The sequence below is a fragment of the Ipomoea nil genome, unplaced genomic scaffold (genome assembly GCF_001879475.1).
Source record: "Ipomoea nil cultivar Tokyo-kokei standard unplaced genomic scaffold, Asagao_1.1 scaffold1149, whole genome shotgun sequence".
NCBI lineage: Eukaryota > Viridiplantae > Streptophyta > Magnoliopsida > Solanales > Convolvulaceae > Ipomoea > Ipomoea nil.
The window spans coordinates 2,706,468-2,778,556 of record NW_017617577.1 but is presented as its reverse complement, the minus strand read 5'-3'; the positions used below and the strand labels follow the sequence as shown (position 1 = coordinate 2,778,556).

Below are 72,089 nucleotides of genomic sequence, written 5' to 3'. Positions count from 1 at the left end.
ATACTTGCCCATGGGCAAGCAATTATAGTTGTAAAAGGAGCAATGTGGGACCTCAAAAGCTCATCTTTCCAAATATTTTCGATGTAGGATCAAAATGATCCCACATCATTTACAAAGAGAAACCCTTTGTTTTTTTTTTTTTTTTTGTTTTTTTTTTTATTTTAATTTTATTTTGTATGTAATTTTGTGATTATTATTATTATTATTATTATTATTATTATTTTATTTTATTCTTACAGTATTACATAGGTTTTTATTATACTTGAACAATATATATATATATATATATATATATATATATATATATATATATATAGAGAGAGAGAGAGAGAGAGAGGAAGGTTCAAGTGCGGCAGTGCGCTTAGGTGCGGTGGTGCGGTTAATTGTAGGCCATTGGATTAGATAAATCCAACGAATCACATTCATCAAGGATTTTCCGATATTTTCGCGCGCGTTCTCGCAGTATGCGAACTGCAAGGTTAAAGTCGTCATTCGGCACCAGAATATATCAAATCATAGTGTTGTGTGTTTTATGTTCATTATTGGTGCATTATTAACCTTACTGTGGTGTATTTGAGAATTGGTGTTGGTGCCTTCCCGAGCAGTCAGTGCGACCGCACTAATAGTTATACAAATATACACCATTCATGTTAGAAAATGCACACCAAAAAAACATGCACAAATTCGATACGCATCACCAGAATGCACCACTAGGTATGACTAAAAGCATTACACAGTGTCCAGAATACACCATTGGGGTGGTGAGTTATATGGTGTATTTTTTGGATGTGTTGTGTGGTTTTTGGTGTATTTGTGCATTTCATTGTGGTGCTTTTTCCTAACACTATTGGTGTCATTTGTAAACACTGTTGGTGTATACTGACAAACGACCGATATAAATAACCACTACAATTACCATAACACCCCCCACTTACCAGGACGCGCTTAAATCTTTAAATCTTTAGAAATTAGCCGCTGCCGTTAGATTAAACAGAATGGACGACGCTGATATAGCCGCACCGCCGCACCTAAAGCCACTACCGCATATGAGCCTTATTCTATATATATATATATATATATATATATATATATATATATATATATATATATATATATATAAAGATTTATTCTATGTTATAATATATATAATATGTTGTTATTATTATTACGTTTTATATAATATATATATATATATATATATATATACTATTACGTTTTATTCTATGTTATAATTCTTACGTTGTTGTTGTTGTTATTATTATTATTATTATTATTATTATTATTATTATTATTATTATTATTATTATTATTATTATTATTAACACTTGATTACTTTTATATATTATTATTTCCACTTATATTATTATATTATTATTATTATTATTATTATTATTATTATTATTCTGCCAAGATCTGTTAGTATATAATGATCGTGAGGCAAAATAATAATATAACCATAATTAAATATTCTTGTATTCTATTTCGTGAGGCACAATAATAATATAATCATAATTAAATATTCTTGTATTATATATTCTTCTAGGATTTTTATTACCCTCATTAATTATTTTATAGTTTAGCATAATTAAATAATTTGACCAATACATTGAGTTTGGGTGGGAAAATGCTTGAAGAAGGATTTAGACGACCTGAGAAGGCAACCCAGATCTGGGTTGCCTTCTCCGGCGACTCGGGAGGTGTCGCCTTCTCCGTGACCGGCGACCGTTCGTCGGTCATTTCTTGTAACACTCCACTTTTCTAACTCTTAAATATCTCTCTAAACAGACTTTGATATAATTTAAGCAGCAAAAACTAAATAAAAGTTGTGAGGGTGTCACCGCTACAACCACCACTCTTGGTGATTGCACAGGCTAAAAGGGGTAAAACTATAACATACGATTAAGTCTAGGTACTAAAGTAAATACTGAAAAGTAAGGGGGAAATACGTCACCCCAAAACAGTCTACAAACATCATCATAAAGTATAGGGTCATAAGTCTAAATCCATAAAGACATCATAAATAGAACTAGAGTTTAGACAGCTCAAACTAAGAGACTAATCTAACTCGATCTTCTCTCACTGCCGGGCCCACCTGAAAGGGGTTTTGCAAGCAACACATAGACAAACAGGAAATCACCCATTAACACAAAGCTAAGTATAATCACACTCAACCCTGTAAAGCATTATAGCATGTACTTGGGAAACATTTAATATCATTATATCAAGAAATTAATCTCAAACCATCTTTAGATTATCGTATTCTTTCTAGATGCTTGCACCCTATAATAACAACTGACAAGCTTATATATGTATAAGACTAATCACGTATAATCATCAACATGTAGACTTCTCAAATAGCTTATCAAGCAATTCATGCTTACAGATAGTATCATGTTTAAAGATCATATAACAAGTGTTCACATGCGATCACGCTCTTATCACATAACTTATTAAGTAGAACTTCTACTACATCAAAATATTCGTGCTCAAGAGAATATCTCCAGTTAGTTTTCTCATTAAACAATCTTTTACGATACTCTATTCGCATACAATCATGTATAACATTATGATCATGCTTCTCACGCAATCTAGTGCAACAATATAGTCATACTCTTATGCAATCTAGGGGTGTAAACGAGCCGAGCTGAGCTCGAGCCTGGGTAGGCTTGAGCTTGAGCTCGTTAATGGAGGCTCGGCTCAAGTTCGAGCTCGAGCTCGATCGAGCTTGAGAACTGATGCTCGAGCTCGAGCTCAGTAATTTTCGGGCTGCTCGAGCTCGATCTTGAGCTCGATATTGACATTGAAATTGACATATTTAATACCTTTGGTTTAAAATTCAAACTATTTTGTTTTATCCATACATAAATAATAGAAATCTTTTAGGGATTTTTAGTTTAAAATTTTAATTTCTAATTGTTATTTCTATATATTATTATTATATTATATTATGTATTATATATATTGTATATTATGTGACTCGCGAGCAGCTCGACGAGCCACGAGAATAGAATATCTAGGCTCAGCTCGAGCTCGGTTACTAAACGAGCTGCTTGAGCTTGACTCGAGCTCGATATTGACCGAGCTCGAGCCGAGCTTTGACCGAGTCGCTCGCAAGTGGCTCGTGAGCTGCTCGGCTCATTTACACCCCTAATGCAATCTAGTGCAACAATATACTCATGCTCTTATGCAATCTCGTGCAATAATATACTCATATTCTTATACATTCTCGTGCAACAATATACTCATGCTCTTATGCAATCTGGTGCAACAACATAATCATACTCTTATGCAATCTAGCGCAACAATATAATCATACTCTTATGCAATCTAGTGTAATGATACACTCATACTCTTATGCAATCTAGTGCAACAATATACTCATATTCATATGCAATCTAGTGTAATCATACACTCATACTCTTATGCAATCTAGTACAACAATATACTCATATTCTTATGCAATCTAGTGCAGCAATATGATCATACACTCATATATAAAATAGAGTACTTTATATGGAGGTTTCTTTGTTACTTTCTCGAGTCTCTCTTGACTCTCTTTCTTTCTATCGAGTCTATATTGACTCTCATACTTGAGTCTCTGTTGACTCTATTTCTTGAGTCTCTGTTGACTCTCTTTCTTTCTCCTATACTCGTAGACGGCTTAGGGTCTCACAGAAGTGTGACTTTCCCCATCGGGAACGACATAATTCCGACCCAATATCTCCTACCATCTACGGAACCAATCTTGTGGTTCAAACTCTTTGGAATCAGGTATCGAACTATTAGTGTGCACACCCCCTAACCAGGATTCCAAGCCCGGCGGGAAGTTTCCAACCTCGTAACGTGGGAATACGCCGCGTTACATATACTGGAATCGCAATGTCCATAAATATCTCCCGAGAGGATCATAGTCCAAACGGTATCCTCCAAAACCTCACTGATATAGATAATACATAAATATATCTCTCATGCATCAATCTCATGCATGCAACAATTCTACTACTTCTCAATGCATCAAAGAATGATATACCACATGCTTATGGTTTTTGAAAGTATTCTTCGACTCACGTTGGCCCTTTATGCATTTTTGAAATATGACTCATGTGAAATATCAAACGCTCTATAACATGCTTCTAAATCATGTATACATTCACATGAAGTATTCAAAAATGTATCAACATGCTCGGTTTGCAAAATAGCAATGTCTACACATTTCACTCAAAAAGTATACTTCTATTCTTATTGATCAAATAATACAATTTAATCATGCTTTCATAATAAATCCTATTCTCAAAGGATCATGCGTCTTTACTCAGTAAGATCATTATTGGATCACAAAATCAACAATTTCTCAAACACAGAGAGTTTAGCAAAATATGCACTGTACAACATTACTTCACAAAATCCTTCTTAACATACTTGTTTTTAATCCAAATTCAACGAAATCAAAGCCATAACGTGCGTCAAGACGATCCCGAAGAGTCGAGCCACAAGGGCTCGTAACAATCGGTCTGATAATGACACGTAGCTGAGCCACAAGGGCCCGGCCACTGCACAAAATCTCATCAGTACAAAACTCACGGACCTGGGGCGGGACTCTTCATGGTCCGCCCCTGATGTCCCGTTAAGAAGCCGGGACTAGGCGACGGCCCTCTTTTAGGGCCATGCCCTAGTCCCGTGGTGGCACGGCTCTAGCCGGCGACCCTTCTGATGGGCCGCGGCTAGGGCCGCCACTCTGGTCTGGTGCACACTGTGTTGTGCACCAGATAGCTTTTCACCTACAAAAACTTGTCCAAACATGTCCAAAACAATCCCAACAACTCATATACACATACCAAAGCATTTCTAAGCATGAACACATCAAAAGCTCATAATTTCTACTCATTTCTACTCAAAACTAGGCTTCATAGAGCCAAATCTAAAGAGGAATCCATGGGGTTATACCTCTTGTAGTCTAGTCTTCTTGCTTGGATCTCTTCTTCCTCTTGGCCTAGCTTGAGCCTCCTTCACCACCTACACTTCCCAACACACCTTCTATCCTTAGCCTATAACCTTAAAGACTAAAGAAAACTAGAAGAGAAAAGATGCTAGGATGAAGGATGAACAAGCTTACTAGGTTGTGTTCTTTCTTCTTGATGTTGGCAGACACAATGTGAGGAAGAGGCAAGGACATGAGATCAGGAAAATGTGATGGAATGAAGGGTTTATATAGGGTTCAAAACCCTAGGATGATTCACAATGATTGGTTGGAGGCAAAGGGGTAATTTCCCCAAGCTAAAAGATGACTTTGTAAGGGATTTTTGGATGTCTTGTGGTCCACCATGTATCATGAACCATAGACTAAAAAATGATATTTCTTTATTACTTTGGGGTGGAAAGTGAATTTTCCCAAAAGCTATATGGATGAACACTTGTTCAAAATTCCCTTTTTAATTCTCTCGGTCTCACTCAGGTAAAATTCTCGATTTAAATCTTGGTACGCAAAGTACCCGAAAACTTTGGAATTTTTTAATGAAATTCATTTCTTCGGTGTCGAATTAACTTTAAAAGGGAACAAAATTATTTTATTCAAACACCGATTGCTTGCAAAAATTTTTAATGGAGTGAAAAAGCTACTTTAGGATTTCTTAATACTGGATTTATAAAATGAAATTTTGGGTTGTTACATTTCTTTGCCTAAAAATATGTCGAAAAGCGGCAAGATCTGTAATGACCAATGATAGCAGGTCATGTACCTGTATTTGGGCTTCATTGCATCAAAATGTATTGTTCATGGGTGTAATTGCTTCTTTATAAAGTTGGAGGGCCTAATTGACTTTTTGAACAATAGTTTGAGGGCCTTTTTGACCTTTTTCCCAAAAGAAAAATGTTTTCTGAAAAATAAATCATTTTCCAGAAATTATTTTCCTACTTTCCAAATGAACTTTTATATCTATACAATTAATTTGTTAAATTGCATAATAATTATTAGATAATGGCCTTGTCAGATTATTGACAAATTCGCCATTTAACATTTTGTCTTTAATTAGAACACCAAAGATATTATTTAATAACTCAACAAGTTTACTCTAAACTGCTAAAAACAAAAACAACCCATATACAATTTGGGTTAATCTTTCCCAAACCCCCCTAATAATAATAAAATAAATTTAAAAAAAAAAACTAAAATAAAAAGTCATTAAGCTAAGACTTCTTAAATATATAAGAGTTTTTTGGCTTCTTAATACTTGCACACATTGATGGGCAAGCAATTGTGTTTGTAAGAGGAGCTCCTCTTATATAGAGGACCTCAAGAGCTCCTCTATACTAACATTTTCGATGTAGGATCAAAATGATCCAACATCATTTACAAAGAAGAGCCCTTTTTATTCTTCTTCTTCTTCTTCTTCTTCTTCTTCTTCTTCTTCTTCTTCTTCTTCTTCTTATTTTTTTTAATTTTAATTTTATTATGTATGTAGTGTTGTACGGATTATTATTATTATTATTATTATTATTATTATTATTATTATTATTATTGTTGTTGTTGTTGTTGTTGTTGTTGTTGTTGTTGTTGTTTTTTTTTTTTTTTTTTTTTGAAAAATATATGGGTGTTTCATTAGAAAAAGGCAGAAATAATGTCTGGTGGGTGGGTATCCCAGTACATAGCAGCAAGTTGCTGATAAGCCGTAGTAGCTAATGCATGAGCTAAATAATTGTCCGATCTAGGAATAAAATTAAATGAACAATACTGAAATAAAGTGGCAATTTGCCTGCAGCCGTCAATAGCATAGCCCACATAGGAGCGAAACGCGGCGGTTGGTGTAGTAAGATAGTGTTGTAATGTCAAGCAATCAGTGTATAACTCAATATTCTGCTCCCCTCGATCCTTCAACCACGATAAAACCTCTTTGCATGCCAAAGCTTCGGCCATAAGAGGTGAGAAACAGGTTGGTAACGGTGCATTGAAGGCCGATATGTATCCTCCATCTACATCGAACAAAACAGCCCCTACAGTGGCCTTTCCCGTCTCGTGCAGATAACCTGCGTCGACCCGGCATCTTCTCAATATTGGCATAGAGTGTTCGGCCACCAAGGCGGTCTCCTGGTCGGTAACATGGCGGGCTTGGTCGGCAGTGCGGCGTGCGGCAGTGGTAGGCGCTGTTCCGGCAGCCGAGACACGGGTGGGGCATGCTAGGATCCATGCATCCTTGGCAGCCGCGGCGGCTCTGATTAACGGATTCGGTCGTGGTAGACATGCCTCCCATACCGCACGATTTCGTGCTCTCCAAATGTTGTATAGAATTGATGCTGCATATAACATTCCATCAGAATCTAAAACATTTTGAAGTTCCTCAAACCAAACATGAAAAATATTTGTAACAATATTGGGGATTGTAAGGTTGGATTGTTGCCAAATGTTCCTTGCAAAGTCACACAAGACTAAAGCATGCATTGTATCTTCTTGTGATATCCCACACATGGCACAATATGGACTCACATCAACCCTCTTTATAAGCAAGTTTGTAGTAGTAGGCAATATATCACAAATGGCTCTCCAAAGAAACATTCTCCATTTTGGGGGTATTTTGAGTCGCCACAGGGCTAACCAATTCACAAACTCCTCTCCTTGATTCTCATAATCCCCTACTATACGCCTGTATCCACTCTTCACAGAATATATTCCTTTTGGGTCCCCATGCCAATACCATGTATCATTATAATCCGGGGAGACAGGTATCCTCATAATTCTTTCCACATCTCCAGGTTGGAATAAATCTGTTAGAATATCATTATCTCATGTACCTGTTTGTTGATCAATTAAACCCACTACTCTGGCCTCTTGTAGTTGTACTGGCATCTCCGGTTGTATCATAGGATCCTGTTCATCCTGCAACCAGGGATGGGTCCAAATAAAAGTAGACTCCCCATTCCCTATTTTTCGTCTCACCCCACTACAAATTATACTCTTCGCCGCCATAATACTCCGCCAACAAAAACTGGGGTTACTTCCTACCTGTGCATAAAAAAACGTTCCTTTAGGGAAATACCGGGCTTTATAGACACGAGCCACTAAAGAATCAGATTTAGTGAGCATTCGCCATGCCTGTTTCCCCAACATTGCTAGATTAAACGCACGTAAATCCTTAAATCCCAACCCACCATATTTCTTTGGGACACACAACTTATCCCCAGCCTTCCAGTGTATTCGTCTATCAATTCCAGAGCTCCTCTTATTATTGTTGTTGTTGTTGTTATTATTATTGTTATTATTGTTATTATTTTATTATTGTTATTGTTATTGTTATTGTTATTGTTGTTGTTATTGTTGTTGTTATTATTATTATTATTATTATTATTATTGTTATTATTATTATTGTTATTATTATTATTGTTTGTTATTGTTATTATTGTTATTATTATTATTATTGTTATTATTGTTATTATTATTATTATTATTATTATTATTATTATTATTATTATTATTATTATTATTATTATTATTATTATTATTATTATTATTATTAACACCCGACCACACCTCAACTCACTTTTAACACCTTTAATTGTGCATATTTTTGTATACTTATAAATTATACTTTCAATGTATTAACTATTTTGAATTATTATTTGTTGGTCCCAAAGGGTGTGTGGTAAAAGTCTAGAGAGGGGGGGGGGGGGGGGGGATGAATAGACTTTTGAACCATTTTCGCGAATACAACAATTTTTGAGGCGATAGAGATATCAAGACTCATAACTAGAATGTTAGAGTCTTGTACGCAGCGGAATAAATAAATACGAGTTGCGTGATTGTGTCAAGTATATCCACGTGATAAGCAGTAAGTAAATAAAGCAGTAAATGACACAAGGCAATTTATAGTGGTTCGGAGGTGATGTAATCCCCCTACTCCACTTGCTCTTATCGTCCAAGAGCAATTCACTATATCCACCACTTCTTGGTTCCTAGATACAATGAATTTCCGTGATCTAGTGCTTTGATCACTAAGCCCACACTAATCACGCCCAGTGCCTCCAAAACTGCTGCTTCGGATTTCACAGCTCCGTGCTACTTTCTAGGATTTCACAGCTCCGTGCTACTTTCCCCCCGCCTTCCACGATCCGGTCGACGTATCCCGTGATCTGGTGCTTTGATCACCAAGCCCACACCAATCACGCCAGTGCCTCCGACACTGCTGCTTCGGATCTCACAGCTCCGTTTGACAATCCAGGATTTCACAACTCCGTGCTACTTTCCCCCCGTCTTCGACGTATCTAGTGATCTAGTGCTTTGATCACAAAGTCCGCACTAATCACGCCCAGTGTTTCCGACACTGCTGTATCACTTGTTTGTAGAAAAACAAGTTTCAATGGCTTCCAACTTTGAGACTTCTTGAATGGATCTTCAATATGCAGCAAGTCTCTCAATGATGAAGAATTAAAACACTCTTGAATATTTTCTCTTTGAGCTCTCTGTGTGTTTTTCTCACTTGGATATTTCATATCTAGCTTGTTGGCTCTGTATATTTCTCACTTGTATTTCATATGCTTTTCTTACGTTTAGAGCTTTGTTGGAAGTGTCGAAGTGCTTTGATCTGCTTCATTCTTCATCCTTTTATAGCTGGTTTTGAGAATTTGTCCGTTGGAAAAAGACAATCTCAAATTTGAATTTCAAATCTCAAATTTGAATTCTTGTAGCCTTTGCAGAAGATCTGTAGCTTTCTCAAAAGATCATATTAAAAATAATATCTCTAACTTTGGAGATATTTCGGCCGTTGCTTAGCTCTTGGTCCATGTGAAGAGATTCTTAAAATATTTCTGATGCAGATCGTGTCTTCACGTGAAGGTGCTCCTTAAAATAATTCTAATGTAGATCATGCCTTCTGGACTTTCATCTTCTGTGTATTTTAATCTCTGTATGGCTACTGATGAAGTTGTTTGTTTTCGACCAATGAGATCTCTTGATCTGGGTCTCATATTGATGGTAAGAATTCAATCCTTGATTGAAACTTCTTCTCCAACTCCAGCTCTTACTATATATAGCTTTTGAGACTTCATCTCTAACTTCAGCTCTTACTATATATAGCAATCTCTCTGTATGGCTACTGATGAAGTTGTTTGTTTTCGACCAATGAGATCTCTTGATCTGGGTCTCATATTGATGGTGAGAATTCAATACTAGATTGAAACTTCTTCTCCAACTTCAGCTCTTACTATATATAGCTTTTGAGACTTCATCTCTAACTTCAGCTCTTACTATATATAGCCTTTGAAACTTCATCTCTTACTTAAGCTCTTACTATATATTGCCTTTGAAACTTCATCTCTAACTTCAGCTCTTACTATATATAGTTTGATGAAACTTCATCTCTAACTTCATCTCTTTTAACTTTGACTTGCAAACTACATCTCTAACTTCATCGGCAACGCTACGGCCAAGGTAACTCAAAACATCTCAGCTCTTCGTCATAGACCACTCTCGGTATCTTCGACCATGCAGTTCTTCATAACAGAGCATTGCATGAATCCTTACAGAAATTTGTGCTAAGGTACACACACGCCCCAAGCCTTCACAATTTATAATTTTGGACTACTTTGAAATTTCCAACCTGACAAAGCCATGTGCCTTCGCCCTTTTTCACATGTCAGCTTGGAGAGTTTTATTTTTCCTTGCGTGTGTCAGTGTATAACATGTGATTGCCACGGCTGTTGGTGCCTGTATATATATATATATATATATATATATATATATATATATATATATATATATATATATATTTGAAGAATGCGTGTATATATATTTAATGCTTCATTGTTGTTTGTGCATGTATATATATGTTAAATGCTTTTGCTTTATCACTTTGCATGCAATTTGTGAATATCCTCTGTGCTTTTCAACCTATATGCATATAATATATATAATCCTTGTTTCTTGTGCACATATATATGTAGATGTATAATGTGTAGTCCATCTTTTGCGTGGATGTACATAGATGTATATAATATATATATATATATATATATATATATATATATATATATATATATAATGCACTAGCTTTATTTGTGTTGTGCGAATTACATATATACACATATAATATACATATATCTCACGACCTTGTTCTATGTGCACGTACACATAAATAATTGTATATGTGTACAACATATACGTGAGAATTTCCTTGGGCTATTTTTGGTGGCAATTTCCTAGAGATTGCAAAAAACAACATGTCACACGAAGAACTCTTCCCGCCACAATTTTGAGTGGAGAATTGGATTTTAGACACCGAAATTTAGCCCCCATATATATGGACTCTGCAATCCGGCTGACTATAGGGAGATATTTGAGGGGAGGCCCCATGTGACCCGTACCCTAGCTTCAAAAGTGAATTCAATTTCATCAAGGGACACCCAGAACAAACTGAGGACGTACTCAGATATGCGTCATGACTTCTTGGAGGCCACCATGAGGTAGTTTCAACTCGTGCCAAGGAATTTTGAAAGATATGCGGCGGTTTCGACTCGTGCCAAGGAGTTTTTAAGGATACGTGGCAGTTTCGACTCGTGTCAAGGAGCAGTTTCGACGTGCCAGGGAGTCTTAGAGGATATGCGGCAGTTTCGACTCGTGCCAGGGAGTCTTGAAGGATATGAGACATTTTTGACTCATGTCAAGGAGTATCCTTTAGCTTCCTCCCTTTGAAGTTTCATAAAGGGTTTGCCCCTAGCTGGCCAGTCAAAATGCATGTGACTGACGTACTTCTATCGCTGAGACTACTGAAAATTCAACCAAGGTTGAGACTATAGTTTCAAATTTCAAGGCTGAGTCAATAACTTGTACATCTTTGCTTTGGCTTGTTGAGCAATTGTCATGATACACCACTCTTGCAACATGAATTGAATTTGTTTTTGTTATGATTGAACTTAGATAATTTGATTTCCAAGCTGCCTACGTACTCCTATGAAGTGAAGGAGATCAAGTCAAACGTAGTTCAAATGATTTTTTTTTTACAAAGTAGAGCCGTTCACAGTTTAGACTCATGCAGGCCAGGAGCGTCCATGATTTGGGCCCACCCATAGACAAAGCGAGATGCATTAGCAGTTTTACCACGTGCTGCATTTTTGGTGGATCAGTCATTCATCACATCTTCATGACTTGTGTTGACACCCCAAGTTTAAGGGTGGTAAAGCTTTAGGAACTTTCCATTAATTGGACTGATCTTCAAACCATCTTCACTAATTAGCTTATAAGCACCGCTGGTGTAAACTTCCAGAATCACGTAGGGACCATCCCACCTTGAAGTGAATTTGTGGCCGGTTTTTCTTGTGACAATGATGGGCCTGTGAACAGCTAGGACTTTGTCCCCAATTTGAAAGGAACGGGTCCTTACCCTTTTCTTAAAAGCTCTAGACATGCGAGCTTGATAGAACTCCAAGCTTTGTTGCGCTTGTAGACGTTTTTCATCCAAGGCTTCTGGCTCAGCCAAGCGTAGCTTAGCATTTTCTTCATCAGTAAGGCCCTCTTGTATAGCCAATCTTAAGGAGGGTATCTGGCGCTTTAGAGGCAAGACCGCTTCTACACCATACACCAAAGAGTATAGAGTGCTTTGAGTAGGTGTGCGGTATGTGGCTCTATATTCCCACAAAGCTTCTTCCATTCTGTCATGCCAGTCCCTTTTCGATTTTGAGAACACTTTCTTCAACAAATTGCACAGGGTCTTGTTAAAAGCTTCAGCAAGCCCATTTGCAGCTGCATAGTAAGCTGATGAGTTTCGCTGCTTAAAGTCAAAAAGCTTGTAGATCTTGTCCATCAACTTGTTATCAAAGGGCTTCTCGTTATCTGTTAAGATATAACGCGGGATACCAAATCGATAGATGATGTGAGCACGGAGAAAGTCTGCAACATTTTCTTTATTCACCTCCTTCAATGCCACAGCTTCCGCCCACTTTGAAAAGTAGACGGTGGTAGCTAGTATGTATGCATGCCATGCAGATGACTTAGGCGTAATTGGGCCAACCGCATCAAGTCTCCAAGCATCGAATGGCCAAGATGCAACTGTTGGGTGTAGAGATTCTGGTGGCTGGTGGATAAAGTTTGCATGATATTGACAAGCTTGACACCTTTGAGCGTAGTCTATGCAATCCTTTACCATTGTAGGCCAATAATAGCACATTCGCTTAATATGGAAATGTAACTTGTAAAACTTCCTCTTCCCCTAGACATCGGAAAAAGACTCCCTCGAATGAACGACGATACAATGTCTCTTTATAACAATGTTGCAAAAAATGCTAGGCGCCAAGGGGGCGCCTAGCGCCTAGGCGCTGGTTTTTTATTTTTTATTTTATTTTTTTTTTATTTTTTTTAATTAAAAAAAAATTTTAATTAAAAATTTTCAAAATTTAGTACTAAAATATAAGGTTTCCATAGTTATTTCTTAGAAACTATTTACAAAAGTGGTTGTAAAATTGTTCAAAAGATTGTTTAAACCATCTAAATACATAAAAAAAACTAAAATTAAGAGCTAAAGAAGCATTTTTTTTGAGAAATTAGTGGACCAAACTGCCTTTGGTGTATAGATCTCGAAAAAATACATGATTTGAAAAAAAAAAATTGTCCAAATCGGACAACCAAGTAAAAAGTTATGCCTTCCGAAAGTTTTCCGACATTTTCAAAAAAAAAAAAAAAAAAATTCGCCGAACCGCCGAACCGGCCGGCCACGGAGGAGGCCGCCGAGGCCATTCCTCGCGGCGGCCTCCTACTGCCTAGTGCCTAGGCGCGATTTTTGCAACCTTGCTTTATAGTAGATGAAGCGAGGAGCTTGACGCTTTATATCCACCCTCTTACGCGGATCTTCGGGTAACTTTCCATCAGTGAGGTAGTCAATTAGCGACTGCCTCCAGTCATCTTTGCCAATATCATACACTGAGGCAGTAGGGAGTTCAGCAGTTTCATCAACTGAGCCATCTTCACTGAAGATTGGTGGGGAACTACCCACTTTTGACATACTCGCACTCGGGCTGCACGATGAGCAATAGTTGAAGCCAATGCGGCTAAGGCGTCAGCCTGCTTGTTTTCTTTCCTTGGTATATGTTCAATTGTGACATCCCCTAACCATTGCATTAGTATCTTTGCATAGTTGTTATATGGGACTAACTCCGCCTTTTTCACTTCATATAGACCCAACACTTGGTTTATGATCAGCTTTGAATCTCCATAAATGTTAATTCTCAGTTGCTTCATGTCAGCCACTATTTCGAGCCCGAGTATCAATGCTTGATACTCAACAACGTTGTTTGAACATTGCTCAGTCAAGGTGAATGAATATGGCAACACCTCGCCTTCTGGAGTGACGAAGACAACTCCAGCTCCTGTCCCTTCTCTATGCGAAGCTCCATCAAAGTACATCTTCCATGGGGGTAGGACTTCAATGACAAGCACATCTTCATCAGGAAAATCGTCAGACAACTCCCATTCAGCAGGTATTGGGTGATCTGAGAGGAAATCAGCTAAGGCTTGCCCCTTGACAGACTTCTGCGACACATAGATGATTTCAAATTGTTGAAACAATAAGTACCACCTTGCAAAGCGGTCGGAGAGCACGACCTTCGCCATAACATACTTCATCGGGTTCGCTTTGGAAACAAGCCGGATGGTATGAGCCTCAAAGTAGTGCTTAAGTTTTTTTATGGCGAATACCAATGCCAAACATAGCTTTTCAATCGGGGAGTACTTTAACTCGTTCGGGGTCATCATTCTACTAAGATAGTAGAGGGCATTCTCTTTCCCCTTGTCGTTTTCCTGAGCAAGCAAGGCGCCCACAGAACTATCTTGCGCGGAGATATAGAGGATTAGTGGGCGATCGTGAACAGGAGCGGTTAGCACAGGCGGCTTCATCAAGTATGACTTGATACTCTCAAATGTGTTCTTGCATGCCTCATCCCATATGAATGTGATGCCCTTTTTCATCAATCGACTAAAAGGTTGACATCTCCCCGCTAGGTTTGATATGAACCTTCGGATGTAAGCCAACTTCCCTTGTAAGCTTTTAAGCTCATGAAGGTTTCTCGGCTCAGGCATCTTCATTATGGCGTCAATTTTGGCTTGTTCAATCTCGATGCCCCTGTGTCGAACAGTAAACCCGAGGAATTTTCCAGCAGCAACCCCGAAAGCACATTTTAAGGGGTTCATTTTGAGTTGAAACTTACGTAGGCGGTCGAAGACTTGTCTTAAATGCAACAGGTGGTTTGTGCACAATTTTGACTTCACAACCAGGTCATCTACGTAGCATTCGACCATTTTATGGAGCATATCATCAAATATTGTCTGCATGGCCCGTTGGTATGTAGCACCTGCATTTTTCAAACCAAAGGGCATTACTTTGTAACAGTAGATGCCTTTCGGCGTTCGGAATGCAGTTAAGTCTTCATCTTCCGGCGCCATGCGGATTTGATTGTAACCGGAGGAGCCATCCATGAATGATAGGAACTCATGCCTAGTCACGGCATCTATCATTAACTCCGTGATAGGAAACGGGAAGTCATCTTTCGGGCATGCCACATTGAGGTCCCGAAAATTTACGCAGACGCGGATCTGGCCGTTCTTCTTGCGCACGGGCACAATACTGGATATCCAGGTTGGATATTTAACTTCACGAATGAAGCCAGCCTCAATAAGCTTATTAACTTCTGTTTCAATCGAGGGAATGAGCTCGGGGCGGAAGCGTCGTTGAGCTTGCTTAACCGGGCGACACCCCTTCTTCACTGCTAAGCGGTGCACAGCTACCTTTGGGTCTAACCCTGGCATCTCCTTGTATGTCCATGCAAAGACATCAATATATTCTTTCAGCAGTGTGACATAGATTTCATCTTCATCAGGAGTTCCCAGATCAACTTCTTTTAATTCATCCACTGCTGCTCGTACCCCTTCTTCTAACTCATGGGGTTCCTCTTCTGCATCCTCTCCCTCAATCGGGGTCTCATCACACAAAGTGATATGGAACGACGATGCCACCTCTCCCTGAGTGGTTGGTGGTACGTCATCACTTGAGCCTACGCTTTCCTCATTTTTCTCTTTATGTACATGAGTGTGTACAATGGTCTTCGGTTGGACTTTCAACACTTCACGACATGAAACATGAATATATGTTTCTCATCTCATCCGAGAAGGAATCATGCTTCTAAGCCTTTTGGGAGGTTCCACTTCAGCAGGAACATTGGCACTGCCTTTAATAACTTGGACAGCTCCAAGTCGATCATGCATTGACTTTCTCTTTAGGGCTTTAGGACTTGACCCCAGTCTATCAAAGACTGAGCGTCGAGAGTCCGCCTTACCAATTCGGTCGATGACTGACTTCTTTTTGTCTTGCCCATTATCATTGGTAGGAGTGAGTTTTGGGTCATACTCGCTTTCCTCCGCGGAGATACAATTACTTGCAGCCCTGTTTATAAGAATTCGCACTGGTTTAGGGGGGACATAGCCCAACCCTTTGCGCATTTGAGGTTCTTGGCGACTTGCCTTGCCTTTACCACCGGCTTCTGGGATAAGCTTTCCCAACTTCTGTGGCTCGTTGGGATTATTGCCAGCTTTGGCTAGAAGCTTATAAGCGTTAGGGTCGAAACCCTCGGTACGCTTGGTGGGGAATATTTGGCCCACTTTATCACCACCTTTATCTTCAGATGATTTTGCTGCATTTGCTTTAAATGTATCAATCCTTGCAAGCGGGAAGATGAGTTTTGTGTTGTGTTGATCTCCCTCTATAACTATTTTTCCCTTTGACTTTAGTTGGGAAGGTGGGTCATCCATGATTTCCTCAATATCTTCAACAATAACTTGCCTTTTAATGTAGAACTTTGCGTCCGCAAAGTAAGACTCAACCTCTGTGAAAGGGCTTTCATCGGCGACAACCTTTTCAACTACACCGTTCTTTTCAAACATGAGGCATTGATGCCAAGACGTGGGTACCACCCCATTTTCATGTATCCACGGCCTTCCAAGTAACAAGTTAATAAGATGTCCTTGCATCTATGACATGGCAGAGGACACCTGAACTCAGTTTTCCAATTCTTAAGTCAAGTCTGATGATGCCGATTGCTCTTTGCCCTCCTTGGTTGAAGCCTTGTATCATTAGACGACTTTGGGCAAGCTCATCTGTAGATATACTAAGGTCCTTTACAGCTCGAAAGGATGGGATGTTGACAGCTGAGCCTTGATCAACCATAATTCTTTTGAGCTTTTGCCCACGGGTATAGCCTTCAACAAATAGTGGGCGATTGTGTGGCGTGCCTCCAAGTAACAAGCCTTCATCCTTGAAGGTAATTTTCGTGGAGTAGGAAGTAGCCTTATGCATTAACACTTCCTCATCCTCGATGTGTTTAGGATATGAACATTCACCTCCATCTTCTGGCTTGTCATTTGTATTTAGGCAGGAGCTAGCAGTGTCTACCCATTGAAGATTAAATCCTTTTGGCATATATTGAGCCAAAGGAACTGGTGCTCGTGGTTGCTTGACATGCCCCTTCGTCTTTGGTCTGCGGGCATGGCCACTTGTTGAGGTTTTCTCAACCCAACTTCTCGTTGTGTGATTAGGATGTCTCCCAGGCTCAACTTTCTTCTTTCTATGATTGATAATCACCCATTTTCCTTCAGATGTGTTATCATTTTGCTGTGGTTCTGAACTTTGACAAGCAACATGCTTAACAATGAAGGGGAGTGGACGTTTCCGTTGTTTCCCATCTTCTTTTTCAGTACACAGCGGAGCGAACCGTCCGGGTGTAATCGAGATTTGATTTGAGCTCGCTTTGGCATCGGCAAGCTCAATTTTCCCATCCCTAGCCAGTGCCATTACTTTATCTTTGAAGATAAAACACTTCTCAATCGGATGACCAAGAAGACGATGGTACTTGCAATAGTGTGGGTCATCCACCCTTGTAGCTTCATCAGGACGTTTTATTTTCGGCAACTCAATGAGTCTAAGTTTGAGTAGCTCATCAAACATAGGAGATACATCGGAATCCATGAAAGGATAAGTCTTCTCCTGCATTTCTTCAATTGTCGGCCTTCTACCACCCCTTGACGGGCCAGAAAATGATCTTGACCTAGGCCTTTCAGTTGCCTTAGTGAAGACTGTCATTGGTGTAACCTTCACATTCATCACTTCTTTCTTTTCTCCCTTTGGAAATGGTTTGTTCCACTTTTTAACTTCTTATTTTCCAGGTGCATTGGAGGAGCTGGGCAAGTTCAATATGTTGAGCCCTCCGCTAGCTTCGATGCTCAACTCCATGTCGTGAGCACGACTGGATAACTCTTCGAAGGACTTTGGCTTAATCCCTTATAGGATATAGGAGAGTTCAAAGTGCATGCCTTGGATGCACATCTCAATTGCAGAACTTTGGGATATTCTTTCTTTGCAATTCAAGCATAGTTACCTCCATCTTTCAATGTAGGTGCCGGCGCGTTCACCCTTCCATTGGCGAGTAGTGGTGAGTTCCAAGAAGCTGACTGTTCTCCTCGTGCTATAGAAACGGGTTAAGAACTCACGTTCCATATCATGCCAGCTATCAATGCAGCCGGGCGCGAGGTCAGTGTACCAATCAAACGCAGTTCCCTTTAATGAATGGACAAACTGCTTTACCAACAGATCGCCATAAGTCCCTGCATCATTGCATGTTTCTACAAAGTGGGCAATGTGCTGTCGAGGATTTCCTTTACCATCAAACTGGTGAAACTTAGGAGGTTGATAGTCGTAGGCCATTTTCAACTCCTCAATTCTTTGTGTGTAGGGCTTAGCATAGGAATATGAAGGTTGGCCTTCATCCAACTTGCCTTTGATGGCCCCCCATTATGTAGTCCTTCAACTGATCCACCGGTATCATGCCTTCGGTAACTGTAATAGTTTTCTCAGTTGCAGGTAAGTGGGAAGCAGCTTCTCCTGCCGCATGGCTAACAGGAGGTCGTGGTGATTGCTGACCAACCTCTTCTTGCCCTTCGGGTTGCTTTCCTGGAGCACGACTTCCTTGCTCCTCCATGATGCTCCCTACCCTATTATCGAGGGTGTTAAGCCGTTTCTCTTGATTTTGGAGAGCGACAGCCATTCCTTCCAGAGACTTAGCAATTCTAGCTAATTGCTCCTCCACAGACTCTGTGTTTTTCGCCATGGCCGGCATGACATTGTAGACATGAGACCACTCAGGTGCAGCCTTCCATAATGGATGTGGCGGAGTTACGGGGGAAATGCTCCCGCTACTAGCGTTCCCTTGCATAGAAGTTGGACTACCACCATTGGTAGCTCCCTTGGGAGAGGGTGGACTTCCAGCAAAAGCAATTGTCTTTGAGGCGACAGGGGCCTTGTCGAGCCTTCGAACCACCCGTCGTGCCATGGACTGAGGTTCAGGCACTTGGACACCCAAATCCTTTGCGCGGTTCCTTGTCAGCGGACCTGGCGTTTTCTGGGTAGTGCCAGAGCTAGCTGCAGGTGTAAACTTGGACTTGGTAGCTTGGGCATAGGTCCTCTTGAACATGGGATTGTTCGATGCCATTTGATGCGCAGGTAGAGGTATGGAAGTAGTAGAGAGATGAGAGGCAGAGCTGTCCCACTGGGCGTGCCAAAATATGTAAACGCGAAAAACTTGAATTATATATATTCAAAATTCAAAGTGTCGGTTACAAGTAGTATGTATCAATCAAGAAGGGGTACAATCTCTGTATATAAGAAGTCCTCTAATTCTCTACTAGAAGTATGCCTATTAGAACTGTGCCAAATTCGGAATATGCCGAATTTGGAAGTGTGCTGAGTTCAGAGTATGCTGAACTTGAAGTATGCCGAGTTCGGGAGTATGACCGGACTGGAAGTATGCCAAGTTCCTTGTTGGAAGTGTGCTGAGTTCAGAGTATGCTGAATTGAAAGTATGTCAAGTTCGGGAGTGTGCCGAACTCGAAGTATGCTGTGTTCAAAGTATGTTGAACTGGAAGTATGCCGAGTTCAAAGTTTGTTGAACCGGAAGTATGCCAAGTTCGGGAGTATGCCGAACTGGGAGTAGTTCCTTGCTGAAGGGCCTCTGGAGTTATGTAGCTTGTTCTTCAATGAAGGGCTAATATGCAACTTGATCTTCAAAGAAGGGCTTCCGGTGTTCAAGTGGCGTGTTCCTCAGCGCAATATACGCAGTATAACTGCGGGCGTGTTCCAGAGGATATCCTGGCGAGATTTCGGTAGAGCTTCGTTATGCAGATTTCCAGAGCCCATTCTTTGAAAATGAAACCACTATTTATAGTGGTGAGAGTGAGAGAAAATCTCCAACCAACTCTTAATTCCTTATTTAATTTAATTTCTTTAATTAAATGAAGGAATGTATCGGGACACTATTGCGTCCAGGTTCATGATTTCATTAAATTTTCAAATAATATCAAAAATTCCAATTTCTTCAAAATTATATAATCCACATATAATTTTAGTGGGCCAAGACCAAGTCAAGCCCGCTAATTATGCAATCCAATTGATTCAATAGCCTGGTCCAGCTCGATTAAATATTTCATCATCTCGGGCCGAACAATTCAACATCCAATTACAGTTAATTAAGTAATTAAACCAATTAAATATTTAATCGGCCATTTAATTAACCCAATTAAATAAATATTAGTCCAATTAACTTAATTAAAGTAATTAATTTAGCAATCAATTATCCACCACGGTCCAACAATATCATTTAAAATTTTCGATGCTTACAATCACAATTTACTCCGTAATCTTTCAATTGTTGCTTCATCCACAATATTTGCGCACAACAACTCCCTGCAGCAATGTATTCGGCCTCGGCGGTACTAATTGCGATGGAATTGCTTTTTGCTAAACCAAGAAACAAGTCTTCCCTCCAAGAACTGGCATGTCCCGGAAGTGCTTTTTCTGTCTATTTTACAACCTGCAATATCCGCATCTGAAAAACCCGTTAGAGTAAAATGTGTACCTTTAGGATACCATAATCCTACATTGATCGTTCCTTTTAGTTATCTTATGATCTTCTTGGTTGCGATGAGGTGGCTTTCTTTTGGATTTGCTTGGAATCTCGCACACACTCCCACAGCATAAGATATGTCCGGCCGGCTTGCAGTAAGGTATAGTAGTGAACCAATCATTCTTCTATACTTTGTTTGATCGACATCTTTTCCATCTTCGTCTTTGTCTAGCCTTAATGATGTACTCATTGGAATCTTAATTGACGATTTTCCATCAAGGCCAAACTTCTTGATCAAGTCACGGGTGTACTTGGCTTGATTGATGAAAATTCCTTCTTTCATTTGTTTAATTTGTAAGCCCAAGAAGTAATTTAGTTCACCCATCATGCTCATTTCAAATCTTTTCTGCATAAGCTTTGAAAACTTCTCACACAAAGAATTGTTAGTGCTTCCAAATATAATATCATCAACATATATTTGCACTAATAAAATATGTTCACCATCTTGAATTCTAAAGAGAGTTTTGTCAACTTGGTCTTTGGTGAATCCACAGCTCATCAAGAACATTGACAAGGTATCATACCAAGCTCTCGGTGCTTGTTTTAACCCATACAACGCCTTTTTAAGTTTGTAGACTTTGTCACCTTCGCCTTTTTACCTCAAAACCAGGTGGTTGTTCGACATAAACTTCTTCTTCAAGTAATCCGTTCAAGAATGCGCTCTTGACGTCCATTTGGTAGACGGTGGAGTCCTTGTGTGCGGCATAAGCTACGAAAATTCTTATTGGTTCAAGTCTTGCTACGGGTGCAAAGTTTTCATCAAAATCTATTCCTTCTTGCAAGTATCCCTTTGCAACGAGCCTTGCTTTATTCCTAACAATTACGCCGTCTTCGTTGGCTTTGTTCCGGAAGACCCATTTTGTTCCTACAACATTATGATCACATGGTCTTGGAACAAGTTCCCAAACGTCATTCCGTTTGAATTGATCAAGCTCCTCTTGCATGGCGTCAATCCAACTCGGATCATTTAAAGCTTCGTCCACTTCCTTTGGTTCAATTTGAGATAAATAACACGTGAACAATGCTTCCATGGTTGAGGATCTTGTCTTCACGCCATCGCGTACATTTCCAATGACTAAATCTGGAGGGTAATTTTTGAGCCATCTCAAATCTGGTTCAAATGGGTGCATGATACTGGATGGGTTTGCTGGTTGAGAATTGGAGGGATCTGTTCGAATTTCTACATTAATTCCATGGTCTCCAACTTGATCTTCAACCTCATCTCTAATTGGTTCTCCAACTGGATCTCCAACCTCATCTCTAATTGGATCTCCAACCTCATCTCTATTAATATTAAAATTAATTGTGCCACATGCACTTTCTAGATGAGAGATGGGATTTTCTAGAGAATTGGTCTCCAACTCATCTAAACCCTGCAAAATATTATCTTCACACGTATCATTAGTATCACCAAAATCAATTTGACACCTGTTACCATTTTGCATGTCTTCCACGTCCAGTGCAACATTTTTGACGTGCGATTTTTCATCAAACACCACGTGTATGGACTCTTCAACCACCATTGTTCTTTGGTTTAATATTTTGAATGCTTTGCTGGTAGTCGAATATCCTAGAAAAATTCCTTCATCACTTACACTTATTGGATCAACCGGTCCAAATAAGTCCATGTGTAGCAAGCTTAGCGGTCTTGACGTTGACTCGTGCGTCTTTGATTTGAACGACGATTTAATTTGTTTTCCACGTTGGCATGCGTCGCACACTTGGTCCTTCTTGAAGACAATATCTGGTAAACCTTCAACAAGATTTTTCTTTGCAAGTTGATTGATTGTCTTGAAGTTTAGATGGCTGAGCTTCCTATGTCATTCCCAATTTGCTTCATTCGAATTTTTGGCCATTAAGCATACAGACTCTTTGGTTGTGCTCCAATCAACCACGTACATATTTTTCTTCCTTGCTCCAGTGAGTATTATTTCCTTCGTTGTCTCATTTTCTATTAGGCACTTATCTTTGAAAAATTCCACAAGATAGCCTTTATCACAAAATTGACTAGTACTCAGCAAGTTGAACTTCAATCCTTCCACGTACGATACATCTTCAATTTTTATTCCATTTCTTTCAATCATACCAACTCCTTTGGTAATTCCATAATTTTGATTTCCTCCAAAAATCACTTTTGGTCCATCGATTTTCTTCAAATTCACTAGATATGATTTATTTCTCATCATGTGGCCGGAGCAGCCGCTATCGATGTACCAAACATCCTACAAAAAAGATTAATTATTTTTAGGTACCCATACTTTCTTGGGTCCTTTGTTGTTAGTGATTTGTGGTAGGCAAACCCACCTAGATCCTATTGAATTAAGATAAGGTGGTTTGTAACCATTTGAGACTCAATAATCATAATTGACTCTAGAAAATATTTTTGGTGCCCGATTTTGAAAATCATTTTTATATTTTGGCACCTGGGAAGAGGATTGTTGTTTTGGTCTATAAAAAACATTAAATCTATCATACAACCAATCTTTTTGGGTGGGATAAAATCTCCCAACTTTATTTCTAGAAAAGCTTCCCTCTTTTCTATGAAATCTTTTTGCACTTAACTCATTGGCATATCTTTTGTATTTGTTGAATCTTTATTGCTTAGCCGTGATATTATATGGTTCGGCCTAGCAATATTCAATTTCACATTTCGTTGATAGCCAAGTCCTTATTTCATTGCGTTATCCTGACTTTTTACAAATTTTACCACTTGAACTTTATTATTTAAAGTAGTAGCAAAATTAGTCAGTTTTGGAGGGGTTTGAGAACATATGGAGTCATAACCAAGTCCGGTTTTATCTCCTGATGGCTTTTGCATGTTTACCATTTTATCTATTATTTTAGATGAATTTGTAAACGTAGCAATGGTAGCTCTAAGATTATGTTCTCTAACCTCTCTAGCTTTACACTCTTCTTGAAGACTAATATTTTCACTCTTCAAGTTACTCACTTCAAGTAGAGCATCTTGCAATTTTTTATTCATCTCTTCTTTTTCAAGAATTAGAATATTATTGCGCTCCTTGAGTTGAGAATGAGTGGCTAAGATCTCTTGCCAATCTCGCATTAGATTGCCAATAGATTCACGAGAAAAGGAAGTACTAACTGAAGTAAAAGAATTAGATGTTACCTCTTCTTCCTCTGCTCCTAGAGCCATAAGACAATCTTCACTTGTACTCAACTCATTTGATTTGCATACTAGCGCTCTATCATTTTCTGAACTTGAACTTTCATCGCTTGATGACGATTCGTCAGACTCATCATCTTCTTTCGGCTCATTGCTCATGAGAGCCTTTCTTTTGTCACGTTTAAATCTCCGATCCTTGTTGTCGAATTTATTTTTGTAGATTCAACGTTTTTGCCTTGATATTTGCTAACGATCGGATGCGGACAATTTATTTTAAAATGTCCGGGTTTGCAGCAGTTGTAGCATAGATTGTTCATTTCTTCAACTTTTTCTTCATTCGGCTTCCATGCGGCATGTAACACCCCCCAAACATGCTAGATAAAAAGCCTTAACACATGCAGATCAAACAACAAAACTAGCACAGCGGAAGATAAAACGAGAACTGGATAAAAGAAATCCAAATAGGGTGTTACGCCACGTCTACCAAACACGGTAAACGCTACGGCGATCAATCTGCAAGTGTATACATCTATCCCAAAGACATCAATCTAAAATTACATTGGCGCACAGGCCACAAAACAAGGATAAAGGTACTAAGCTACCGGCCACTAGACATCGCGCTCATCTAGACATCACCTGAAAGATACAAAGATAAACATTGGGACAACGCCCGGTCAGCGATAATTGCTGGTAACCCACGAATACATGTGAAATATCATAAATAGATAGATATAAGTTGTAAAACCATTTTCGAAACGGAATACATAAGTATATAAGTCAAAAGCCAAGATCAACAGTCAACACAAGACTCATCACTCACAAAGATAACACGGAAACACATCCCAAACCACAAAGGTTAACCACAACGCAAAGGATAAAGACAAGACTGATGGCAACACATGCCCTTGTGACTACAAACGTCACAAGAAAGAGAACACACAAACAGGGCTACACAAGCCCTCGTGACATCACCCATCACGAGTTGATATGCCTTCCTTATGCCCTGTTCCAACCTTATGGCTACCCCCAACCTTATATCTTCTTCCAACAATTACCTCCAGGACCCCTGTACAACCAAGTCCAACCTTATTCCCCCGGGACCGTCGTCCCCCACCAACGACCACCAACGAGACCACCAATTCATAGTACACAAGGTACCGTACACGGCAACACATGCCCGGATAACACATGTTATCCCCCAAAAACGTGAACCTTACACAAAGGTCACAACTCCATAATCACGTCACGGCCACCACGAGGACCGCTGCAATACCTTGGTGACTAGTGCCCTATACCACTAATCGTGCAATCCAGGTAAAGCCACACACGCACCACAACAGGAATCAATCAACGGATCACAACGAAGATATGAAACCATACTCAATCAAGGAATGGGTCACAGCCCAACAACAACAACGATGAATAACACAAGTTATCATCAACCAATCGGAAGGTACAAACAACACACACGCTAGCATTTAGATACCAAACTAGCATGCTTATCAACGGGGAAACTCAAGATAGTTCCGAGGAACATACAAGACACCTCACGGTCCAACGAAACACAATGTTGAACACTTAGCACGATTCAAGACACCAAAGTTCTACATGGATTCCTACCATATAGTTCTAGACATACGAAACATCAAGAAGACACTCAAATAGTTCCACAAAAGAACATCGGGAAGTCAAAAGACCAAATACCGAGTCAAACGAATCACGGGGAACAAATCCCGGTCCAACTCCACTGTGTTCCCCGCTGGTGGACCCACGGGTAGGCCCCTACCCGTGGTTCCGCCCGCGGGTACACTACCCACAAGCCTATGTACCTGCGGGTGGGCGGCGGGTAGGGCTCTCCCCGCCGTTCCGCCCGCGAGTACATACTCCTGTGCAAAAAGATCCCTTCGGGGATTTTCTTCTCCAAATACAAATTCAAGTCCAAAACATGCCAAATCTCACCAAACACAACAAAATGGCTTGAACCATGGAAAATGTCAAGCAATGGCACAAAGGAACCCTAAACACAAGCTCTAGATATGCAATATCACAAGATAAATGCATAAACCCTCACATTTCATAGCAAAACACATGTAGAATCCAAGAAATCACATAGAGGTAAGCAAAATAGGTTTTGTAGAGCATGGGTTACCTCAATCTCTTAACATCCAAAAGCAACGCCAACATAGGCTAGGCTCAACTCATAAGCCAAACGGAAACCTGAGAATTAAACCGGATCTCAACTATTAACACAAGTACTAATTAAAACTAATAAGCTCATAAAGGGATGAAACTCTAGTTCAACCCTAATTTACCTACAAGCTTAACCATGTAGGCTAGGCATCTTATTAAGAATTAAGCAACAACACTAATTATTGAACTAATTATCAAGCTAATAAGGTGGAACTAATAACTAAACTTAACATCAAAATTTAAACTTAAAGGGAATCGAACCCAAGCCAACCCTCACACTAAACACACTCTAACCAACCAAGTTAAACACCCACTTAGTAAATCTAAAGGATAACAAACTACTTAACCTAAACTAATCAGCAAAACAATGAAGAAGCTCACCAACTGCCATCTTCTTCTTCTTCAAGCAGACGAACCCGCGGGTAGAACATCGAGACACCCTCTGCTCGTGCTACTACCCGTGCATGCTCTGCCTCACGGGGACCCAAAACTCGCCGAAAAAAGGAGGAGACGCCACCCTTGCTGCAGTCCGCCTCTGCCGAAAAGCTCCGAACTTTCGCCGTCGATAGAGCCTCCCCGACTGAGAAAAACCGATACCACCATAGATGCTCTGCCTACGCCGGAGGAGAGGCAGCAACCAACACAGAGCTCCGTCGAACCTGCCGAGAAGGAAAACACCACTCCGCCGTTTGCTCCACGATGATGCCGTAGCCTCCCGCGTCGGCCACCACTGCCCCAGCCATAGGGCTACGCAGTCCAGCTTGACTACTCTTGGAACCGAGAGGAAAGGAAAAGGCGGGGATGGGGGGGTTCACGTAGCTTGGTCGAAGAAGAAGGCTATGGAGATGGTGAAAGGGAGGTAAGGAGGAAGGCGGTGGCTTATGTTGTTGTCTCGCCGCCGGAAAACGTTGGAGAGGGGGACGACAGATGATGAAAATGAAGGAGGCTGCACATATCTTAGTTAGATATATATTACATACGTAATATTCTAGATATAGAAGGCTAGGTTTCCAAATAGGGATTGGGTTGGGCTAGAGTTAAGTTCTTGGGTTCATCTTGGTTCAAGACTCCATAAGAAAATAATTATACTTTTGGGCTTAGGATACCAAATAAACTCTTAGGCTATAAATCATTTTTGGACTTAAAACATTTAGGCACAAAAAGATTGGTTCACCATACTTCATAGACCTAAGCCCATTTCAAAATAATAGCTATATAAATATTTTTATTAAAAATATTTATTATCGGGACTATAATTTATTTTTAGGAAAATACCGGGTGTCACACGGCATTTTGGTTTCCACGAGAGAAATTTTGATTTCTTCGTGATGAATATTTGTTGTCTTCTTTTCGCATGAATTTCCTGAACTTTTTAACAAAAAGAGCAAACTGTTCATCAGTCATAAAATCAATATTATCTACTGACCTGGAGGTTGACGGTTGCTCGGCCAATAAAGCTAGATTTCGAACTTTGTAATCTTCATTATTTTTTGCCTTCATTTCGAACTCATATGCCTTAAGATCACTAAACAATTTGTCAGTTGACAACGTTCTTAGATCTCGGTGATCTCGCATAGCCGTCACCTTCATATCCCATGCGGATGGCAAGCCTCGTAAGATTTTGAGATTAATTTCTTTTTAGCTAATTTCTTTGCCAAGATCATTAATCTCTCCAAGAATTTTAATCATTCTTGCTTCCATATCAACAATGCTTTCACTTGATGGCATTTTGAAATCTTCAGACTTCTTCATGGCTATCGTGAGCTTGTTATCCTTCTCTTGTTCATCGCCTTCACCGATCTTGATGAGAGTATCCCAAATTTCTTTCGCGGTTGTGCATTTTCAAATATTTGGGAATATTGTATCATCAACGTTTTTGAATAGAATATCTTTGGCAATGTTGTCAAGATTATTTCTCTTTCTATCGTCTAATGAACATTCCGGTTTCGGCTTTGGTACATATTGTTGAGCATCGGATGATAGAAGAAATGCTGTGTTGACTTTAAATATTTCTATCGGTCCATTAGAAATGACTTCCCACATTTCATCGTGTAAGGCCGATAAATGGACCTGCATACGAACTTTCCAATCATCAAATTTATTAAGTGAGAATAATAAATTTTGTGCTAAATCCTTATTCATTTTCTCGTAAGAAAAGAATAATACAATCCAATCACACACGGTAAAATGGATCTGCCTAGCAGTCAGAAACAAGGTTGACCCAAATAGGCAACCTGCTTGGAAACAAATTAACCCAAATAGACAGACTGCTCTGATACCAATTGTTGGTATCAGTAAAAAATAAACTGACTCAAATAGACTACAGGCTCTAATACCAATTGTTGGTCCCAAAGGGGATGTGGTAAAAGTCTAGAGGGGGGGGGGGGTGAATAGTCTTTTGAACCGTTTTCGCGAATACAACAATTGTTGAGGCGATAGAGATATCAAGACTCTTAACTAGATTGTTAGAGTCTTGTACGTAGCGGAATAAGTAAATACGAGTTGTGTGATTGTGTCAAGTATATCCACGTGATAAGCAGTAAGTAAATAAAGCACTAAATGACACAAGGCAATTTATAGTGGTTCGGAGGTGATGTAATCCCCTTACTCCACTTGCTCTTATCGTCCAAGATCAATTCACTATATCCACCACTTCTTGGTTCCTAGATACAATGAATTTCTGTGATCTAGTGCTTTGATCACTAAGCCCACACTAATCACGCCCAGTGCCTCCAACACTGCTGCTTCGAATTTCACAACTCCATGCTACTTTCCAGGATTTCACAGCTCCGTGCTACTTTCCCCCCGTCTTCCACGATCCGGTCGACGTTTCCCGTGATCTAGTGCTTTGATCACCAAGCCCACACCAATCACGCCCAGTGCCTCCGACACTGCTGCTTCGGATCTCATAGCTCCGTGTGACAATCCAGGATTTCACAACTCCGTGCTACTTTCCCCCCGTCTTCGACGTATCCCGTGATCTAGTGCTTTGATCACAAAGCCCGCACTAATCACGCCCAGTATCTCCGACACTGCTGTATCACTTGTTTGTAGAAAAACAAGTTTCAATGGCTTCCAACTTTGAGACTTCTTGAATGGATCTTCAATATGCAACAAGTCTCTCAATGATGAAGAATTAAAACACTCTTGAATATTTTCTCTTTGAGCTCTCTGAGTGTTTTTCTCACTTGGATATATATTTCGTATCTAGCTTGTTGGCTCTTTATATTTCTCACTTGTATTTCGTATGCTTTTCTTACGTTCAGAGCTCTGTTGGAAGTGTCGAAATGCTTTGATCTGCTTCATTCTTCATCCTTTTATAGCTGGTTTTGAGAATTTGTCCGTTGGAAAAAGACAATCTCAAATTTGAATTCTTGTAGCCTTTGCAGAAAATCTGTAGCTTTCTCAGAAGATCATATTAAAAATAATATCTCGGACTTTGGAGATATTTCGGCCGTTGCTTAGCTCTTGGTCCATGTGAAGAGATTCTTAAAATATTTCTGATGCAGATCGTGTCTTCACGTGAAGGTGCTCCTTAAAATAATTCTGATGTAGATCATGCCTTCTGGGACTTTCATCTTCTGTGTATTTTAATCTCTCTGTATGGCAACTGATGAAGTTGTTTGTTTTCGACCAATGAGATCTCTTGATCTGGGTCTCATATTGATGGTGAGAATTCAATCCTTGATTGAAACTTCTTCTCCAACTTCAGCTCTTACTATATATAGCTTTTGAGACTTCATCTCTAACTTCAGCTCTTACCAATCTCTCTGTATGGCTACTGATGAAGTTGTTTGTTTTCGACCAATGAGATCTCTTGATTTGGGTCTCATATTGATGGCGAGAATTCAATACTTGATTAAAACTTCTTCTCCAACTTCAGCTCTTACTATATATAGCTTTTGAGACTTCATCTCTAACTTCAGCTCTTACTATATATAGCCTTTGAAACTCCATCTCTTACTTCAGCTCTTACTATATATATAGCCTTTGAAACTTCATCTCTAACTCCAGCTCTTACTATATATAGTTTGATGAAACTTCATCTCTTTTAACTTTGACTTGCAAACTGCATCTCTAACTTCATCTCCAACTTCTATTATTTAATTGATTTCGAAACCTCTGCTTCAACTTGTTTCGAAACCTCTTTTGAAACTTCATCTCCAACCGAATTTCTAACCTTGTCTCCAAGTTCTAATATTTAATTGATTTCGAAAGTTCTTTTGAAACATCTGCTCCAACTTCATCTCTTCTAAATTTGCCTTATAAAATTGTAGCGGTTACGTTTATACATGAAGCTTTCATCCATCTCGCTTGTACGGATTATTGGTCTTTGTAGCATTCTTCTTGATATACTTCTTTCTTTCCATAGATGCTTGATCTTCAAGATGACTTCATGAAATTTCGTTTGCTTCTCGTTTCTTCGTATGAGATATCTTCTTCTTTGAGTTGGGCGTGTGGACTTATTTTAGTATACATATCATATGCATACATCTTCTTCTTCGTATTTTTCCCTTTCTCTAAATTTGTTAATTTTCCTTTCATGGTCTATGACACGCCTAGACTTAATAATTATAAGATTTACGTGGTTTTATATTTCTTTTAATGATATAATTTCGTTGGTTCTATTTTTGTGCATTATACACATTTTTTCTATAGCACGTGTATGGGAGAAGAATAATAAGCAGTGGCAAACTATAGTTGTTCATCCAACCGTCGAAGTACACTATATTTCCACGACGACGAATCAAAGCAACGTTACTGGCAGCTGCGAGGCGAGCCTTTAACTCCCCGCAACGGCCGCGAGCCAAAATGTTCTTATTCTCACAGCGCAATTACTCGGAGTAACGTAACTGCACCTTGTTGAGTCGTTGATTCGATCTGGCCGGAGATGTCGAAACCTTTACGGCTTTACCGTACGTATTCCGTGAACGACGGTGATCACGTCAATGCCGCCGGTCAATATCCGAGGTCAGCTCTTGATCGCCGATCTCGTGCCTGCATTTCTATCTTCCTGTTTCGTCTCTGCTCTTTGAATTGAATTTTAGCTTTTTTTCTGTTACAATTTACGTCTTTTTACGCTTCTTTATGGTTTTGTTCCACGTGATTCGTAACTGGATATTGCAGAGACGAAAGAGAACTCAACTTTGCCTTCCACCTCTCCTGATTGGCTGATTGTCAGAATTATCATAGATCCTTCTTGACTAATTGAGTATCATGCAATGAAGAAAATGAATATAAAAGTTGATCCATAGGGTGATATACTTCATATTTGTCATTGAAACGATTGGACAGAGCTTGCCCTCTGTGATTGTTGGGAAAGGATTGATACCTTAGATTCCAACGTGATTTCTTCCTTAGGAATTTAAAGAAATTTACAATTGCTTGTGAATGATAATGCTCTCTCCCTCTGTGCACTCTACAATTTAGCCTTCTATTACTCAATTTTGGGGTTACATATCATTTTATTATAAACTGGAGTGCTATTCTGAAAGAAAATTTAAATGATCACCATCTCTGATCACACTAAAGTCATCTATTTCTGCATTCTCTGAATTTAGAACTTTTGTAAGAATCTGGATTCCAAACTTCTGACCTGCAAAATAAGTTCAGGGTGATAAACTGATCTACTAAGGAACACACAAGTGGCAGAATCATTTACTATTATTATACATTAATTTTTATTTCCATTTCCTGATTGTCAATAATATTTGATACTTAATCCATTAAATATCCAGGTTACTTTGTGCTTTATATGGAGATCAAATAAAGGCTTACTTGCTACTGCGAAAAGCTCTTCCATAGAACCAGGTAGATTTATTAGCTTCCCAAACTGCTGATGTGATGATTTGTTGCTATTTAACTTGATATGAATAGTGACTCTCTTCTTGGATTTTGACACTTGTGCATTCATGGGACAGCTGCTACTACCTGAACTTGTACAAGTGGGTCTTCTGTGGGTGGAGTAAGAACAAAAGGGGGACCTGTATCTTGTAGGCTTTAGTTGACTACTACTAGTTTCTGGACCATGAAACCTGATCTTATGCTCTTCTAATTTGTTTCGGTCTTCAAAACTTCGTAACAGGTCATACATGTTTTTGTCTCCATTATGTTCTGCTAGAGCCTTTGCCGTCCACCCTGTTGCATCAGGTCTAGTTACATTTGCTCCTTTTTCCAGCAGACCCTTAGCCACCTCAAGGTTCCCCTTGCAAACAGCTACATGAAGAGCCATTGTGCCATCTGCATCTGGTAAACTTGTGTCCGTTTCACACCTGCATCTCTGCATATTATCTTGTGCATAATATCTCTCCCCTTGCGATTCACCACCAACAGAATTGTTGAAGACTAAGTGTGGTTCTTTTTCGTGGTCCTCAGAGCCAATGTTTCCTAATGTTTGCAGTTTCTATTTTATGACAAAAATAGCCTATCATGAGTTTCATTCGGCAGAATAGTCAAGGTATAACAAAACACATATAGGAAGGAGGGAAAAGACTCTTCAAAATAATACATACATATAAATTCTCGTATATTCACCTGTAACAGATTGTTCATAATAATGCGTTCATCTTCTGGATTTGCATGAAGAATGTTCATCAAAGTTGCTCTGCTCACCCTCAATATTTGGGAAACCTCAACGGTTCGTACAGCAAATGGCTGCAGCCTTCCAAATAAAACCCCTATTTCTCCAAATAGTTCTCCTGAAGCTGCCCTTCCAAAGACCTGCCATATTTGTAGCAATAAAGAGTTAGCTGATAGTTATAGAAATATATTAAAATAAAATATTCTCATATACAAATTACTTACTTGCTCATGGCCATCAACACTTAGTATCAATTCCTGTCACCATAAATAGTTTCCTTGTTAAGAATAGAGTAAAATAGTTTTAGTTTCAAATAACATATCGAATCTATTAACCAACTTACCACTGCCCCTGAGACCATTATGTACATATCTGTTGGAGCCTCATTTTGTAAAATAACTTCTTCCTTAGGAGGAAAATACTCTGCTTCCAATTCGGGAACCTTCATTTAGGAAAAAAAAAAGTGAAACAATGAAATCCTTGTGATTTTTATGTCATAGCAACACAGAAATCGGAGTTGGGGAGGGAAAAATGAAGTACCAGTTGGAAAAGGAAATCATGTGAAACCCCCCGGAAAAGATGAACATTCTGAACTATAGGGAAAAACAGGTGGTGTGAGATGCTTGATCGAATAGCCTTTGGCAAGGCATTCAAAGTTTCTTGCTGTTTCAATGCTTCAGTTTTGAACTTGAGACAGATATGAGATAAAACTTGATCCTGTATCCGTGGCGGTAACTGGTTGCGTTTTGAAAATTCTGAAGCAGCCTTGACTGAATCCCTCTACACAAACAAAACGTTTTAAAGATGTCATAGTTTAGCACATGTGTGCAATGTGCCATATATTGATATATATAATATTCTTTTTGTTTCATTCATTCTTTGCAGTTTCATGCATTTTCTTAATATGATTTCCTGTGTTGAACTTGATCTCCTATTCTACTTTAAATGCATGTAATGTAATCATACTTTTTTCTTTTCAGTAGAAGGTGGCTTAAAGATTGCTGATTTTCCCTAAATTTTTATTATATGATGTCAATATACACACACATAAGGAGAGAGAACTTACGAAATTTCTGGTGCGGCTGGTCCAGTGAACAACAAGGTTTGTCATATTCCCAATGATGTAAGATGTCAATCCTAAGTTGAACAACATGTAAAAGATATCAAAGAGCATCTCTCTTGTGTTCTCGGCATGCAGGTCCCCATAACCGGTTGTGGTCAGTGTGACTATAGACCAATACATTGAAGTTACATATCTCACCCAAAGGCTTGCCTCCTTGAAATTTGGATATGCTGCTCCAATCCAGGTATTTTTAGGATCAGGATATCTATCTGCAATCATGTAGTTAAAGCATCCAGCACAATGTACTGCAAACAAAGTTACCTGCATTTTGACAAAAAGGCAATTCATGCATATATCAACTCTTGTACGTATTCACTCTTTAGATCGCGTACTGATGACTTACAGATATGAGTTTTGTGCAGCGTGTCCAGAAGTAGTTAAACCGGATGTCCTTCTCAAGTCTGAAGGAAAGCAAACCGGGTAGTGAGAATTTGGATAATTAGGGTAGAGACACCAAAAACAGGTTTGAAATATGTTCATGGACCTTGCAAACAGGGCGCTTACACGCCTCAGGCGCCAAAGCCTGAGCATGCTCAGCAATTTGAAGCCTAGTCCGCCACTTGTTTTGTGATCTGTGAAAAGGAGGCTGAGAGCTTGGAATGGCACAGTTGAGGCCACATCAAACATGAACCATGTTGATAAATACCTGCCAGCCATTTAGAAGAACATGGGTGTGATGAATGAATGATATAAGAAACAAAAGAGCTCTCGTGATTCATATAGTAAGTTGGAGAAGAAAATAACTGCTGCAAGCTTACCTTATTGCTATTTTCCTAGGATTATCTACAAGCAGGTATGATTGACTATCGAGGTATGCCACGAAGAATGTTAGAAAGATGTCTATTGCAAAGAAGCAGTTGACAATGTTGTCAATGATGAACAGCGCATCTTCCTTGTACGTGAGGAATGCAAACTCAAAGGGAGAAATCCAGGCAGAGTAAATGACCAGAATGACTAGAAACATCTCCCAAGCCCTGAAAGAATGAGAGAAAGAGAGAATCAGCTGTACGTTGTCCATGCCTACAAGGCCGGGGAAATAGTCAAAGGTCATCTTCTCACCTGTACCGGGGATCAAATGGTGAATTTATGCATTTTCTAAGTTTTGTAGTTTGGTTGATTCTGGCTCCAAGAGAAGGGAGGAGATCACTGGAGAAGAAACCATAATTGGTTTCTGTTTTCGGTTGTAACTCGTCAACACAGAACCGCTTTAAGCAATTTCTAGCATAGGAAAACAACATATTGCTTTTGCAGGTCTGAATCCTTGGAGAGCTCAAGGAGAAGTCTGTCTGCTAAAGCTCTTTTGATGATCAACTCTCTTTTGCGAGCTCTTTATATAGGGGAAAGCTAATAGCATGTGACACACAGGTAAAGCCTCTTATACCTTTTTAACTTTCATGTGAATGTTTTGAAAGAGTAGGGAGATACAAGGCATGGAAAGGGAATATTTATTTTTTCCTGATTTCTGTTCAACAAGCAAATGAAGAAATAATAATAAATTAAAAAGAAAAACTTTTTGATTCGAGAAAAGGCTAAGTTGTTGTGGCACTCAAAGTAGCAGACAGACACTAACCTCTTTGTAGTGCAGCTGCAAAGACAAGACAAGCTTTGAGACAGGTAGAAGCAGAGAAGGAGGGAATTGAAGGAAATGGAGGGGAGTTGGTGATAATGGTGGAAGCTTCATCATATCATCCTTAGATGTTGTGGAGGTAAGAATGATATATCGTCCCATGTGTTCAGGTCTGGGTTGAGGGAGGTCGTATAGATTGGTGATTTCATTTCAAAATTGTAGATTTTGCTCGACAGGTAAAAGCAGGACTGGATTGGCTAGCTGTTTCTTATGGCTGACACGTTCTCCAATAGCTGAGGCCTTGAGACTTAGAGGAATAACAACGGTAATTAAGAAACCCTTCCATAGAATTAATACTAGTTGGGGACCTCTGAGTATAGTATCTGTCCAGATATACGTTCTCAACTTATTGAAACCTGTGGTCTCCGATTTGGAAGAATCACATAGGTGTCATTAAGCTACAAACTACTTGGACAGTACAATACATATAGTTTAGTATAGCGTATGTATGTATGCAAGTGTTTGATTATGCAGTGCCACTATACTCGAAGGGCCCAGTTAGTATTAACTCGTTATTATTATTATTATTATTATTATTATTATTATTATAGTACAATACAGTATAGTATAGTATAGTATAGCGTATGTATGCAGGCGTTTGATTATGCAGGGAAAGCAGGACCATATATATGTGAGTGATACAGATTCCCGCCATACATACATATGGTATGATCTATCTCCACAGGGTATGTATTCTGCTCTCTTTCTAAGAAAAAGAAACGCATTACTGTGTGTGATATTCTCCGCCCGCCCTTAGAGATAACTTGTGTGTGAAACATGTCAAATCCTTATCTGAGAGAGAACACACCACAATTTCAGTTTCATTACCCTAAACCGGGTATTCCAACTACTTCAAACTGTTCAACACGGTTTTCCCTCGTGCAGAAGAATTTTCCTGGAAATGAAAACGAGTTTAATTAGTTTTTTTGCACAGTGGGGGAAGACAGGTGTGAGTTAATGAAAAAAAGTAGAGTCAAGTCTAGGACCCCATATGGTGGGCCTTAAAAGAGAGATGTCTAGATCTATAGTGAAGGGGAATGGGGCAGATTTTTTGCCGACTAGCTAAGAAGCAATCTTCTCCAGATTAAGAAGACATGTGGGTATTGTTGTTAGTTTCTGGGAAGAGGTTTGGTGGGGTGGGGTGGGATGGGGTATTCTTGATTTTAATTACGGTAATTAATTAAGACACTTCCATGCTTGATGTAGTCTGTTTAGTGTACATTGTCTGACCATAATGTTGAAAATGATGTTAAAGCAATTATCCACTGATTGCTCTTATTAGTGCTTTTGTCTCTCAGCGGTGGGTCACAGTCAAAAGGGCAGTTAGCCTACACTCTCCTTGACGGGAAAATCTTAACTGTTTTAAAAACTTGACCCTATGTAATTTCATTAACAGTAACGTAACCAATATTCAATTATTTATTTATTTTTTTACTTTTCTTGTCCCTCCCCCTCATCCATCATTATTGTGTGGACCATACTATCAAATAATATACATTCGATATACAAATGATGTATTTTTAATATATTAAAAATTTAAAATGTACATTATATTTAAGAAAAGTACATTATTTGACTATTAAAAGTATATTATTTTGTATATAATAAATTCAGTACACAAATAATGTATTTTTAGTATATATTAAAAATTAAAAATGTAGTTTTTGTTATGATCCACATAGCACTGTGTGAACCATGGTTCACACAATAATTTGTCACACTCATTATTTTTTACGTGATTATTTTGCAATTACATTGTTTTTATTTTTAATTAATTTTTTGGAAAAATGGCACTTTTTCCCTTGTGTTATATGCTTATAGCACTTTTTTCCCCTGAGTTATTCATGCATCCACATTTGCCCCCTCAATTATTATAAAAGTGGCAGTTTTCTCCCTTTATAATATTAAATGAACATTTCTACCCTTAAAATAAATATTTTATTTATTTATCTTCTTCAACAAATTATTGCTTATATGTAGGGATAACCACGGTTCGGTTCAAGGTTCGAATTGAACCGAACACTATAGCAATCAAATAAAAAAATTTCGGTTATAATTCATAACATAACCCAATATTTTGGTTTCCGTTTATTAAAATCATCAACTTGAAAAAAATGGCTCCTGAACCGTGAACCGGAGATTCAAATCAGAACAACTACTAGCGATAGCTTAAAATTAGAATTATAATATTTACAAATAGTGTATGTTTTTTTTTTCGCATTTATATTGACTCTCACATATAAGTATATATAATCGCGATTTGGTTTCTATTTTGAATCGTCGGTTCATGATTTCGGATCCAATTTGAACTGTTGGTTCAAACTTTATTCTAAATTTTTTTTATTTATTTTTAAAGTATTCAAAAAATTCAACAATTAATGCATTTTATTTTTTCAAATCGTGGTTATAATTTGTTGGAGAAGAAAAATAAATGAAATATTTATTTTAAGGGTAAATATGTCCATTTCATATATCAGGGGGAAAAACTGCCACTTAAATAATTTAGGGGGAAAAAGTGCTATAAGTATATAACATAGGGGGAGAAAGTGTCATTTTCTCTATTTTTTTTTTAAGTGAGTTTCCTGTGAGACGGGTCGGGTCGTTATGAAAAATGTAACATTTATATTGAAAAAATGTAATATTAATCAAAAATAAATTATTTATTACTTATAAAAAAATTTAATACTTTTGAGGAAAAAATTTAGTAATAATTTAAAATAAAAATGTACTCCATAATATTTAAGTTTTACTTTGAGTCCAAAACTGAACCGCAGGTTCAGGCCCCTTGGAAACTGAACCGGGTCCAATATGCAGTTAGACGGTTAGACCTCTCACATGTCGTGGTTGGTGCACACATGCCATGTATTGGCATGCAGGGAGGTTGGTCGAGTTTCGGTGCAATTTGGCAAAATCCTCTCCTCGTGTTTGATTAGTTGGAACTCAACTGCACCAGAGTGGTATGCTTCAACAATGAATTCTGAATACTACTTGACACTATCTCAATAACAGATACCAGCACAAGTTAGGCAAGAAAATGGATAGACCAACAATTGGGTAGAAAAAGTGATAAAGCTGGGATAACGGTAACTAAATTAGTTAGATTGTTGACTTGGTAATCAAAAGATTATAATTAGTTATTTGTCTTTGATCTCAACTGGATAAGCCTTATTGGTTTTTTCAATTTGAGTTGATCAAAACTGATTCATCTCATTGGATCATTTGTCAGCTAGGGTCACAAGATGGAATTTACCCACCATAATGATTGGGGATTTTCCTTACCACTCCAAAAAAAAAAAAAAAAAAAAAAAAAAAAAAAAAAAAGTGATAAAAGCTTGATGGTCACGATGAATCTTTTGATGACCAGTTCAAGAACAATTTGGAAAAGCTCAATTCCGAACATATCCAGAATGTGATCAACTGTGTAGCTTATCCCTCAAAATTGCAAGAATCTCTAATGATGAAAATTGGAGGAGCTTAACTGCGTACTATGAAAAGGATAAAAGTGTGTATAAAACAAATTACGACATCCATCATTAACACGCTAAGGTACGTACGCTTGTATTGTTTAGGTAGTCATATGAATAATAAAAAAGTTAAGATGCTGCAGTACGTGCTGTACTCTCCCTTTTTCTACCTAAATGCTTTTCTTGATACGATAAATGATTAGTTTTGACGCTATTATCATCCATCAAAGACTCTCTGTTAAAATGAACTTAGCCATATATTCCTTTTTTATTTATTTTTGTAATGGTAAATTGCATCAAACATGATATATGAATACTGGATTTTTTTTTTCACCCTCAATTCTCAAACTTCACGTACAATTAAATCACTTTGGCAAAATCTTCTATGACATAGTCTTACGAGTCAAGGGTTCTCATTCCTGAAACGGGCCAAGTTCATTATAAGCAGGGAAACGTGTCAAATTGTCTCCCTAAGTCGACCGGATAGTGTAATTGGGCCACCTAACTAAAAAAAAAACACTATTCAGATCCCCTAAACCTGTAAAATTATTTAATTAAGTCCAAGATGACTTGTTTAACAAGTTAATCTTCACATTGTTGACACGTGTCATTTTAAAAAATATATTTTTTTTTGTTTTAAAAAATGATTTATTTATTAATTAAAATATATATTATATATAAAAAATAAAATAAAATAAAATAAATAAAAAAACACAGCCACCTAAACAGCTTTGTGCGTTTTCAAAAAAAAAAACAGCTTTGTTTTTTTTTGTTTGTTTTTTTTTTTTAAATTTTATTTTTTATATATAATATATATTTTAATAAATAAATAAATTATTTTTAGTTAGGGGACCCAATTGCACTATCCGGTCGACTTAGGGGGCCAATTTGACACTTTTCCCTTATAAGTATTACTATTTTCTTTATAAGTAATACTAGTTTTTTACGCGCATTGCGCAATTGGAATAATGTCCAATGTTTTTTTTTTTTAATAAGTACTTTAAAGTATATCAAGGCAAGATTATATTAGAATTATTCATGCATAGATAATTGAATGTTAAATTTGCGTATTTAAATAGACAATTTTAAGTTTACAAATGCAATATAATATAGTCGAGATTGATTATAATGTCAATAAAATAATTGTATAGGTATGGTTAAAACCAAATACGGGACATAAGGGAGAGCAAATAAAAATTAGGTCATAAAATATTAAATATATACTAATATTGAAGAGCTAACTGCTAATTGCCAAACAAGGAAATTGTGAGATAGTTTTCCACTTCAATTTATTGTGTGATTTGAATACTCTTTTTGTCAATAAATCCCCCAAGTAGTTAATATGATTGGCATAATTATATATATTTTTTTAATTTTTTTAAAACTATTATTATTATTATTATTATTATTGTTATTGTTATTATTATTATTATTATTATTATTATTATTATTATTATTATTATTATTATTATTATTATTATTATTATTATTATTATTATTATTATTATTATTATTATTATTATGTCATTTTACATGTTAATCTAAACAGCTAATTTTTTAAAATATCTTTTTAGCAACCGTTGATATAATTCGTTGGTCAAATTCACTAATATAATCCGCTAACTGCTGATTGTCAAACAAGGACATTGCGAGGTAGTTGTCACTTTAATTTGTTGTGTGATTTGAATACTCTCTTTGTCAACAAATCCCTCAAGTAGTTAATCTGATTGGCTTTATTAATTATATTTTTTTTTATTTTTTCATGGTATAAATAAAATACTTGGTAAATAAATATATAGCATTATTTTGTATTATAACTTTGATATTTAATTAAAAAATAGTGCACAAAAAAGATAATAGACAATGTAGTGAATATAATCAATTGATGAATTTCAATTTAAAGAATTTTTACATTGGAGAAATATAAAGACAATATAACTAATAAAATTATTTCTCTTAATTAATTTATTGATAATGAATAATTTTTTTTAATAAAGACATTGTAGGGACAATGTAGCTAATATAATCAATTGATAAATTTGAATGTAAAGAATTTTATATTGGAGAAAAATAAATACAATATAACTAATGAAATTATTTCTCGTATTTAATTTATTGATAATGAATAATTTTTTTTGAATAAAAGCATTGTAGACACATAATTCTAAATTAAAGAAATGCATATTTATTATTTTTTGTTGTAGCTACTAAATTATTATTTAATTTTAATTTAATAAAAGTAAAATAGAGTACTAATTATGCCAACTTTGATTGGGATGAGGTTCGAACCTAAGACCTTTCTTATTGAAATCAATGAGTAAGTTAACCGTGAACTAACAGAAATTAACGGAAAAGATAATATTTAACGGAAAAGTTAACTGTTAATCATATTCATTAAGGATAAATTAGAAAATCTTAAGGAAAAATTAAAATCTGATCAATCTGAGCCATTCATTTGATTAAAAAATTTGAGCGCCATTTTTTCTACCCATTATAGGCCTAACTCTCTTGAGCTCTTATTAGTATAGTAGATATTTTTCCTTATAAATATTACATTTTTTCTCCATAGTAACTCTTCAACCTTGCCAAGTACTTTGTGCTCATATGGTATGTAGTGATTTCCCTCATGTGAGAGGTTCATGAGAAAGTATATTTGAAAAAATACTACAATGTAGTAGAATCAGTAACATTCAAAAAGAAAATAACTCTTCAACCCTAATACTAAATTTTTATTTAAATGTATTACGTTATTTTTAATAAAAAATATCACAGTTTCCAAGTATTGCGATTTTTAACAATTAATCATTTTTTCCTAATTAGTATTACACTTTTTCTCATAAGTAACACTTCAACCCCTAAATATTGCATTTTTTTTTAATTTGAAAGTATTATTACTTTTTTCCTTAAAAATATTATATTCCCTTATAAATAACAATTAATTTATCACTAATTAATATTAAAATTTCCATCATAAGTATAACGTTTCATATAGACCCAATCCGTCATACGGATAAAAATAAAAATATGTGAGAGGGTCTCACAGGAGAGTCATCCAACTACTTTTTATATTATTGTTATACAACTAAAAGAAAAGAGTAAGATTGAATCTAAAATTTCTTTATTCTTTATATTATATTATATATTAGATATTAGAACGTTTTTATTAAATTTTATGGAACTACTAGTTTTTTACGCGCATTGCGCGATTGGGATAATGCCCAATGTTTGTTTTTTAAAAAAAATAAATAAATAAATAAGTACTTTAAAGTATATTAAGGCAAGATTATATTGAAATTGTTCATGCATAGATAATTGAAGGTTGAATTTGCGTATTTAAATAGGTAATTCTTCTCCCAAAGGTTGAGTCCCCAACCCCAAGGGTCCCCACACTCCGACCCGACAGAGCATTGTGGAAAGTTGTAAATCACGGTGACTCAATGATTTAGCAGACAGGACCAAATGCCGGTGCGTACAAGCAATCTGCCCACTTTGGACATAATTCCCGCACTGTCGCCGCCGAGGTTCAAACCTTGGTCTCTTCTCCCAAATACTGCCCACTAAATTTACCATTGAGCTAAGCCCGTGCGGGTTAAATAGGTAATTCTAAGTTTACAAATGCAAGATAATATAGTCAAGATTGATTATAATTGTCAATAAAATAATTGTATAGGTATGGTTGAAACCAAATACGGGACATAAGTGAGAACAAATAAAAATTAGGGCATAAAATATTAAATATATACTAATATTGTTTGAGGAGATTTCGACATTAGGATTTGTGGTTAAGTTTTATTAAGACTTTAATATTAGAATTAGATTGATGGTGTAGTTATAATTCTATATTAGACTTTAATATTAGAATTAGATTAACGGTGAATTAACGGTATTTAACGGAAAAGTTAAATGGATAATCATATAATTAAGGATAAATTAGAAAAACTTAAAAGAAAAAAAAATTAAAACCTGAACAATCTGAACCATTCATTTGATTTAATAATTTGGCGATCATTTTTCTACCCAATGTTAATAATTAAATAAATTCGTTGGTCAAATCCGCTAACCGCTAACTGCTGATTGTCAAACAAGGACATTGTAAGGTAGTTCTCACTTCAATTTGTTGTGTGATTTGAATACTCTCTTTGTCACAAAATCTATCTAGTTAATATGGTTGGCTTTATTAATTATATTTTTTTAATTTTTTCATGGTATTAATAAAATACTTGGTAAATAAATATATAGCATTATTTTGTATTATAACTTTGATATTAATTAGAAAAATAGTGCACAAAAAAGATAGTAGACAATGTAGTGAATATAATCAATTGATGAATTTGAATGTAAAAATTTTTACATTTGAGAAAAATAAGGACAATATAACTAATGAAAATATTTATCTTAATTAATTTGTTGATAATGAATAATTTTTTTTGTTGGGTTCAAATCAATGAGTAAGTTAACCGTGAACTAACAGAAATTAACGGAAAAGATAATATTTAACGAAAAAGTTAACTGTTAATCATATTCATTAGGGGGCGTTTGGTTCAAGGTATCTCAGATTACCTTGGTAATCTGAGAAAGGTAATCTTAGATTACCATGTTTGGTTTAGGTAATCTGAGAGGGTAAGTAATGTAAGATTACTGCCACGTAGGAAATGGGGGTATATTTGAGGTAATGTGATTACCAAGTTTTAGTTAGGTACTGTGAGATTACTTTTCAATATTCCAAAATTGCCCTCATTTATTTCTCTTCTATTCATTACATAAACCTCATTATTCTATTATTATTATTATTATTATTATTATTATTATTATTATTATTGTTGTTGTTGTTGTTGTTATTGTTGTTGTTGTTATTGAATTACGCATTGCATTGCATTATTATTATTATTATTATTATTATTATTATTATTATTGAATTTCATCTTTACTTACAGTACACATTCAATCATCATCATCATCATTATTATTATTATTATTATTATTATTATTATTATCATTATTATTATTATTATTATTATTATTGTTAAATTTTGAATTATGAAAAAAAAAAAAAAAACTTGTAATTTACACCTTTCAATTTCTATGAGGGCATTTAAGTAATTGATGTAATATAACTTAAAATATAACCTTCAACCAAACAAGTTAATGTTACATTCCTACAACTTTAACCAAACACATCAGGTAATCTTACATTCCCAAAATCTCACATTACTTACTCCCAGGTAATCCTATTACCTGGGGTAATCAAAGATTCCTTGAACCAAACGCCCCCTTAAGGATAAATTAGAAAATCCTAAGGAAAAATTAAAATCTGATCAATCTGAGCCATTCGTTTGATTAAAAAATTTGAGCGCCATTTTTTCTACCCATTATAGGCCTAACTCTCTTGAGCTCTTATTAGTATAGTAGATATTTTTCCTTATAAATATTACATTTTTTCTCAATAGTAACTCTTCAACCTTGCCAAGTACTTTGTGCTCATATGGTATGTAGTGATTTCCCTCATGTGAGAGGTTCATGAGAAAGTATATTTGAAAAAATACTACAATGTAGTAAAGTTAGTAACATTCAAAAAGAAAATAACTCTTCAACCCTAATACTAAATTTTTATTTAAATGTATTACATTATTTTTAATAAAAAATATCACAGTTTCCAAGTATTGCGATTTTTAACAATTAATCATTTTTTCCTAATTAGTATTACACTTTTTCTCATAAGTAACACTTCAACCCTTAAATATTGCATTTTTTTTTTAATTTGAAAGTATTATTACTTTTTTCCTTAAAAATATTATATTCCCTTATAAATAACAATTAATTTATCACTAATTAATATTAAAATTTCCATCATAAGTATAACGTTTCATATAGACCCAATCCGTCATACGGATAAAAATAAAAATATGTGAGAGGGTCTCACAGGAGAGTCATCCAACTACTTTTTATATTATTGTTATACAACTAAAAGAAAAGAGTAAGATTGAATCTAAAATTTCTTTATTCTTTATATTATATTATATATTAGATATTAGAACGTTTTTATTAAATTTTTATGGAAACTATGTTACATTAAAAAAAAAAAAAAAAAAAAAAGGATGGAGGAGGGGAAAATGAAATTGCTATCTTCAATTTACACACATCTTTGACGAATCTTATGCTAATTAAAAGACATGCGAGGGATTTCAACCATAGAAGAGTTAGTAATGATAGTTGTGTCTTTCAATTCAGCGATACCCATTCTCTCTGATCTCTCTCTCTCTCTCTCTCTCTCTCTCTCTCTCTTCTTAAGAAAAAAATAAAATAATAAAAATACAATTGTGCTCTCCTTTGAACCTCTAACTTAAGCATCAAACCAATTGGGTGTGAACCAATCCTGAATATGCCATGAAGGTTGTAGTGAAGTACGGAATCAAAGCTTCTTTTGTGGATTAGTGGATCTAAGAACCCGAATTTTGTATCCCTTCTTCAATAACACGGTTTAAATGCTAACAACCATTAGTTTGAATAAAAAGAATTTGATTCTCTTAAAGTAACAAACTATGTTTAAACCTTGTGAATGAAAAAAAGTTGTTAGAGATCAAATTCTTGATATAAGTCTTACATCGATTACTGACAAGAATCTAAGTTAATATATAAGACATGAGTTAAATGTATACTCGTAAACTAGTTTTTGTAGTGTAATTAAGGCACGTGTTCGTATCATTTGATATCCAAACTATATCAATGAGTTGAGTGCACGCTAGGCAACTTGAGGGATGATGCATTTGCGGATAACTGACAGAGATAGCACGAGGACATGCCATCTTAAGGGGGCATGAACTCTTCTACATCATTTTAGTTAATTTAAACCTTAATGAAGTAGGGGTCTCATTATATTCTTCTAAATTAGTGGATCCGTCTAGTATAACCTGGTTTAAAATACTTACGGTTATTGATTTAAGTAAAAGAAATTTCATTCTCTCGAAGCATGTGTTTGTATGAGTTGATATAACATGGACCAAACCTTGTAAGGTAGACCTTGGTCCTAAACGAGGTATAAATTGTATATTTTTAGTATTGGAATTGTGAATTTCTAGAATAGAAATTGTATTTCTAAGTCAAAATACATAACAACTGTAGAATGTTCACACATCATAATCTGTTAATATTGTGTGATTACAGTATTTGAAAGGAACTTGTGAATACAAAACAAGAAATCAATTACATATATGCTAACATTGTGTGTTCGTAGTATACAAATCGTGAATATTTTAAAGATAAATTGTGAACATTTGGACCCGGGTCCACATTGTAAGGTGGACTCAAGTGCACAGAATAATTTGGGTGTTTACACCTTGTAATTTATGAAAGAAATAACATGCATTGAAAGAGTTATATACATATTTAATGTAATTAATTAATATACTTAAAAAGCAAAGATTAGTTGAGACCTTTACATGGGTAGGACTTAACCACCTGGGAGGGGTAAGCATCATTTTTGTGCATAGCATGCAGCTTGACATAAGGAGGGGTGTCACTATATTCTTGTGAGCATAAAGTGGCGGCCACAAACGCCTTGACGAAGTTGCTAATAATATGGATGAGAGATCTCGTGAAATAGGAGTGGTCACAGGGAAATGCCGTGGTCCTAAGTAATGGTGGTCCTCATAACCAAACTTCAATTCAATTCCCTTCATTTCTAGGCTCTTTCTGAATCCCCATCTTTTGTGGTCCTCCACCTCAAATTTTACCCAATCTCAAAGCACATCTGCTACTTCACCCCATAAAAACACATTTTTTCTACCCCTAGATAGATGTCAATTAATTAATTTCATAATATCAATCAAGGGTTTTGCTCCCAAGAGTTAGGAGCATGTTTGTTGTAATATTATTATAGGCAAAATAGTTTTTTTTTTCCTGTTCTATATTTATATAGTGTAGTGATTTCAATTCTTCAATTGCTGACATGAACATGACTGATGCTTCAATTTGTTGTTTTTTATAAGGAGATTAATTGTTAAAACTCATCACATTTGCATTGTATATAGTACATCAATAAATGTAGAGTGTATTAGCCAATATGGATAAATTAAAATTGTAATTTATAATTTTAAAACATTAAGGGCTCGTTTACTGACCGGAGAATTTGAGAATATAAAATAGAAAACATGTTTAGTAGCACAATTTTCTATTTTGAAAACTGAAAACGTTTTCCAATTTTTTAGAAAACTTGAGAACTTTTAAAAATTGCTTTACAATGGAAAATAGAATCTCTATAATCTATTTGACTATATATCACTATAATAACTACATTCTCGCCATTATCTACTTACATACTTATTACTTACATACTTATTCATTACTATATATGATTACATCCATTATCGTCTTCTTTTAATTATCAACATCTTCTATCTTTTCTACTCACATTTATTTATATAAATATAATTTATTTGTTTATGATTAAAGCTAGACATTATTCACATTATCACAATTAAAACTTGAACTCAACACTAAGTTACACATATCTAAGATGAGTTTAGTTGGGGGAATTCAACATTCACATGTGCATATAGATTATAGAGCATGTGCTGTGTGCATATCCTATGTTTGCACAAACCCAATGCTCCATATGCACACACAAATGTTGTATTCCCTCAATTAATCTCTCCATAAATCTGTTTTTTTAATGCACCATATTGGTTCTCATGTACTCATAGGGATGATGGTTCTCATAGGACCAGCACCCTAAATAAATAAATAAATAAATAAATAAATATATATATATATATATATATATATATATATATATATATATATATATATATATATATATATATATTTATTTATTTATTTATATATGCAAGGGATCAGGTGCGAAACTTCTCTCAGGTGAAACATGGGAATTAATCATACTCATTTATCTTGCCAAAATCAACAGCTCTGAATGAAGATAAATTAAAAATAATGCGGCGGCATTATGGTAATTTTGCATATTGTTGAAAGTTTAAGGTGTATAATTGTAAAGCTTAAGGTGCGTATTTTCAAAGCTTAAAGGTGCATAAGTTCAAAGTTTAAGATGCGTAAGTTTATAGCATTACGTGTCTAAATGTGCTTATTAAGTTTAAAACGTAAGGTGCGTAGTAAATAATAATAATAATAATAATAATAATAATAATAATAATAATAATAATAATAATAATTTTTTGATATTTATTTTTTTCTTAAAAAAGGGAAAAAAAAAAAATAAAAGCTCCATTGGTATATCACCAGTGACCTTGCTCTCTTGTTGGCATCCTCCTTCCACCTAAATTTGTTTCAATTTGGATAAACAATTCTTTACCCTAGATCCGAACTGCCTTCATCCAAATCAGACAAAGATGAGTTAATCTTTGTCCGAACAAAGACGAAGATGAAAAGCTAACCTCGTCTTCAACTGTAATAGAAGCCAAGTCTTCTTTCAAAAAAAACATTTTTCAAATATCAAAATTAAATTATTATTATTATTTATTATTAAGTTACATCAATTCTAAAAATACCCAACCTAGTGCCAAATCACTTTAAAAACTCACATAGCATGTCTAGTCAATAGTTTACCTTATGGTAATATGCTAAAACCGCTAATTATATATATATATATATATATATATATATATATATATATATATATATATATATATATATATATATATATATAGAATCGCACTCAGGTGCGAATGCTTCGCCCAGGCGCGAATGCTTCGCCCAGGCGCGAAATAGGAATGAATTCTGTTCGTCCATGAGTCCAGATCTAATGGATGAGAAACACTAATTTTTAAAAAACACGCGGTGACATTTTCGTAAATAATTGAACATCGAAGTACAAGTATAATGTATTACAAGTGCATGTAAAATGTATTATAGGTGCAAGTAAAAATTTACACTGAGCATCAATACTTAGTTGCACCTATAGTTCTAAGTAGTTGCACCTATAGTTCTAAGTAGTTGCACACATAGTTCTAAGTAGTTGCACCTAGGTGTATGAATGTTTGCGAGTGGTTTTCAGGGGTATTACTACCCGCTGAACTCAGATCAATGAATGTTAACAAGGCAAAATTACATGCACTTATAGGTGAAAGTAGGTGCACCTATAGTTATAAGTAGTTGCACCTATAGTTATAAATAGTTGCACATATAGTTATAAGCACACCCAGGTGCATGAATGTTTGCGGAAAGTGAATGCTAACAAGGCAAAATTACATGCACTTATAGGTGAAAGTAGGTGCACTTGTAAGTGATTTTACTTGCACTTCGATGTTCAATTATTTACGAAAATGCCACCGCGTTTTTTTTTTAATGTTATTAGATCTGGACACGTGTCGCGCGCGAATTCGTTCGCTTTTCCCTCCTGAGCACTTATTCGCACCTAAGTGCATCCCTATATATATATATATATATATATATATATATATATATATATATATATATATATATATATATATATATATATATATATATATATATATATATATATATATATATATATATATATATATATATATATATATATATATATATATATAGAATCGCACTCGGGTGCGAATGCTCCGCCCAGGCGCGAAATAGGAATGGATTCTGTCCATCCACGTGTCCAGATCTAATGGATGAGAAATACAGATTTTTTTAAAAAACGCGGTGGCATTTTCGTAAATAATTGAACATCGAAGTGCAAGTAAAATGTATTACAAGTGCATGTAAAATGTATTATAGGTGCAAGTAAAAATTTACACTGATCATCAATACGTAGTTGCACCTATAGTTCTAAGTAGTTGCATCTATAGTTCTAAGTAGTTGCACACATAGTTATAAGTAGTTGCACCTAGGTGTATGAATGTTTGCGAGTGGTTTTCAGGGGTATTACTACCCGCTGAACTCAGATCAATGAATGTGAACAAGGAAAAATTACATGCACTTATAGGTGAAAGTAGGTGCACCTATAGTTATAAGTAGTTGCACCTATAGTTATAAATAGTTGCACCTATAGTTATAAACACACCCAGGTGCATGAATGTTTGCGGAAAGTGAATGCTAACAAGGCAAAATTACATGCACTTCTAGGTGAAAGTAGGTGCACTTGTAAGTGATTTTACTTGCACTTCGATGTTTAATTATTTACGAAAATGCCACCGCATTTTTTTTAAGTTATTAGATCTGGACACGTGTCGCGCGCTGATTCGTTCTATTTCCTTCCTGGGTACTTATTCGCACCTGAGTGCATCCCTATATATATATATATATATATATATATATATATATATATATATATATATATATATATATATATATATATTTATTTATTTATTTTAATTCAGCTTACATATTAAAGTGTCTAATTAAAATACTTTAGCTTAATTGTAGTATTTCTATTAGTTCTAATGCTTATTCGATCCTTTTCTAATATTTTAATATTGTCAACTACCAACCATTGTGTTATGCTGTTATATTCTAGTTTTGGTAGGACCAAAGCATAGAGAAAAATTCAACATGCTATTTATAAAATGTATATTAGGTCAACTACTTAATGATATGTTCATGGATCCGGCCTTCAATCAAAAGTCAAAACGTGCTTTCATTATTTCTTTTACATTTTTTTGGAAAATGAATTTTTTTATCCCTGAGTTATACACCCCTTAAATCATTCATGTATTCACATTAACCTATCAATTATTTTAAAAGTGACGATTTTTCTTCTTGATATGTTAAATAGCCTTTTTATCCTTAGAATAAATATTTCAGTTATTTTTTTTCCAATAAATTATGACCACGGTTTGGTTCAAACCGAACAGACACTATAACAATCAAAAAAAAATTTTTTGGTTACAATTTAGAACTAGAACCCGATATTTGGGTTTCAGTTTATTAAAATCGCGAATAAGAATGGTTGGTTTTGATTCCGAAGTAAAAAAAAAATAGTTTAATTGTTGAATTTATACTATTTTAAAAATAGAAAATAAAATTTTTAAAAAAGTTTGAACCATGCATCGGTTCAAACTAGATCCGAAACCATGAACCGACGGTTCAAAATCAGAACCAAATTGCTATTGAGAATTAGAATAAATGCAAAAAAAAAAAAAACATACATTATTTGCAAATATTATAATTCTAATTTTAAGCTAATGCCTTTTGTTGTTTCGATTTCAAACTGATGATTCACGGTTCAGGATCCAATTTTTCCGGTTTACGATTTTAATAAACTTAAACCCACATATTGAGTTCTGGTGTTGAATCATAACCGAAACCTTTTGATTTGATTGCTATAATGTCCTGTTTATTTCGAATCAAACCGTGTTCATCCCTATATAAGTAATAATTTGTTGGAGAAGAAAAATAAATAAAATATTTATTTTTAAGGTAAAAATGTCTATTTAATATATCAAAGAGAAAAAGTACTGTTTTAAAATATTTAAGGGGCTAATGCAGATACACGAATAATTCAGAGAAAAAAAGTGTAATTCAGAAGAAAAACGTCAAATGTTCCATAAATTTTTTTTAAAAAAATTTTCGCATGAACCTATTTTTGGGTAGCCCTTCAATGATGGAAGAGGTGCATTATATTACAAAGACTTTGCGGGGTGCCCGGTGCGATAGTGCTATGTAAGATTTTTTTTTTTTTTTTAAATAAATAGTTTAAAGTGTCTTATTATAATTTGGCCTTTGTTAACATTAATGATCAACTAGTGAGAAAATTATTTATTTTTATCCCCCCTGACAACTGATGGTAATCGATCAATATATTGGATAAGAAAATTTCTGTTTATGACGCGATATGTAGTATGGGGATGCCTGACTTGGGCAAATTATACCATAGAATGGGGTTCATGTGATATTATGGACAGTGGTCTAAAATGACATTCATTTTATGCATTTGTAATTAATATAATATGTGTTTGTAGTTAACATATTATATGCATTTAATTTATTTATAGACATATAATTTATTAACTGAAAATACATAAGAGTTTATTTTATTTTTGGTTCAAGACTTGTAGGTGTCATTTCACTTTTAGTCTCTTTTTTTTTTTTTTTTTTTTTTTTTTTTTTTTTAATATTTCAACTTGCATGTACTTAATGCAGAAGGTGATGAGCCATCTGCATCCCATATGGTACTCTATTTATGTCTTGACGGACTTGGATCTCACCTTCCCAACTTCCCAACAAAATCAGCTTTTAATATCCCCACTTATACAAAAAAAAAAAAAAAAGAAAAACAAAAATAAAGTGGATATACCATCCAGATTCCAGGCTGAATACATAAAATATCTAGTCAGTATCCCACTTTGATTCTGTGAACCCCACATATCTATACATTTTTATATATCATTCGTTTCATCTCCATAGTATACTACACTACTACACAGTCAGCACGGTACTATATATAATTATTACGTATCTGTATTTTGTATTTCAATATAATAAAGATAAATAACTAATTAACAAATATATAATTTTTATAATCTCCAATCATATATAGTAGGATTTGATGCCATGTCTATATATATTCCCACACACCTCATGGTAGAGTACGTTCAAATTTGCAAACGTCTTAGATCAACTATTAGCTCACCTAAGCATGTGTATTCGTTGGAACTCCACACACACATATATATACAGATAGTTGCATTCTGGTGCGAATGGCTCGCCCAGGAGCGAAATGCGAATGTCTGCTATTCGTCCACGTGTCCAGATTTAATGGATGAGAAACGCTGATTTAAAAAAAAATGCGATGCCATTTTCGTAAATAATTGAACATCGAAGTGCAAGTAAAATGTATTACAAATGCATGTAAATTGTATTATAGGTGCAAGTAAAATTTACACTGAGTATCAGTACTAAGTGCACCTATAGTTATAACTAGGTGCACCTATAGTACATTATTCTAACTTATAAAACACATTATTCTAACACATGAAGTACATTATTCTAACTCATAAAGTATATTATCTTACCCCAAAAATTTCATTATAACACATAAAGTACATTGTTTTAACACATAAAGTACATTATTCTAACTCATAAAATACATTATCTTATCCAGAAAGTTCATTGATTTAATACATGCACGCGGAACACGATTTTTTCCAAAGTAAAAACAACGTCATTTTGAACTATGGTCCACACAACTGTGTGGATCACAATCTACAAAATAATTTTTCAGAACTTAAGGTTCGGGCCTAGGTTTGAGCCTGTACGCACGTTTTTTATTTTTTATTTATTTTTTAGGCACAAGCCTGAGCCTACAATAGGTATGACCTCGCTTAAAACTTTTTTTAAAGGCCTATTTAGTATGTATGCCATTAAATATAAACTTTGTTGTAGATTTTAAATAGGTTTGAGTCTATTTAAGATCTACACATTATACATTTTATAAGGACTACATATTTGTTAAAAATATTAAACATAATATAACAATAATCGATGAACGTCAGCTACAACAAGTGTGCAGGTAGTGACACCAATAGACGCCATGAACATCAATTGAATTTTAATAAAAAAGAAATTAAAAACTAAGATAAGAACTCAACATCAATCGTCGTCTCACTACATGACCTACACTACTACTACTATGCAGTATGCAAGGATGAGTTTGCTACTCCGCTAAGAGGGAAATATGGAGAGACCAGAAAGTGTGAAAATTAAAAATTAAGAATTTATGTTTTAGAATTTGATATATATAATTAGTTTGGGCTTTAAACATATAGGCCTTAAAATAGGCCTATGCCTAGCCTATTTACTAAATGGCTAGGTCAAGCTGTAGGCCCCTTGATAGGTGATCGACCTATTTCAATCCCTGGTCACAATGAAAAACATAACACAACTATCTATTCCTGTTCTTGATGGAAAAAATTACAATCGTTGCTGCGCTCAAACGACGGTGTTCTTTGATTATCATGATTTGTTGGAAATTGTTGAAACTAGAATACCTGCAAAAATTAGATAATGTAGCTAAGAAGGACAAGAAGGCGTTGTACTACATCCATCAAGGGATGAGTGATGAAACCTTCAAGCAGATTGAATGTGCAAAGACCTCTAATAAGGCAGGGAGCATTATGATAAACTCATACAAGGGTGTTGAGAAAACCAAGATAGTACGTCTTCAAACATTAAGGCGTCAGTACGAGCTATTGCAGATGGAGTAGGGTGAAATGATTGATTCCTATATTAATCGTGTTTTAGCATTGTCCAACAACATAAAGAACATTGGCAAAACTCTCATGGAACAAAGTAGGGTCGAAAAAACTTTGAGAACCTTGATTCTAAGGTTTGAACATGTTGTGACTGCGATTGAAGAAGATAATGATCTAACAACAATGACAATCAAGTCATTGTATGGTTCATTGAAAACACATGAGCTGAGATTGAAGGAAAATAACAACAAATTTGAGAAGTCGTTGGAACAAGCTCTTTAAGTGCAAGCCTTGATCGGTGATTTCAGTAGAAGATCTAGAAATTCTCAAGGTAGAGGTAGCGGAAGAAATATCAATCATTCCAACAAAGGTCATGGTGAACAAAACAACACATGTTCTAACACAAGTTTCAACACGCGGACTTCGAGAGGTTGAGGTCGTAAACAAGGCAAAGGGAAGCCTGACAAATCAAATGTCGAGTGCTACTGCTGTCACAAATGTGGTCACTATGCAAATGAATGCTGATATAAGAATGACAGCCAAACTGCTAATTATGCACAAGAGGTCGGTAATTTAGATGGTGTTGGAAGTGTTGTTGGAACAGACCATGATATTTTGATGGTTTCTTCATCAAACAACAATCCACATTGACACACGCGGTATTTGGATATTGGCTGCACAAATCATATGTGTGGCATGAAAGAGTTGTTCATTGAGTCTGATGAATCATTCCACACAACTGTTAAGTTTAGTGATGGTAAGACCATTCTAGTGACCGGAAAAGGGTAAATACTCATCGCATTGAAGAATGGAGATCTCAGATACATTTCTAATGTTTTCTACGCAGGGCCCTTTAAATAAAAGATGGCGTCCTGTGCAATCTCTTAAATTGGGCCCAATTTTTTCAAATAATTTGTATATATAAATAATAGTTCTCCAAAAAGTTGTGTCAAAAATTCAAAATATAAATATTGTATAAAAAATATATCTAAAATTTTTAAAAAGTGACATGCGCCGTGCACATTTAGACGCAAAATCATCTACCAAACTTTTAATATGAACTTCATTGACCAAAACACATTTTCCTATACCTTTTTTAAAAATCTTGCAACAAAACAAAACACCTCGTCAAGTTCTTTTGAATATACAAGTCAATCTTGATCACACTTCTCTTTATTTGGCAAATATCTTGTGTAAAATGCTAAAGAAAATTTTCTAAAGAATTTATCTTTAGGACCTTTATTTATTTATAAATCTCTTTTAGGACCATCTTTCACAAGAATATCTGTTAATTTAGAATCAAGGGCATCCCAATTTCTTGGATCATATATGTCAAATAAAAACGAATTATTTGGTTTATCATTGTGACCACATCATCTAAACAACTGTTAACATTCTTATTATTTTCATTGTCACAGTGATACCTATTATCGTTGTTCATACTATCATTTAAATTTTTTCCAATCTTACAATCATCCTGATCTTCTATATGAAAATTAATATCTAACAAATTTTCCTTGGCATCATCTTTTTACACATCTATTTGAGTTTCTTTTGTAATGAATTTTTCAAGAGCTCCCTTTTTAGATTGAGTTAGTTGCTCAATTCTTCTTTTATTTTTACGCTTCTTAAACTCAGATGAATATTTTTTAGAAGACATAATTATAAAACCCTAAAGAAAAAATAAGAATTTATTAAGAAACTCCATTAACAAATAATTAATTAAGAAACAAATTCTTGAATAAATTATTCTAAAATCAGAATTATTAAGTTAGGTAAATAAAACAATAAATAATAATTCTGAAATATTTATGTAACACCCCGTGTTACGGCCTCTAACCCGAACTAATTATTTAATTGAGTAAAAGATAATTTTGGTCCTAGATTTATAGTGGCACGGACAATTTTAGTCCTTAATAAAAAAATTAGACAATTTATGGACACTCTTATTATGACGAGGACAATTTTGGTCCTCCGTCTATATTTCAGTTAGATGGCCGTCTAATATGAGGACAATTGCGTCAATTTACTCTATCTTCTTCTCCAACCTTCACTTCTCTGTAACTTCATCTTAATTTTTTAAAATGAGAGTCACGGCACCAACCAACCAACCAACCAACTAGCTTACAGTCAATCATAAAGAAAACTCCCCTTCACCAAATTATACTTCACAATGTCGACAACTCGATCAAATTCTCTACACGTACGGCAGAAGGCAGGCAAGATCAAGGTGGTGCCAGGTGTTTGTGTTTTTGTCACAAAGATACAAATGAGCTCGACTCAAGTCAATGCCACGCCGAGGGAACAAATGAGCGCAAGATTTCAGCTCCAAAGCCACCGCTTCATTTGTGTTTTGATTTTGCGGGGTGGTGGATTTGAGGAGGAGCTGAAATGTTAGTCCAAGATCGAAACGGGTCGACCCGAAATCTCCCAAGGGGTTGAAACCCAGCAGAGATTCATTGCCTCGCTCTTGCATTCCCTAGACCAAAAACCTCGATTTTACCTCATGGGTTTCGGAGAATCTATACAAGCTCCTCACCATTGTGCTCCTCGTAGCCACCGTCGTCGGTTTATTCTATTTCTGCAACGTCGCCGAGGGCTCAAACGCCTTGCTGTGCATTGAGTCCACGCAGGCGCACTCTGTTAAACCCCATATGCCTCAGATCAACTGGAATGACATCCCTGCAATCCTAGATAAGTCTTCTCCCTATGCGAATTTCCGATTCGAGAAGTGGATCATTGTGTCCGTGTCTAATTACCCGTCAGATTCACTCAGGAAGCTCACAAAGTTGAAAGGGTGGCAAGTTTTGGCTGTTGGGAACTCGAAAAATCCCCAAGATTGGAGCTTGAAAGCTGCAATTTACTTATCTTTGGAAGCACTTCGATATCGAATTGGTTGGGGAGACTGCTAGGCAGGAGGTTATTTTGCAGTATAGTCATGAAAATCCTAATAGGACTGTTGTTAACCCTTATATACATTTTAGCCAAAGGTCAGTTTGGCCAAGAGGTTTGCCATTGAATAATGTGGGTGAGATTGAGCGCGAGGAGTTCTACGCCGAGGTTTTTGGTGTGAGACAATTCATTCGGCAGGGAATTTCAAATAGTTTGCCTGATGTTGATTCGGTTTTCTATTTTACTAGGAAGTCAGGGCTTGAACCATTTGATATTCAGTTTGATGAGCGTGCTCCAAAGGTGGCATTGCCACAAGGGACAATGGTGCCAGTGAATTCTTTCAACACCATATTTCAATCGTCTGCATTTTGGGGTTTGGTGTTGCCAGTTACAGAGAATTGAAGGTCGGAGAAGAAGATAGCGTGGAAATTGACGCAATTGCCTTCCTCTTAGACGACCATCTAACAGAAATATAGACGGAGGACCAAAATTTTCCTCGTTACAATAAGAATGTCCACAAATTGTCTGATTTTTTTATGGAGGACTAAAATTGTCCGTGCCACTATAAGTCTAGGACCAAAATTGTCTTTTACTCTTATTTAATTACTTACCATTAAAATAGAATTGAATTCCCTTAATTAATTAAGAAGGGTCCACCATGGATCATAGACCCTTATCCCTAAACCAAGTCCTTAGTCCTATAAGGAATAGAATAAGTAGATCCTTACCATTCAGACCCTAGTTAGGACTCTTAAGTATATATAAGGACCTAGGAGACAGCTAGAAATCACACCACAATAGATTCCACCAAACAAGAATTCCCAAGAATTCCCCTATCACCAAACGTAGGAGAAATCACGAAGAAGAAATCTTAGAGAAAGAACCTTAGTAGCTAAGGATTCTAATTAAGGCTAAGAGGTAACTCATGTCTCAAAAAAACCTATTTTCCTTGCTATAATCTTCTTCTTTGGCTCCTTTGATATGCAATTCGATGCTTGTGTCTTGATAAGGCTTTTATGATGATTATGAGATAATCTTGATGTTTATGAGATGATCTGGATATTGAAGTGTTGATCTTGATGCTTGTGTAATAATCTTGATGTTCTTGATTTTAAGATAAATTGTGATCTTGTGCTTTAAATACGACTAGAGCCCTAGGGTTAAATCGTGGATTACGTATTGTGACATTCTTGGTATGTTTGGGTGCGATTATGCATGATCGGGTATTGAGTCTTAGTATGTTTAGGAGTTGTGTTAGGATGTATTTAATGTGATTCTTGGTTTTAATCCATTACTTGATTACATGGTGTCGTCGTTTGTGTTTAAGCGTGTCTGGACATGGTTTCGGGTTCCACGAGAGATCTCGGGATCGAATTATTACATAAGAGTCAGTGGGGCGTAGGTGGGGGCAGGGGTACCGGCCACTTACCCGCTGCCCCATGGGACCGCCTGGCAGCGGGCAGGCGACTGCCCGCCGGGCACCTACTGCCTCGTGATGTGCCGTAGGCGGGCAGCCGGCGGGCCACCTGCTGGAATTCCAGTGTGGAACATGGTGGTTTTCCCCGTGTCCCGTGGTGTCCCATTGGACCCCGTTTGTCGTGCTTGAGTCTAGTTTGATGTATCGGGTACCGTTCGTAGGATAAAAGAGTCTTGTGTATTGCATGCTAGTCGAATTGGTATCCCGTTGGCCTAGGAGAAAGGTGCATGAACCCCTTAGACGTATCTCTAGTAATGTGGTTGACCACGCATAAGTTATATATGTATGATTTCCCCCTCCTTATGTGTTAATGTGGGTTGCATGTGCTTGGCTATGTGTTATTTGTGCATGATACCCCAATTGGTTGCGATCAATTGGCTATACAGGCAGTTGGATGGGTTGAGAACCATCAGCTGTTAACCCGGCCGGTTGCGATCGGACAGGTATATAAATATATATATAGGGCTGTGGTCAATAATCTGGTTGCGATCAGACATACATACTATTCAGGCTGCGGTCCACCGTTTAGTTGCGATCAAACGTTATAAATAAGCTGCGGTTCATTGATTGGTTGCGATCAATCTCCTTGTGCTGCGGTACAGGCAGGGTGCTTCTGGGCCATGCCAGAGCTATATGCGCTGGCGCTTCGTGTATGGGCGCGTGAAGGGTCCTGCGACACCGCCAAATGTGTTTACGTGTTCAGATAATTATTGAATACTGATATGAATGATGTGAAATAGTCTTGTGACCTTAGGGTATATGATAGTATCTTTATATGCGTGATTATATCTGATGAATATGCCTACCCTTGCTGAGTCTATTCTCGATTTTAAATTAGAGTTTCATAAGTATATTTATCCATTCCGGCTTCAAAATGGTTTTCCTTTTATATATATATATATATATATATATATATATATATATATATATATATATATATATATATATATATATATATATATATATATATATATATATATATATATATATATCTACCTATATTGTATTTTAACGTGTTAGAATGGGTTACCAGCATTATTCGCTGAACAGATATATTTGACTTTCAGGCACAGATGAGTAGCTCCGAAGCGCGCTAGAGGACCCGGGGCTTAGTTAGTTTAGTTCCTTATCGGCCTGCGAGCCATGATGATGTACTTGACATTGATTCGAGGATTTCTGATGTTTAGATAGTTTAGCAGTGCATCTGAGTTCTCCAGCTCAGATGTGGCATAGCACCCCAACACTTATGTTCAGTTTTGCTCTTTTTCGGGATTTAATGATAGTATTGTCTTTATTTCATAAGCATTCAAAGTTTTAAATTTTAGGGGTGTTACAAATTTAGTACTCCGTAATTTTAATTACCTGTTAAGAGAATGGAAGAACTTGATAATTTGTGATTTTGTATGATCGATCAAGAAAAATTTTTCAATTCTATCGAACTGCGTCTGTTATCTGTCTTAGTCTTTTTATGAGATTTGTGTAAATACGCAATAAGCAATGATTTCGGTAATCACCTCAAGCTAATATACTGTATACATAAATACATAATGCCTTGCGTAATGGCGGTAATGTGAAAAGAAAAGCATTAAGAGCCAAAGGAGGAAAAAGGGTTGCGTAATGGGCAATTGGGCATGGCAGTAATGCCTCATATATGCTACATATACATAATTTTTTTTTTAATATGGGACCCCCAAAAATTGGGGGCCCTGTTTCTATGTGCCTAATATGAAAAGTAACCTACTTAGCATGGGGCAATTGGCCGAAAAAGAGTACGTGATGAATATTTTTAGCAACCAATTTTTGGTTTTTGATAAGCAAGATAATTTGATTCTTAAAACCTATTTATCAAAGAATCGAATGTTTCTAGTTCATATTACTAAAGGTGAATATAAATGTTAGAGTGCAATTGTTGGTGATGACTCGTGGCTTTGGCATCTTCATTTTGGACACCTAAATTTCAAAAGTCTTGAACAATTTGTCAAACAAAATATGGTAAAGGGCTTACCTTGTGTTAGTCATCCCGAACAGCTGTGTGAAGCTTTCGTTCTTGGAAAAAGTCACCAGTTACCATTCTTGGGCGTTCCTTGGCATGCCAAATAACCCTTGGAGCTCATCCATATCGATGTATGTGAACATTCTATCACTTGGTGGTAACATGTATTTTCTTACATTTATTGATGACTTCACCAGAAAAACGCATGTTCACTTATTGAGAAGAAAAGTTGAAGTGTTTGACTACTTTAAGAAATTTAAAGCTACTGTTGAAAAACAAAGTGGTCATGTTCTTAAAAATCTACGAAATGATGGTGGTGGTGAATACACATCCAATGACTTTAAGAGTTATTGTGAACAACATGGGGTGTAACACAACTAGGGGTGTAAACGAGCCGAGCAGAGCTCAAGCTCGTTAACGGAAGCACTGCTCGAGGTCGAGTCAAGTTCGATCGAGCTCGTGAACTGATGCTCGAGCTCGAGCTCGGCTCGAGTAGCTCAGTTTCGAGCTCAAATTCGAGCTTGATCTTGAGCTCAAATTCGAGCTCGAGTTCAGGCTCGAATTCGGGCTTGAATTTGAGCTCGAGTTTGACCTCGAATTTGACTTGTTTGATTTAAAATTCAAACTACTTTGTTTTATCCATACATAAATAATACAAACTTCAAATCAAAGCACTAAAAATAAGTTCGCTACAAACTACAAGACACATGTCAACAACATTGTTTAAACTTCAAAGCACTCAAAATAAGTTCGCAAATTGCATCAAACTACAAGACATAAGTCAACAACAATGGTCATTGATTCCTTGTACATAGATATTTCTTCCGGGATAAGCAGTTCAAAACAAAAAATATTTGTTCAACTTGCAAAAAAATATTAATAACATTAGATAACAGAATAAAGTAATTAAAAATAGTTAGACAAGTATATTACTTAGTATTTAGTAACTTACTTTCATGAGTTGGATGTCGGAAGAAATATTTCTTGGAATGATTTCTCTTTCTGCAAAAAAAAAAAAAATAAAGTAAAATAAATAAGTATACAATTAAACAAATGTTTTAAATAAATAATGTATCATTAAGCATAAAAGTTAACTTACTTTATTTTTTGTAACTCCATGTATATGTCGAAGCCAATCATCCCCAGAAAGTAGCGTGTGCTGTTTCAGGCAACAATGATGCACGATATGAATCAATTACCCTTGTCCTAGCACTAAATGTTGCTTCCGAAGCCACAGTGCTAACAAGTATAGCTAAAATATATGCTGCCATTCTTGATAATATTGGATACTACACTATATGCATCTTCCACCAGTCTAAAGAACAAAAGTTGTCAGGAACCTCAGTAGTCTTAAAATGTTCTTTTTCTAGATAGTCTACTAATTTCGAGTTTTTAGGCCTTGAAGTTTCAACTTGTGCAAAAAATTCCTGAGTTTTTAGGCTCTGAAATTTTTAGGCCATCAACAAATTGCACTCACTCCAATATTTGAATTTCTTGAAGGAACAAATTTGAAGTAGGATACTCAGAACCTTAAATAAATTTGAACTCAGATAATCACAAATCACAAGTCATAACCTTAATTAATTTTTTTTTTAAAAAATTAAAAGAAACAAACCTGAAATAATGTGAGTAGCTGTCCAGAAAGCCTCTAAAATTGAGAAAACTTTGGCAACCTTGTCCCAATCATCTTCCAATGGACAACTTTCAAAGAATGGATCACGATCTTTTAGCATCTTAAAAGCTTCTTTGAACTTAAGTGCACAACTTAACATTTCAAAAGTTGAGTTCCATCTAGTTTTACAATCACGAATCAATTTTCTATCTTTCAATTGCAATTGTTGCACATTGTTAGCAAATTTTATACGCCTTGTTTTCGACCGGTTCACATATTCCACACTATCTCTAACATCACTAATGATGTTCTGAATCTCATCTAATCCATCTTGAACACACAAGTTCAAGATGTGTACACAACAGCGAACATGAAACAAACGTCACACACATACCAAACTTCTTGATCTTTGGAGTGTATCCTTCATGTACCTAATAGCAGAATCATTACTTAAAGCATTATCAACTGTAATTGTAAAAACTTTCTTTTCAATGCCACACTCTTTCATGTGTCCAAATATAGTATCAGAAAGCTGACGACTTCCCCTCGGTGGTGGAATGTTAATGAAGCTTAACACTCTCTTCTGCAACCTCTAAGATGAATCAATCTAGTGTCCAGTGACAACCATATACTCAATCTTCTAATTTTTTGATTTCCAACAATCTGTTGACAGACTTACTTTACTAACACTTTCAAGATTGTTCTTCAACTTCTTCTTTTCGATCTCATAAACCTTTAAGCAATCTGCTTTGCTTGTATTTCAACTAATTTTTTTCCACTCCGCCCATCCTTGTTTCATCATTAGGTTAAATCCTGCTTCCTCCAAAATAGTAAACAGATGTTCATGCATCATGATCCAATTAGAAGCATATTCCCTCATTCTTTCCATGTCAAATTTTCCAGGATGTAATGGAGGAATGGGAGATGAAACTCCATCACTAGGCATAAAATTTAACTTTGTTTGTTGATCAGTGACCTACAAAACCAATACCATTATTATTAAGAATGAATTGAAAAATTGAAATATATAAATTTATTTTCAAATTTAAGTAGTTACCCTCAAATTTATCTTTCCCTTAACGCATTTGGCTTGATGCCTCTTGTAGCTAGTTGTTGTGCCCGTTTTAGTTAATGCGAATTGATGATGATAATGATTACATTGTACCTTCTGCACTCCATCTACGTTGACCATATGAAAATCACTCCACACACCTAAAGTCTTTTTTCTCTTGTTTGTTTAAAACTCTTGTTCGTGTGTTTCTTCATTTTGTTGTGTGTCATGACCATCTGGATGTAATTCTACCCTTTCAACTCCTTTAGCTTGTTCTTGCAAGCGGCTCGGCTCATTTACACCCCTAAACACAACACCACATTTCCTTACACTCCACAACACAATGGAGTGGTCGAGAAGAGAAACAGAACCATACTAGGTTTGACAAGAAGCTTACTCAAAGCAAGAGGTATGCCAAATTATTTTTGGGCTAAAGATGTGACACCCCGTAAATTCGAAATCTATTTAAGGATTAATTAGATAATTAATCCTAGCTTAATTGGTAATTTATTCCTAAAATCCTGAAAATTCAATAGTCGGAGGACTAGAAATTGACTAGTCAATCCAAGTCAAGGAGTTGTACTCTATGCTTTATGAGTTGTTCCCCTGTCTCCTTACTCTTCCAACTTTAGTAAGGGCAAATAAGTCTTTTTACCTTATGTTTTTTCCCCAAGCTAACCTAGCATCATCCTTCATTTCATTTCCCTAACCACAATAGCTCCACCTTCTCTCTAGAAAATTGTTAGCTTCTTCTTCAAGCCAAGTTTTGGGCAATCCTAGATTCTTCAAGTTGATCTCCAAGATTCATACTTTCTTAAACTTGAGCATAGGGGAGGGTAAGATCCTTGATCTCTTGGTGTTTTTAGTACCTTTTTAGGTGTCTTTTTCTAAAGATAGAATCTTTGTTGTCTTTTGGTGTGTTCTTGAAGTTGAAGTTGAAGGAGAGCTTTAGGAGAAGCTTTTAAGGGTGTGAAGAGTGAAGGTTTAGGCTACAAGAGGTAACCCATGCTTTACAAAATCTATTTTCTTACCTATATGATGATTTCTTGACTTCTACTTGTGATTTATGTTATGAAATGTGAGATTTGATGCATTGTCTTGTGGTAATGCATATCTAGAGCTTGTTATTAGGGTTCTTGTATGTCATTGCTTGGCTATTTCTTGGATTCAAGCCATATTGTTGTATTTTGTGAGATTTTGGGTGTTTTGGACTTGAATTTGGACTTGTTGTTGAAAATCCCCGAAGGGATTATTTGTGGTACAGGAGTGTACCCGCAGGCGGAACGGCGAGCAGAGCTCCACCCGCGGGGTACATGCCTCGTCTGTAATGGTACCCGCGGGCGGAACCACGGGTTGAGGTCCACCCGTGGCCCCACCCGCGGGGTACATGTTGGTGGTTGTTCGGAGATTTGTTCTCCGTGATTCTTTTGACTCGGTAATCGATGTTTTGACCTCCCGATGTTGTTTTCTTGGGCTATTTGAGTGTCTTCTTGATATTTCGTATGTCAAGAACGGTATGTTAGGAATCCATGTAGGATTTGGTGTCTTGAATCGTGCTAAGTGTTCAACTTTGTGATTCGTTGGACCATGATGAGTCTTGTATGTTCTACGGAAGTATGTTTGGTTTACCCGTTTGATAAACATGCTAGTTTGATGTTGAAATGCTAGTGTGTGTGGTTTATTCTTACCTATTGAGGTTGGCAACTTGTGTTGACCACCGTTGGTGTCGGATTGTAATCCTTCATTGTTGAGTATGGTTTCATATCTTTGTTGTGATCCATTGATTGATTCCTGTGATGAAAATGTGTGTATGGGCTGTACCTCGATTGCACGATTAATGGTATGGGACATTAATCACCAAGGTACAAATGTGGCCCTCGTAGGCTCATATGTTGGCGGTTGTGTGATTTGATTTGTACCCGCGTGTACTGATATGTTGGCGGTTGTTGGCAGGGGAACGACTGTAACACCCCATGTTACGTCCTCTAACCTAAACTAGTTATTTAATTACTTACCCTTAAAAGAGAATTGAATTCCCTTAATTAATTAAGAAGGGTCCACAATGGATGATGAACCCCAGTTAGGACTCTTAGATATATATAAGGACATAGGAGGCACCAAGAATTCACACCACAATAGATTCCGCCACACAAGAATTCCCAAGAATTCCCCTATCACCAAACGTAGGAGAAATCATGAAGAGGAAGATCTTAGAGAAAGAACTTTAGTAGCCAAGGATTCTAATTAAGGCTAAGAGGTAACCCATGTCTCAACAAAACCTATTTTCCTTGCTATAATCTCCTTCATTAGCTCCTTCGATATATGATTCTGTGTTTGCATCTTGATAAGGTTTTTCTTGAGATTGCTATGATGATTATGAGATAATCTTGATGTTTATGAGATCATCTTGATGTTTATGGGATGATCTTGATATTTGTGTGTTAATCTTGATGCTTATGTGATAATCTTGATATTCTTGATTTTAAGATAAATTATGATCTTGTGCTTTAATTATGACTAGAGCCCTAAGGGTAAAACGTAGATTACATATTGTGATATTCTTGGTATATTTGGGTGGGATTTTGCATGTCCGGGTATTGAGTCTAGTTATGTTTAGAAGTCATGTTAGGATGTGTTTAATGTGATTCTTGGTTTTAATCCATTACTTGATTACGTGGTGTCGTCGTTTGTGTTTAAATGTGTTTGGACATGGTTTCGGGTTCCAAGAAGGATCCCGGGACTGAATTATTACATAAGAGACAGTGGGGGGTAGGTGGGGTAGGGCTACCCGCCACCTACCCGCTGCCCCATGAGGCCGCCCGGCAGCGGGCAGCCGGCGGGCAGACGTTTGCCCGCCGGGCACCCGCTGTCCCGTGTTGTGCCGCCGGCGGGTGGAGGCCCGCTGGAATTCCAGTGTGGAACGTGGTGATTTTCCCTGTTTGATATTTCCCCGTGTCCCGTGCTGTCCCATTGGGCCCCGTTTGTCGTGCCTGAGTAGTTTGATGCTCGGATACCGTTCGTAGGATAAGAGTGTCTTGTATATTGCATGCTGGTCAAATTGGTATCCCATGGACCTAGGAGAAAGGAGCATGAACCCCTTAGGCGTTTCTCGAGTAATGTGGTTGACCACGCATAGGTTATATATGTACGATTTCCCCCTCATTATGTGTTAATGTGGGTTGCATGTGATTGGCTATGTTTTATTTGTGCATGATACCCCAATTGGTTACGATCAATTGGCTATACAGGCAGTTGGATGGGTTGAGAACCATCGGCTATTAACCCGGCCGGTTGCGATCGGACGGGTATATAAATATATATAGGGTTGCGGTCCAGAATCTGGTTGCGATTAGATATACATACTATTCGGGCTGCGGTCCACCGTTTGGTTGCGATCAAACGTTGTAATTGAGCTGCGCTTCATCGATTGGTTGCGATCATTCACCTTGTGCTATGGTATAAGGCAGGGTGCTTCGGGGCCGTGTCAGAGCTATATGCGCTGACCCTCATGTATGGGCATGCGATTGGTCCTGCGGCACCACCAAATGTGTTTACGTGTTGAGATAATGATTATATACTGATATGAATGATGTGAAATAGTCTTGTGACCTTAGGGTGTATGATAATATCTTAATATACGTGATTATATCTGCTGAATGTGCCTACCCATACCTATTGAGTCTATTCTCGGTTTTATATTAGAGTTTCATAAGTATATATCTATTCCGGCTTCAAAATGGTTTTCCTTATGGCATATCTATTTCATAAGTATATATATATATATATATATATATATATATATATATATATATATATATATATATATATATATATATATATATATATATATATATATATATATATATATCTACCTATATTATATTTTAACGCGTTAGAGTGGGTTACTAGCATTATTCGCTGAACAGATATATTTGGCTTTCAGGCACAGATGAGAAGCTCCGGAGCGCGCTAGAGGACCCGAGGCTTAGCTAGTTAGTTCCTTATCGGTCTGCGTGCCATGACGATGTACTTAACATTGATTTAAGGATTTATGATGTTTAAATAGATTAGCGTGTGCGCCTGAGTTCTCCAGCTCAGACGTGGCATAACACCCCAACCATTTTGTTTAGTTATGCTATGTTTTGGGATTTAATGATAGTATTACCTTTATTTCATAGGCATTCAAAGTTTTAAATTTTAGGGGTGTTAAAGTTGGTATCAGAGCCTAAGTTTGATTCTAGGATAAGACTCTTAAGACAAGGCTTTAGGACATTAAGCTTGAACTCTAGGTATCTAGGTACATAGGATTCAGGAAACCTAGGACGCGCGGTGAGATTGTGGGTTTACCTATCATTACATGCATATCTTTCCCCTCACTCTATTCTGCACTTAATTCAAGAATCCTCCCTACGTTTATCGCATCACGGTAAGGGTGCAACACACTAACTCATCGTTACGACAAACATTGGCCCTGTAGGCCATCAGCATGGCATCGACCAGAAGTCAATCAATGACCCACGAACCCTCCGCTCACGAATCCCTAGCTCAGAATCTACAACAACTAACTCAGGTCGCCCAGGCACTAAGCGACGCAGTCCTCCGTAACAACAACCGACCACCACCACCACCACCAAATAGAAACTCAGATGTCACTCGTCAAGTTTCGAACCATCGGCCACCCACCTTCTCAGGGGAAGAGGACCCCACAATCCTCGAAGAAAGGATCCGAACCTTCGACAAAATCCTCGGGTTAGTGGAATGCCTAGAGGAACGCCGCGTAGAGATAACCTCATTCTACTTCGGACACGAAGCTGATCTTTGATGGATCCACGAGGGACCCACTTATAGGCAAGAACCGGGGTTCAACTGGGAATGCCTGATGACACGGCTACGAGAACGGTTCTACCCCGCGCACGTAAGGGCAACCATGTACGAGGAATTTCTCCACCTAAAACAAGGGATGGCTACCATCATGGAATACCACAAACGACTCCTCGAGTTTGCTCATTTCGCGCCCAAATTAGTTCCAACAGAGACAACCAAGATAGAGAAGTTTGTGTCAGGCCTCAACTTCGAAGCCCGAAAGGCCCTAATCGTAAGCAGGCCCCGAACTCTTAACGAATCCTACACCAGCGCCACCGACCTCTATCGAATCCAACTACTACAACGGGGAGTCCAGGAACAAATCCGTAAAAGAAACACAGAAGGCGGAGCGCCACCTGTAAAAAGGACTAGAACCGATCCTAACACGAGGCCGGTCAACCCAACTAGCCAAGGGCCGCCCAAGAGGAATAATGAAGCAAATACCAGACCATTCCATTACCGAAGATGCAACAAGGACCATAGAGGCAAGGACGGCCTGGGGAACCCCTGGCGATGCTTCAACTGCAGGGGAGAAGGACACAAGTCCTTCCAGTGCACTCAACCCCCAAACTCACGCCCTACGGTCATGGGCCAACAAGGAGGCGCAAACAACCAAGGTATTCGTCATGAGCCGCACCCAGGCTGATCTTGAAAACGAGGGTAACTTCGATAGGGAAAACGTGGCCCTAGGGGACGAGGATCCTGCTAATCAATCAGAAGAAAATCAGGGAGAAGAATTCTCCTTAGGTTGATCTGTAAACCCCTGTAAACCACCCTCTTAGTAAAAACTCTTGTTTAGTTTAACTATTTAGGAATTTTTATAAATAAAAGACAAAGTCAATTAAATCAGCGTAAAGAGGAGAACTAACATCCCCTATTGATCCACGAGTCACAAAAACCCAACACACGGTGAAGGCAAAAAAGTCCGACAATGGGATCCGGTCAAGCAACTTGCCACATCAAGTCAAAAGAAGGATAGGAAAACCCAAGGGATGCACAACAAAAAGGACTAATGCTACCAATGGGAATGGAACCTTGGACCTCTCATTTACAAGACTAAAACCTTAACCACTAAGCTATGAGTGTTTCTTAAAACTTTAAGGGAACACTCCCTTCTTAAACCCCTCGAAATCCCTAAAACCCACAAAACCCCCAAATCAAAAACACTTCTTCTTCTTCCTCCCACATACAATCTCTCTCCCTCTCTCTCTTCCCCCTCCACGCCCCCGACACCTCCCCAAGAAGCACCACAGCCACACACCGCCAACAGCCGCCACCGATGAGATAATCTTGATGTTTATGGGATGATCTTGATATTTGTGAGCATTTATGTGATAATCTTGATATTATTGATTTTAAGATAAATTATGATCTTGTGCTTTAATTATGACTAGAGCCCTAGGGGTAAAACGTAGATTACATATTGTGATATTCTTGGTATGTTTGGGTGGGATTTTGCATGTTCGGGTATTGAGTCTGGTTATGTTTAGAAGTCATTTTAGGATGTGTTTAATGTGATTCTTGGTTTTAATCCATTACTTGATTACGTGGTGTCGTCGTTTGTGTTTAAATGTGTTTCGACATGGTTTCGAGTTTCACGAAGGATCCCGGGACCGAATTATTACATAAGAGTCAGTGGGGGGTAGGTGGGGGCAGGGGTACCCGCCACCTACCCGCTGCCCCATGAGGCCGCCCGGCAGCTGGCAGGCGTCTGCTCGCCGGGCACCCGCTGTCCCGTGTTGTGCCGCCGGCGGGTGGCCCTCCACCCGCTGGAATTCCAGTGTGGAACGTGGTGGTTTTTCCCATTTGATGTTTCCCCGTGTCCCGTGGTGTCCCATTGGACCCCGTTTGTCGTGCCTGTGTCTAGTTTGATGTTCGGGTACTGTTCGTAGGATAAGAGAGTCTTGTATATTGCATGCTAGTCGAATTGGTATCCCATGGACCTAGGAAAAAGGAGCATGAACCCCTTAGGCGTATCTCTAGTAATGTGGTTGACCACGCAAAGGTTATATATGTATGATTTCCCCCTCCTTATGTGTTAATGTGGGTTGCATGTGCTTGGCTATGTGTTATTTGTACATGATACCCCAATTGGTTGCGATCAATTGGCTATACAGGTAGTTGGATGGGTTGAGAACCATCGGCTGTTAACCCGGCCGGTTGCGATCGGACGGGTATATAAATATATATAGGGCTGCGTTCCATAATTAGGTTGCGATCAGATATACATATTATTCGGGTTGCGATCCACCGTTTGATTGCGATCAAACGTTATAAATGAGCTGCGGTTCATCGATTGGTTGCGATCAATCCCCTTGTGCTGCGGTATAAGGCAGGGTGCTTCGGAGCCGTGTCAGAGCTATATGCGCTGACCCTCATGTATGGGCATGTGATTGGTCCTGCGGCACCACCAAATGTGTTTACGTGTTGAGATAATGATTATATACTGATATGAATCATGTGAAATAGTCTTGTGACCTTAGGGTGTATGATAATATCTTCATGTGCGTGATTATATCTGCTGAATGTGCCTACCCTTACCTGTTGAGTCTATTCTCGGTTTTAAATTAGAGTTTCATAAGTATATATCTATTCCGGCTTCAAAATGGTTTTCCTTATATATATATATATATATATATATATATATATATATATATATATATATATATATATACACCTATATTATATTTTAACGCGTTAGAGTGGGTTACTAGCATTATTCGCTGAACAGATATATTTGGCTTTCAGGCACAGATGAGTAGCTCCGGAGCACACTAAAGGACCCGAGGCTTAGCTAGTTAGTTCCTTATCGACCTGCGTGTCATGACGATGTACTTAACATTGATTTGAGGATTTATGATGTTTAGATAGATTAGCCTGTGCGTCTGAGTTCTCCAGCTCAGACGTGGCATAGCACCCCAACCATTATGTTTAGTTATGCTCTGTGTTTGGGATTTAATGATAGTAGTACCTTTATTTCATAAGCATTCAAAGTTTTAGATTTTAGGGGTGTTACAACAACGATTCCCGGAGGCATAAGGTTAGACTCAGAAGTACAGAGGTTACTCGGAGGTAATGGTTGGAACTGTAATAAGGCCGGGGGTAGCCATAAGGTTGGAACCGGGCATAAGGTTGGAGCTATGATTCTTGTGACATGAAGTGTCACTGTGGCATGTAGTTGCCAATGTGTGAATGTTTATTCTTTTCTAATGAGTATGTCGAGTGATATTCTACTTTGTGATCAGTAGAATATGCATCGAGTTGTATTTGGTTATTGTTGTTGTCCTTGTCTTATTGTTGTCTTGGGATGTTGATTTCCCTTGTTCTTTTGAGAGTGAAATAGAGTCTTTGCAGTTGACTTCTCTCTATGACTTTTGAACTAATATATATACTGTATCCCGTTTCGAAAATGGTTTTGATTTATGCTATCTAAATATGCTACTTAACGAGTATTGATAGGTTACCAGCAATATTCGCTGACCGAGCGTCGTCCCCTTTCTTTATGTTGCTTTACAGGTCTTGAGTAGCTTTTGGCGAGTGCGCTAGCTGTTGGTTGTAGTGTAGCTCCCTTGGACTTTGTAGATAGTGTTTTGGGCCTGTGTGCCGTGGCTATGTTGAACAAGATAGTATGTTGATTTTAGACTTGCCTGTGCATCCATATTGAGGTGGATGTGGCATAGCACTTCCCGGTTTTTTCCGTTTCTAATTTAAGACTTCCGCTGTTGTTTAAGTTTTATGTCGCTTGTTAGTTACCATGCCGTATGAATTTAAGTTTTAAAATGTCGTGAAAATCTGGGGTGTTACAAAAGTAATTTCTCATGTAGTGTATTTGTTGAATAGATCACCTACAAGGAGTATATTTGTTGCGACTTCGATTGAAGCTTGGAGTGGATTCAAACCAAATGTGGAGCACTTGAAGGTGTTTGGATCGATTGCATATGCCCATGTACCTGCAAGCCGTAGCAATGAGGGCT

At 36.8% G+C, this 72,089-nt stretch overlaps 3 protein-coding genes and 1 long non-coding RNA gene across 6 annotated transcripts; 1 reads left to right on the top strand and 3 right to left on the bottom strand.

The window, feature by feature from the left end:
* Positions 1-6,595: 6,595 nt before the first annotated feature.
* On the bottom strand, positions 6,596-8,098 carry LOC109183669. The gene is made up of 3 exons (XM_019333725.1): positions 7,994-8,098; positions 7,783-7,867; positions 6,596-7,737 (listed from the first exon to the last, which is right to left on the bottom strand). Exons 1-3 carry the CDS (start codon positions 8,096-8,098, stop codon positions 6,596-6,598), a joined length of 1,332 nt encoding a protein of 443 aa, XP_019189270.1.
* Positions 8,099-13,855: 5,757 nt separating this feature from the next.
* Positions 13,856-14,938, bottom strand: LOC109183668. The gene has a single exon (XM_019333724.1). The coding sequence runs from the start codon at positions 14,936-14,938 to the stop codon at positions 13,856-13,858; it is 1,083 nt and encodes a 360-aa protein (XP_019189269.1).
* Positions 14,939-31,547: 16,609 nt separating this feature from the next.
* Positions 31,548-35,894, bottom strand: LOC109183706 (potassium channel KAT3-like). Of its 3 annotated transcripts, none has more exons than XM_019333766.1 (12): positions 35,564-35,894; positions 35,053-35,455; positions 34,752-34,967; positions 34,478-34,639; positions 34,337-34,394; positions 33,937-34,254; positions 33,411-33,650; positions 33,214-33,312; positions 33,095-33,127; positions 32,825-33,010; positions 32,069-32,693; positions 31,548-31,886 (listed from the first exon to the last, which is right to left on the bottom strand). In XM_019333766.1, the coding sequence occupies exons 2-12, from the start codon at positions 35,229-35,231 to the stop codon at positions 31,774-31,776; spliced, it is 2,229 nt and encodes a 742-aa protein (XP_019189311.1). In that variant the 5' UTR covers positions 35,232-35,455; positions 35,564-35,894; the 3' UTR covers positions 31,548-31,773. The 3 variants fall into 3 exon arrangements, with proteins under 3 accessions (XP_019189311.1, XP_019189312.1, XP_019189310.1); XM_019333767.1 differs by lacking the exon at positions 35,564-35,894 and adding an exon at positions 32,712-32,732 and having other exon boundaries at positions 32,069-32,433; positions 32,826-33,010; positions 35,053-35,231; XM_019333765.1 differs by having other exon boundaries at positions 35,053-35,894.
* On the top strand, positions 33,635-59,794 carry LOC109183707. The gene is made up of 3 exons (XR_002054602.1): positions 33,635-33,702; positions 46,671-46,675; positions 59,784-59,794. It is a non-coding gene; the product is annotated as an uncharacterized LOC109183707 (long non-coding RNA).
* The last annotated feature ends 12,295 nt before the right edge of the window (positions 59,795-72,089 follow it).

Excerpts from the sequence above, each read along its gene's own strand:
- LOC109183669 (XM_019333725.1), bottom strand. The coding sequence starts at position 8,098 with ATGTTGGGGAAACAGGCATGGCGAATGCTCACTAAATCTGATTCTTTA. Across the intron at positions 7,868-7,993 it reads GAACGTTTTTTTATGCACAG|GATGAACAGGATCCTATGAT; the intron begins GTAGGAAGTAAC and ends CCCTGGTTGCAG. Across the intron at positions 7,738-7,782 it reads TTTAATTGATCAACAAACAG|ATGTGGAAAGAATTATGAGG; the intron begins GTACATGAGATA and ends TCCAACCTGGAG.
- LOC109183668 (XM_019333724.1), bottom strand. The coding sequence starts at position 14,938 with ATGAAAAAGGGCATCACATTCATATGGGATGAGGCATGCAAGAACACA.
- LOC109183706 (XM_019333765.1), bottom strand. The coding sequence starts at position 35,231 with ATGTTGTTTTCCTATGCTAGAAATTGCTTAAAGCGGTTCTGTGTTGAC. Across the intron at positions 33,313-33,410 it reads ATGATTTCCTTTTCCAACTG|GTTCCCGAATTGGAAGCAGA; the intron begins GTACTTCATTTT and ends TCCTAAATGAAG. Across the intron at positions 31,887-32,068 it reads AGAGCTTTTCGCAGTAGCAA|GTCAGAAGTTTGGAATCCAG; the intron begins GTAAGCCTTTAT and ends CTTATTTTGCAG.